General features: G+C 32.3%; 2 protein-coding genes and 2 pseudogenes across 4 annotated transcripts; 1 reads left to right on the top strand and 3 right to left on the bottom strand.

The window, feature by feature from the left end:
* Positions 1 to 5372: 5372 nt before the first annotated feature.
* LOC112006062 (nicotianamine synthase-like) lies at positions 5373 to 6348 on the top strand (annotated as a pseudogene).
* Positions 6349 to 14209: 7861 nt separating this feature from the next.
* Positions 14210 to 22069, bottom strand: LOC112006002 (homeobox protein knotted-1-like 10). 3 transcript variants are annotated; one of them, XM_024038312.2, is made up of 6 exons: positions 21520 to 22069; positions 21165 to 21361; positions 20859 to 20969; positions 20520 to 20664; positions 15949 to 16208; positions 14210 to 14722 (listed from the first exon to the last, which is right to left on the bottom strand). In XM_024038312.2, exons 2-6 carry the CDS (start codon positions 21291 to 21293, stop codon positions 14525 to 14527), a joined length of 843 nt encoding a protein of 280 aa, XP_023894080.1. In that variant the 5' UTR covers positions 21294 to 21361; positions 21520 to 22069; the 3' UTR covers positions 14210 to 14524. The 3 variants fall into 3 exon arrangements, with proteins under 3 accessions (XP_023894080.1, XP_023894079.1, XP_023894077.1); XM_024038311.2 differs by having other exon boundaries at positions 21907 to 22069; XM_024038309.2 differs by having other exon boundaries at positions 21165 to 22069.
* A 19169-nt stretch (positions 22070 to 41238) lies between these two features.
* Positions 41239 to 51143, bottom strand: LOC112006003 (protein SEMI-ROLLED LEAF 2). The gene is made up of 20 exons (XM_024038313.2): positions 50903 to 51143; positions 50129 to 50267; positions 49286 to 49360; positions 49061 to 49176; positions 48571 to 48685; positions 47786 to 47914; positions 47538 to 47585; positions 45853 to 46055; positions 45521 to 45717; positions 45017 to 45300; positions 44787 to 44933; positions 43977 to 44381; positions 43723 to 43872; positions 43498 to 43576; positions 43286 to 43410; positions 42995 to 43186; positions 42770 to 42910; positions 42417 to 42554; positions 41786 to 41992; positions 41239 to 41534 (listed from the first exon to the last, which is right to left on the bottom strand). The coding sequence occupies exons 2-20, from the start codon at positions 50261 to 50263 to the stop codon at positions 41418 to 41420; spliced, it is 3003 nt and encodes a 1000-aa protein (XP_023894081.2). The 5' UTR covers positions 50264 to 50267; positions 50903 to 51143; the 3' UTR covers positions 41239 to 41417.
* A 3428-nt stretch (positions 51144 to 54571) lies between these two features.
* On the bottom strand, positions 54572 to 63116 carry LOC112006061 (lon protease homolog, mitochondrial-like; annotated as a pseudogene).
* Positions 63117 to 72089: the final 8973 nt, after the last annotated feature.

Genomic DNA, 72089 nt, shown 5'->3' with positions numbered 1-72089 from the left:
GTCCTTGTTAAAAAGTATATATATATACATTAAGGTACCATTAATTAAATAGAAAACAATGAGCTTGATGCCGAAAATGTCGTCATTGGATCATAACCCTAGTGTCTTATAGACACAGATATACTTCCAATGGTTTTTAAGGCATGAAACCATTCTTAAAAAATAATAATAATAATACAAATAAATAAATTTAAATAAATAAATAAATAAAACATGCTAGGTGCTGCTATTGCAGGAGCAAAATCTATTAAAATTAAAATATCTTGTAATTTTTTTTTTGGATGACAAGCAGATGAATGAGTTGATTACTTTATCTAATATATGAAAACTTTTATTCATCCTCTAGTAATGAAGTCTATTTTTTTTTTTTTTTTGAGGGTGTAATGAAGTCTATTTCTATGGCCTCGTTTGGTCATTTGATACAAGACGCTGAAATAATTACAGAGGTTATAAGTTTTTCTCATATCTGTTGTGAAGACAACTCTATAATTAACTCATAATCTTATTAAACATGTTTTACATATCACAGATTCTTTTGTATGGATAAAAAATGCCCCACTAATCTACCACACCTGTTAGCAGTCGTACAAGTCAAGTTGCCTTATTTTTCTTAATGAAATTTTCAGCTCTTTTCTAAAAAGAAAAAAAGAGTCTATATTATAAAGATTAATGGAACAGCCTCATATCATAGAGAACAGTTCAAGTTAATAAATAAACCGTATTGAACTAAAATCCTAATTACAGTAGCTAAAATTAAAAGATGTATGGAATTGAAAGGAAAGAAGCATTCAAGTCAAAAAAGAAAGGAAAGAAGCATTTAAATGATTGCATAATTTATTCTAATTGTGTTTTAGATATTGTATGCCAATCACTTGCTGCTTGCATAAACTTACTTTTAGCATAGTACATTTGACTTCCGTTGAAATTAATAGTATTTATAATTGACGGGTTTGAAGATTGGGCAAAATAAGAATGTAGATGATTTTTTTCTTTTTCTTTTTTTCGTGATAGAGTAGATGAAGGTTTTATATGACTGAGACAGTGACATTGCATTTTTATTTTTGGTTTATGTATAACAAACATACATATATACTAATTTAGGTTTTTTTGTAGTGGTACTTTGAGTTAAATAATATATTTGAATTTTGTGAAAGAGTGTAATTAAGTGTGTGCGTGTGTGTTTAACAGTTAATTTATTTCTCAACAAAAAAAAAAAATACTTATATTCTAACTTCGCATATCAAATACACTTAATTGAGGTTGTATTTATTTATTTTTGNTAATAGTATTTATAATTGACGGGTTTGAAGATTGGGCAAAATAAGAATGTAGATGATTTTTTTCTTTTTCTTTTTTTCGTGATAGAGTAGATGAAGGTTTTATATGACTGAGACAGTGACATTGCATTTTTATTTTTGGTTTATGTATAACAAACATACATATATACTAATTTAGGTTTTTTTGTAGTGGTACTTTGAGTTAAATAATATATTTGAATTTTGTGAAAGAGTGTAATTAAGTGTGTGCGTGTGTGTTTAACAGTTAATTTATTTCTCAACAAAAAAAAAAAATACTTATATTCTAACTTCGCATATCAAATACACTTAATTGAGGTTGTATTTATTTATTTTTGGTTGAATAAGTTGTAGCTTTTTTTTTTTTTTTTTTAAGTTGAAGCTATATTGATTCTCCACCAAAAAAAAAAAATTGTATATCTTTATTAATGTTCTATGTAAAAAAACACATCATATATATGATTAAATAAAAAAGAAACAATTAACTTGGAATATAAACATTCTTGCTCAAATGCAGTTGCTTTAAGCCTTTACAATAATTGAAAGAAACTATAAAAGCAAATTTTAATAACATGCATTTAAGAATATAAAAAATAATTATCCACTTAAGTAAATAAAAATAATTAAATATTTTTCAATTCACTCAATTAAGTAATAGATTACTAATTTGGCCTAATGGTAAGGGCTTGGGCTAACATGCCCCAGGGCATCAGTTCAAATAGGCCCCACTAGTAGCATGTTGAAAAGCCACACTAGTTGCACCCCTTCTAACAATTTTTTCTTCACCAATTTTTTTTCTTTAAGTAATAGTTTTTTATTCTTAATTATATTGATTTCCACAATTTGCATTTCCTCTCTTTCTAACAAAATATCATTCTTTTAGAAGTAAAATGTAATATAAAGGAAGTTGATTCCTTATTATATCATCATAGCACATAATAAGTTACATACATAGGTCATAAGATAATTTTGTACAAGATATTTCACGCTAGGACATCAGCTAGCGGATATAAAAGCAAGAATCTCAGTCATAGTGGTCTAAGAGCAATTACATCAGTTCATGCAAAATTTCTGTTTATTTTGCCCCAAAAAAAAAACATATTTTTTCTATTTTACACACCCACTTTTACAAACAATCACATCAGTTTATCTATTCTATCATCTATTTTATTTAAATAATAATATTTCTTTAATTTTTTATTATATCAAACAAACCACTACCTACATGGCCCCACCCACCTCTTTGTTTCTTTTTCTCACACCAACCCCTCTTTTTCTCTGAACCATCTCCTTCTTTCTTGTTTTCCTTTTCCTTCTTCCTTCTTCTCTTTATTCTTTCTTTTTCTTCAATAGATATCTCAAACTCAAACCAACCTCTCCACCGCCATCATCACACCGCCACCAACAACCCAAGTCAACCCCAGTTGCAGCGACCCACCATCGCCACCTCCGATCTTGATGTAGTTTTGCATGGTCCCCACTTGACTTCATCTTGGTTTTGGTTAATTTTGAAGTTTGATTTCATCTGGTTCTTGCTGGTTCTATGATGGGTTATTGCTAATTTTAGTTTTTGGATATTTGTATTATGATGGGTTATTGCTAATTTTAATTTGTGGGTTTTGGTATTTGGGTGGTACCACCTTGATCTGTGGTTAAGGTTGGGCAGGGGTGGTTTTGTGATTTTGTTGTTGGAAAAAGATAGAGATCGGTGGTTGAGGCTGGGGCAGGGGTGATATTGTGGTTTTGTTGTGAGAAGAAGACAAAGGAGAAGAGCAAGATGAAGGAGGAGAAAGAAAAAAAGAATAAAAAAATCATTTGCACATGAACAGTAACCGTGCATATATACACTATTACTGTAGCAGTTTTGTATATTTGCACATTTTTGCAAGCACTAATGTGAGTGTTTTTTTTTTTTGTTAAAATGTGCAAAATTAAGCACTTTTTGTATTTGCAAACTTTTGCACATACTAATGCAATTGCTCTAAGGTCCTAACTTCCCAGAGGCGCATTCTTTAAGGAGGGAAGAGAATATACTATTCTTGTATTAATTTCCATGTCTTTGTTGAAAATGAATGTATTTCTATGTATTAATTATCCAGAAATGGTGCATTAATTACTCATATAAAAGAATTTATATGTTTGTTTTTAGGGTTATGTTAACGGATGCCTTTAAGGCAATTATTAATAAACCATAATAGAAAATTTTTACATCACTTTCATGGGAAACATAAAAAGCTGTCAACGATATTTATTATTTTATCACTCTCCTAATAAAATGTTTCTAAAATAGCTCCTAACCTAATTTCCCTAAGGAAATTAGTTAACATTTCCCTAATATATAATTTGAATAAGAAATCATTTATTTGGAATAATAAGACATTTAACCTTATGTTTAGTTGCTTCAAAAGAAAAAATTATAAAATACTCTTGGAGTATAATAAAATGTGTGCACTCCACTCGCAAGTCTTATGATGAATTTAGACCCACAATTTTTTTTTTTTTTTTTTTTTTTGAGAATCCATTTAGACCCACAATTATGTGAGAGTGAATACGTATTTATTATACTATATTCTATAATTATACCTTTGACAACAATTAAAACAAAAACCATCAAAAGTCAAAAGCAAATTTCTTAATACTTGCAATAAAAATATAAAATAATTTTATGTTTAAATAAATTGAAATAATTAAATCTTTTTTAATTTATTAAATATAATATATTCATATTTTAAATTATACAAACATGGGCATAACAAAGGAAGTCATTAGCTCTAGGTTATCACTTGAACATTTTGTACAATATAATTAAATAGAGTATAAATAGAGTAAATCAATTTATTTTCATATATTTATTATTTCTAAGGTTTTTCCAAGTGCCAATTTCTTGAGAAGGAATGAAAATTATATGAAAAATGTTGAAGAGTCTAAGGAATGCTACAACCACAAATTATTTTACTATATTTTTACAAACTATTGATGTAGCCAACTTCTTATTGGTTTTCATCTAAGCCCACCATTAACATTATTAATTTTTTTTTTATCAATAACCACTCACCACGTCAGTAGTTTGTAATTTTTTTTTTTTTTTTTTTTGTAAAAAAGTTTGTATCTCTAGTATTAATCAGAGTATTACAAATTTACTATATAAAGTTTGCAAATTGATGTGACGATGAATATGATTGGTAGACTTCAACTACCTCATAAATAAATATTTGAATTTCCCTACATGAAATTTCTATTCATTTAACCTTCCACCTCATCAAATATTTAGCATTTATGTCAATGTATTAATTAATTTTCATTTATTAATGGAGTAATTTAATTTTTTTTTCATATATTAATTATTCATAATTGGGCATTAATTATTTGTATAAAAATAATTTATATGGTTTTTTTATAAAATTTATATTGCAACAAACATTATTTGGAATACTTATAATCAAGAATGAAAAAGAACTTCTCAAAAGAAAAAAAGAAAAAAAAGATAATTGTAATTAAACTTAAATTAGTGAAAATAATTAAATATTTGTAAATTTATTTAAACAATTGGCTCATAGCTATTCTTTCTTTCTAATAACATGTAATATAATTGAAGTTGTCTCCCCAAATATTATAACACATAAAAAGTATTATACATGAAATATGATATTATTTTTTACAAAATACTTTAAAATACATTGCACATTACACAAAACATCAACTAGTAGGTTAACTTGGGTATTCCTGGAATATGAAGAATTGTGTTCCCTCCTCTCACATTCATAGTGGGAGTATTATACATGAAATATGATATTATTTCTTACAAAATACTTTAAAATACATTGCACATTACACAAAACATCAACTAGTAGGTTAACTTGGGTATTCCTGGAATACGAAGAATTGTGTTCCCTCCTCTCACATTCATAGTGGGGTCTACTCATTAAATTCATGGTGAGATCAATCTTAAATGTCAAAGGATGATGCACTATTTATCCATTCTTCAAGAGTACCTAAAAATTTTCCGTTAACTTGGCTTGTCAAATGCACGAAATGAGTTTCCTTCTTGACACATACACATAACTGCTCCATATAATAATGACAAACTTGGAGGACTGGAAGCTGCAACTAGCTCTTGAATTTTCTGTCATTCAATTCAATACCCTTCCTTGGAGAGTCTGCCAATTACCTTATAGTTTTGACAAGGATTGCCAGGATGAGCCTTTGGTTCAAAAAATATGGGAGTTGTATGAGCAAATCTCTAGCCATGAGAGCCTCAAGCCTTCCAAAGATGTCAACATTATCTTCACAAAACTTGTGCTCACACGCATGCCACCAAATCCTATTGATGTAACCAAGCTGTGCAAAAAGGTGCAAGAAATGAGGTCAAAGCTCATTAGGCTATGTGGTGAGGCTGAGGGACTTTTGGAGAGTCACTACTACCATTTTAGGCTCATATGAAAACCCTCTTGACCATCTCAATATTTTTCCTTACTATTCTAATTATCTCAAGCTTAGCCTCCTTGAATTCAATATCATTAGCCAACACTACACCCATGTCCCTAGCAAAATTGCCTTTGTGGGCTCAGGTCCCCTTCCTCTTACCTCAATTGTCTTGGCCTCCAAACACCTTCCCAATACCACCTTTCACAACATGATATTGACCCTTAAGCCAATTCACAGGCTATTGGCTTATTCATCTGATTCTGACTTATCCAAAAGAATGTTCTTCCATACCAATGATATAATGAATGAAACCAATGCTCTGAAAGATTATGAAGTTGTTTTCTTGGCAGCTCTAGTTGGCATGGACAAAGAGGACAAGGTTAAATTTGTTGATCATTTGGCTAGGTACATGGCTCCAGGAGCTCTTTTGATGCTGAGAAGCGCACATGGGGCTCGCGCTTTTCTCTATCCAGTGCTTGATCCTTGTGACCTTCGTGGGTTCGAGGTTCTTTCAGTGTTTCCTCCCACCAATGAGGTTATTAACTCGGTTGTCATTGCACGTAAATATGCAATGCCTGCAAACCCACTTGAGGAAGGTCTTGGCCCCATTATGCTGCCTATCAAGTAATCATATTGGATAAATGTTGTTGCACATAGGCTGTTAATCCACACAGTTTTGTTTGAAATCATGACTTCAAATCACAACTTCTATTGTTTCCGGAGGCGTGTGTGCAAAACACTGTAGATTAGGGTTATGAGTAATAAACACCTCTCCTAGCATTGTGACAAAATTTTCTAATGTTTTGTTTTTAAAGGTTATCAATGATACTAGTTGGTACTGAAATAAGCTTAGGAGTTTGTAAGCCCCAGTTGGATATTAATTGGATTTGGTTACCCATGTTCTCAATTCTAACGCTGCCTACATGTGTACAGATTCCTGAAGTTAACCTTTAGAAATGTTCTGCTAGATATCAGTATGGGACAAGGTGAATAAGAAGCATGGATCAATTGAAATCTATGCATAACATTTCATCCTATTATCATTGAAGTAACACATGAATTAATATAAGATAAATGGCGAAGCTATGTAATTCAGCCTATTTTTAGGAAACTTACCGTATCTTATGATACTAATATATTAGTCTATAATCTTATTAAAACAAAAAAACGTATGAGTTTACAAATAGTTATTTATTGGGACAGTTTGAGGAAAATCTAATTGCGACCTTAATATAAGATATTGTGATACTACTAAATCAAATGTTTGGTCTATAAATTTGGGCTCAATCATGTTATATTAATGGGTCCAGTTAACAGGTGTTTTTAGAAAATTTGTTAATAGAAAATTTTTAAAAAGTTTTAATATTACTTTTATAATAATAATAATAATAATAATAATAATAATAATAAGCTTTAAAAATAGTTAGTTTTTATTCTTATAAAAAGTTTCTAAAAATAGTTTCTAAATCAATGCTCTTAGAGTATCTTTTTACTTTTCCTTATATCAATTTTCAAGCCTTTTACTCTTTTCTCACCTAGAATTCACTTGTACATGTATATTTACAATCTTTCCCTCATTAAATGTTGTTTGTAAGAACCATATGTCTACCCCCACATGCTTATCTCCACAAAACCACCCCATATGTCCACCTCAATCCGTAGGAACCTCATGTTGCGTCACCAATGTTCATCTTTGATCTAACACTATTGGCCAATATTACTTTGTTGGAATTTTACAAAATCATTTGTGGGCTTGTCTTATGGGATGCACATTTGTTAATAATGTTCCACGTATATGCACCATATCCCTACTCCAATGCGAAAGAAATATTGATGACCTTGTTATCATGTTGCACATCATCATAGCATCATCACCTCTAATACCAATTTGTCAAAAAGATTCCACTTTGGGAAGATTCTGATTGACGCTTTAGGATCAAATATTGTTATACCACTTAACCCAAAAGTTTACGTGCCATATGCATGTTAAAACAAAAATAATATAAATAATATAGATACAAATAATTAAGTTTAGATTTTCAAAATTAATATATATTCCTCCATCTCCTTAACCATCTTAGAAGATATATAAACTCATAATTACATTTGCTATTAAAAAATTATAAAGCCTCTTCTCCTGGATGAGTTATTGGAAATTTGGAAAACATGACAAATTGTTATTGACAACTTTTCTAACAACCAAAACACTTTAAATCAAGCCCTTCTAGACCAAAATAAGAACTCACAAAGGCTGTTTGGCCTTCCTTGACCTCAACCTAGCCTTCCCCTATCCTCCTTAGTGTCAATGTTATCAAGATTTGGCAAACTTTGCAAAAAAACTCTTAAAAAATCAACCTTTTTTACCTATTTTTGTTCCTTCACATATTTCATTCCATCACGTAGACATTTTCAAGCAATCAAGCTTGTTCTTTCTATATTTGATGTCAATTTTCCTAAAATTCTATTGCTTTGGTTGGAATTAGAGAAATCCTAAAATTAGGGTTATTAGTGCTTATTTAGGAATTTCTAGTGAAATTGAGAACCTGAATTGAAGATTTAAACAACCACCAGTTAGTCAAAACAATGGTTGGTTAACATATTATTAGAGATCTCATATATTAGGGTTAGGGCTTTATGCTTAAATTGATCATTTTGTATTATGACTTTCAATATATTAAATTTATTGCTCAAAATGTAACTAAGGATCCAAATTAAAAAATTGAAATTCCAATTTAGTCATATTTTGACCAGAGTGAAGGGATCTAACAAAATGGGTTTTTAAGGTATTAAGTTTATTATGAAAATTAGGATTTTTCAATATGGTAAAGTTTTAAATAAACTGGATGAAATAATATGTAATTGGACACTTAATTAGTGTTTGATAACAAAAATTGGAGAAAAATATTATGGATTTAGGAATAATCAAAGATTTAAAGTCATTAAGGTTAGATTTTTGAATTCTGGTGTTCTTAATGCTTTCATGTCAAATTGAATGCGCAAATGTCAAATTATGATACCTAATTACAGGTTTTAATATCAAATTGGGTGATGTGATTAAGGGTTATGATTATTTTAAATTTATGTTATGCTTAATCCAATGAACTTTTTTTTTTTTTTTGAGGGATTAATCTAATGAACTTGACTAGTTAGAAATGGATAAAGTAAAATATTAAGAATTTTGTGATTACTATTATTTCTTGTGTTAGTTGATAGCGTAGACGTGAAAATATTTATATCCTCAATTAGAACTATTATATATTTTTTTGAATTAGACATGAATACCTAGCTAGCATCGTCAGTGTCAAATTTAGCATTAATCAAAGTTAAGCTTTTCGTAATATTCATGAAAAAATTGCTGTCATTCATCGAGCTTGTCAAATAAGCTTGTAGGATATTAAAAAAAAAAATGCATGACACAGCTGAAATGATCAACATAAGATTAATAAATAAATTAAAATACATTAAAAGGACTGACTCCCAAACAAAGTATAAAAAATTTGACCTTTGTAATTTGTATCTTCCAAATTGATAATTAGCAAAGATATACTCTATATCCGACGTACGTATTATATCTTTCACATTATGTGGATAAATGGATTTCATAATTATGTAGAGCTCACATGTTGTAAAAGAAATGATGCTTACATACACCATGTGTTTGAGATCATTATTGATCGGGAAGGGGTTTAGTGATTTGCTCATGCACAAGGGACAAGGCTTCAACCTCTGTCAGTGTCTGCATCATGCATCTTCTTAAGGCCCAATTTAAGCTCGAGCACTGTACTTTGAAATCCCAAGCATCCTCTTGCGTTTGTCAAGGAGCCCATTGCACAGGGAGAGCCCTTCAAACTTCTATTCGGCATAAATACTTTAAGAATCAAATACTAGGCCCAAACAACTTACTGCACTCCAAATTCATGTGGGCCAAGAATTACTTTCAAAGTTCTAATCCTTCACCATGCTTCAAAGATATCTCGGCTTCTAATAAATGAAAACCAATTCTCTACGAAGCTCAAAAATATCAACAAGTCTAGTGAGATTAAAAAAAAAAAAAAATTGAAACAATTATTAAGGTGACATTTTTTTTTTTTTTTATAAAATCAGGTGACATATTATTATTAATATATAGTAAAATGATATCAATGATACAATAATGATACTATGTCAAATTATCAATCACAATTTGCAACCTCAATAAATTGTGCAACAAAATAAAATTTTGTATTTCCAACATTGCTCACTTATTTTTTCTTTTTTTTTTGAAAACGTCCTTCTATAAAAATCGAGTTACACTCATCTACTACTCATCCACGTCTCATGAAAGCATTATGTGTTTACCCCTCATTTATGCTCACTTTTCTATCAGTTTGATTGCAAAATGCACTGCTATTGAAAGGTGAGTTGGAAAGATTTAAAACATGATTGAAGGCGAGTCACTTTTCTCAGCTATCTTGTTGTGCCTCTTAGATTTGGTAACAAGTGGTTCCACGCACACGATGCTTGTTTCACGACAAGTTATAAAGCAAGCCATATTACACAACTACAAATCCCATAGAATACGGGTAGCATAAAGTTGTGACATTGAAATTGCTAGAGAAAAGTTATGAGAGATAGAAACCTAGCTAGTGTTTGAATGATGGTCTAATGCGTGGGCCTAAGTGCACAGACTTGCTTTTGTATACTAACCTAACAACAAAGTTGGATAAGACTATTCTCAACATATCTCAAAATAAGTTACTCCAACCTTCAAGGTAAATCTTGTTAGAGATATATTAGCTCATTAGCATAGGCCCAAGTCTAATTCTAATAGTCTAATATATCTCTAACATACAATGGACATAATGTCAGGTTAATATACTACTCTACTAGAGAATATATGACTAACCCTAAGCTAACCATTGACTAATCTAAAATTAATATGCTTGTCCTAAAAGTACATGGGTCTACCAAAGCTTGAGTTTGGAATGTTTATAGCTTAGTGTGACACCTATGCTGCTCGATTCATATGGCAAGATCTTGTGTCGCTAACATGCAAGTGAAAGTCTTGGTTGGTATGATAGAACTACTATGACAGATAAAATCTTGTGTTAATACCTTGCATAGAATTACACCACTTAAAAACAAGCTATATGTGGATAGGGCTGACGTGGTAACACCTTGTGAATTTTTATTTTTACTTTTTTTTTTTTTTTTTTTTTTTTTTGAGATGCTTGAAAGTTGAATCCCTTAGGTTTTTGAAACCAACCATAGTGACGCTGTGAAACCCCTTGTGTGAGTGACTCCATAGTCTATAATATGCTTGCAAAGGTTTGTGGACACATGTAGACAAACTTGGATTAATTAAAAGCCGTAGACCCACAATGTTGTTTAGCCATATGAAACATGGAATAATGTTTCCCTATGTACCTTGTTTGGTGACCACGTCTATGTGATTTGGCACTGGAAAGTACCCCACCACTACCATATTGTCCACCATATTCTTTAGCCGAGTTTGAGAGGGAGTGTTGGAGATATATTAATACCCACGATGTTAGAGATATATTAGCTCATTAGCATAGGCCCAAGCTTAATTCTATTAGCTCATTAGCTTGATGAAACCTTGAGATTTGATAAGGTTGAAAAGTTCTCAATCTTATCAAATCTCAAGGTTTCATCAAGCTTTCATCTTGAGTTTGAGAAGGGATATTAGGATATATTATCCCATTAGCATAGGCCCAAGCCTAATTCTATTTTGTATGCAAGCCAAGCCTCCTACTTTTACTAGAAGTCTATTAGTCTAGGGTTTAGTCTACTAGATATACACATATTATAATTTATTATAATACAGAATTTATACTACACTCTAATATATTATTGATGTAGCCCTTTAAGGTTTCCTCTATACGTGGATGTAGGCCATTAGGCTGAACCATGTAACCCTCATGTGTTATTGTATTCTATACTTTATGCTTTCACTTCCGCATCCATACTAGCATATTCAACATAATGTATCAATGCTAATATTTAACTAATCTAATTTATTAACGCAAGTTAAAAATTAAAACACATTCCTTTCAAGGTTTTTGTATTTTCTATTAGGTAGTAAAAGGATAAAAAAAAATTATAAACTTTTCTTTAAAAAAAAAAAAAAAACCCTTAAAATTTTGTTCCATATATTTTCTTTTGTAATTCCATAGTTGCAACAATAAATGAAGGTGAACAAGCAATGCTATTAAGTTACAAGACTTTTATATCTCAAAAAAAAACAATTACAAGAATTTTGACTTGTCTCATATCTTTAATCACCTTGGGAGGACAATTGAAAAAAAAAAAGGCAAGTGAATTTTGACTTGGTACTAACCCACATTGGTACCCATATCTAGAGAGTATAATATTATTCAAATTCATTGTGGTATTACTGCTATTATAAAAGCATTCAATATGCTAAAATTTGGTCAAATTTTGTAATAAAAATCACTTTTTTTTAGTTTAGTCATCCATTTTTATAATACATTCCACTCTTCATTTTATAATAATTTTTATTAAAAAAAATCTATAATACATATCACATATCATTTGCCGCCAAAACATATGATTGAATTAAAGTAGTCATGAGATCACATTTGTTGCCTTGTAAGAACCTCATTGTTGATTTTGGTCTTAATGTACCTCGTGACTAGATTAAACATCACGACTAAACTTTTGGGATATTGTGACTTTAATCACTTAACCATAATTTTAACACTTAAGTGATTAAAGTCATATTTCCTAATACATGAAACCTCACGATAACAACTTGACACCTAATGATGCCCCACGCCTAGTAACAATAGCAAAGCCCAACGCCACCAAAACTCCACGGCTGAAATAATTGTGTATAGAACTCTCTTTTTCTGCTTCTGAATAGTTGGATATGAGTGCTCTTAAGACTAGTATTTGACCAAAATGAGAAAATAATGGGACAAAAAAAATTAAAATTAAAATCAAATAACAAAAAATGCCGTAAATGTTTTCAATAGTCACAACAAACTTTAAATTATAATGACGATTTTTTTTTATATAATTTAATAATTACAATAGGGAGGGATATTTGAACCCTGAATAATTTGAAAATATTATAAGATGCTAACTAGTTAAGCCACAAGACTCTTAACTATAATAACGGACTTGGGCACATGTTGTCACTGTTTTACCATCCAAAAATTAGAGCTGTACATCATGCAAGTCGCTTATGAACGACTTGGGTTTGGTTCATTTGCACCATATATGGGAATCATACAAAAATGCGTAGTATGGGAAGAATTTCACGTCCTACAAGTGTGTACTGCTATACTTTCCATTATAAGAACTTTTAGTGACTTCATTGGTGTCCGTATGAAAATGAGAGGCCAAGACACATCAAGTTTTAACCAAAACTTTGAAATCCAATTTTGAGGCAAGAAAAGTTAAGTTTTCAGTCTGAAGTTGAGGCTTCTTTTGTAGGGTCGCACTCACACTAGAGGCACTTTGTATGGTCACCCTTTTCAAATGTACCACATTCAAAAGAAATTCCTGGGTAAAAAGAGTTCAAGGGTTTAAGCATTTAGGATGTTTTTTAGGGTTTTTTTTTTTTTTTTTTTTTTTTTTTTTTTTTGGCATTTGAAGGAGTTTAGGTAACATTGCCGTGTTAAAAATAAGTTTTGTTAGGGCAAGAGCTTCATAAGTTGATTTTTGTCGCCATAAAAACTGATAAATGAATGCTAGAACCAAAACTTGCTGGTGCCATAAGTTCTCAACTTCGCGTTTTTTGCTCAACCTGCAGAAAGACTTGTAGATGTTACAACCAAAACTTGCTGGCCCGTGCGTTGGTCAGGATATTTATTGACTGAGCTGCAGGGGAGGTTTGAAGAGGTGGAGGTGCTGGTGCCTAAGCTTACTATAGTTTATGACGGTGAGGAAGTGGTGCGCAATCCAGCGAGTGTTATGGAGCTGTACAAACACGCCACAAGTAAGGATAAGACGCTTAAGATATACCCAGGAATGTGAAGGTAATGGAGGCAGACAGGGTTTAAGGGTTTTGTGATTGATAGAAATGAGTAGCGCTAGTATTTTTTGAGGGCTACATGTTTTTTTTTTTTTTTGGTAGAAGAGATGGTGATGTGTAAAATTTTTTGACATGTGAGGATGATATGTGCCACGTGGCAGGTCCTATATGGCACTTAAAAACAGGAACCAAGCCTTAAGGGTCAAAATGAAACTTTTGAAACACTATGGACCAAGATGAAAGTAATTTCAAATATGGGCCAAAAGTAAACTGTAGTCAAAAATAAAATAGTACAGCCCCAAAGTCCAACACCACGCTCAGAACGCTACAAGGGCTGCCTGCTATCGCTGATATAACTCGCGATCACAATGAACATCAATTCATAATTGATGGTAAAGAAACAACAGTGGTGGATAGATAACTATGATCTTATCTTGCATTCTTTACATTTGTAAAAGTAAATGATTGGTAATTGAAATAGCCACTATTAAGTAATAAAATCTACTAAAAAATAAAGGAAAACTAAAAAGAAGAAAGAAAGAAGGAAAAGAAGAGCTTTACACCTTTACATGTAGAATAATGCTAGGGACAATACAAATTTTACCACATAGATCTAACAAACTTATGTGTCGCCAATCACCAAAAAACAGTTCAAACATTCAATTGCAAGGTGGTTGAATCCCACCAATCACATTGATTGCCACATTAGTTTGTAAGTTTTATGTAGTAAAATTTGTAATAGTTTTAGCTTTTCCCAAACCAGATAATTAAGCCTGTACTACATCCAAATTTTTAGATCAAATCAAATATCATCACCTCCTGTTCCACCTTCAGTATCAAGGTACGTAGGTTCACTAGCACTGCTTGTAACACCCTCCATGAGAGCAAATCTCATGTCTTCAGACGGTTTCCAATGCCGCTTCCTCTGATTTATGAACCAATTGTTGATCTGTTTTTGGTCTAATCCAGTAGCCTCTGATAGCTTCAATTTCTCCTCCTCCTGAAACATCATCCATTCTTTTATGATTTGAAAAAGGGAAAACAACAAAATGCATAACCTTGGACTCTTTGAAATTATATGATGGCAGTACCAAGTCCAACAGGTTTATTTTAATTTTGAGCATTATGTTTTATTTCAAACATCTTCTGCAGAAAAAGAATACATAAATCTTGGAGCTAATTTCACTGAAAATGTGCAAGACAATACACGTCGTAAAGTAGATGTAGCACATCTAAGTTATACCCTAAAAATGCTGATCAAGTAATAATTAAAGCTCCTTGTTATCGCTCATATAGTTTAGATCGACCTAATAGACAGTCAATTTGAGACTCAGCACACTCACGCATAACCATCTCATCTGCACAATTCAGAGTATCACAATTCTGGCTACTAGTATAACTAGAATTTAGACAGTACAAACTAGGCAATATGGTAAAATGGGTTTTGGCCTTGAACCCAGAGCAAATTATTGCATTAAACTACTGTACATTGCTTAGTATTTATAATAAGACTAACCCTAAGGATACATTATATGTAGTAAGGACCATACAATGGGCTGAACCTGAACCCATATCTCTATAACATAGATATTTGGAACTTCTTTGCCAGTACATGGATAGATTAAGACTTCAATCTTCCAATACTAATCTGACTAATCCAAAGCCACTTAGTTCCATAAGAGCAATGGCCATAAATTTTATCAAAATGGTATTAGAACTTGAATTCAAGTAATTCTTCCTTGTTTAACTGCAATTGAAATCTTGCAGATCAAATTAAGAACAAAAATATTGCTATTATATTCATTGAGTTGAGTTGAAATTTCGTTCCTATAAAACATTAGCACAAGGATTAGCCTCTATTGTTTATAAAACAACCTTGTTTCCCTAGTTTTGTGAACTTAAGAGTTTCACGAGTCACAGGAGCAGAAATATTTAAGCTTCAAAGTACTTTTTCTTCTGGTGTCTTTAGTTTTAAGAATATCTTTGTTGTACCAAGTATTGTCAAGAGATTATTGGTAAGTTAATTTTTCATTTCCAATTTTTTCCATATATATATATACTTTTTTGCACTTTCAATCAGCCAGGAAATTGTACAATGTTATAGTTTTAAGAAAAGCCAGTACTGATCTGTGAAAATATGAAGGGAAAAAGAAGAAATTAACTAATTAAGGATAAGTTAACACCCATGAGATCATGTGTGTGTGTGTGCACGCGCGTTGAACTTACCGTAGGATATGGCCATCTATAATGAGTATTCCACCAGTCCATCAATGTAGTTCTTGCATCCTTTGGTAGCTTTCCTTTCTTTCTTTTCTTTAGAAACTCTTTCCTCAAGCTGCTAAGATAGCCACTGTACTTACGAAGGAGCATTCCTTTAAGGTCCTGCTCACCTGAAGTTCCAGCACCAGAAGAGTACTCTTGACTTTCAGGTGCATCCACCTCCCCACAGCTTAATTCCTCCTCTGAAGTCCCAACTGCACCTTCATCTGAGTAGACATAAAAAGAAAGAAAAGTTACATGGTAATCGGAAAAAGGTTCAAATACATCCATACCCCAATTAGGTCGTCAGAGATATAAAGACTTATGGTCACAGCCCGTTGTAATTGTTACAAGTTTAGATTCAAATATTCAATGTACTAGGACTGACTTGTAGTGCAAGCAAATAACATACTAATTCCACTTGTACTATCTATCTAGATCAATTACAGTGGACCCAGGCATAGGGTTTTGATGTATGTGACATAGATAAATAGAAATTATTCAATCTATATACAAATTATTGGAAGTTTAACTTCAGCAGTAATCCATTAAAGAGGGTGGAAAAAAGAAAAATGATTCAAAGTTCAAACTCTAAAAGAATTTGCATGTAGAAACAATTAAACATGACTTTCAATAATGCTATGCAGCATGTGGCTAATTTTAGTCATTTTGTCTCTACTTTCACCACATTAATTAATACATCAATTAAAAACCCTAATGCTTCATTCGGATTAAATATTTGAAGAGATATTGGATTTCAGTTTTTAGTTTAAATAAAGTATGAAAAGTGCAATTTTTTTTCTATACATGAATAAATGTGAGACGTTAATTTGTACATTTGAAATGATGAAGATGTTATTATTAACTACTTAACCAAAGTAGTTTTGTTACAGAAAAATCCTTAAATAATATTACATCATGTTAGAATTCATATCAAGAAATTTATTCCAATAAATGTTCTTCAAATATCTTGATTTTAAATCCTTAACTTCATGCATAACCTAATAGGGATATTTCATAAACAAACAGTGTCTCCAGAAGTTAAAACTACCTTTTTTTTTTCTATTTGCCCATTTTGTTTAGCACTAAGTTCGGAACATGCTAAGAGTAGCTAGTGAACAATGAAATTTCATCTTCAGTTCCAGCTTTATATAAACAAATTAAGAAGGTTCATGGACATGACACACATCACTACAGAATTACCATTCAAACAGTTCAGGCCCTCATGAAGAAGCACTCAAACACAATCAGACAAAATATTTAACTTTTCCACATTTGTTAGTTTTCTGGGTGGTTTTTTGGTATGGATTCACTACTGGTACCAATGTTAGCCCTAAGAAGCAAAATATAACCAATAGACGCAGGGATGGAGCCAGGACTTGGAGTTAGAAGGAGCGGCTCTGCTGCTAGCTGTGTGCAGCAGATCCAGCCTTCAACTCTACTACTTTATCACTAAGGATTTTTGTTTAAAACTTTTTAAATGGCTAAGTTGTTTGTTTTGGGTAAAATAGATTGATTGGGCTTAAATTTTTTTAGCTTATTATTGCTAATTTTTGTTATTGGGCTAATTTTTTTAGACTTGTATATTTTGTTTTAGATTTAATCTATTAATTTTTATGGCCTTTAAAAGGTAAAAAATGCTAAAACTACAAAATTTTTACAAATTGATAATGTGGTAAGTGGTTATTAATAAGTAAAAAAAGATGCAAGTGTGCAAACTAATAAAAATTTGCTACCTCAATAATTTGTAAAAATGTTGTAAAAAAGTGTGACTATAACATTATTCTTAAAAGAATTGATGGCATTGTTAAGGGGGTCAAAATGTAATTTTATTGAAAAAAATTGCTAAAATTAGTACCTATTAATATACTAATATTTTTATAAATTAAAAAAATTGAATAAATTAAATAAATAAAAAATTAGGAGGGGCCATTGCCCCCTAGTCAATATATAGTTCCGCCCTTGAATAGGCGTTAACGAGTTAAGGTACATTTAATATTTTTTATGTATTTATTAAAAAATAAAGTCAAACTGTTCATAAATATGAAGAAAAAGACATACGCAATCACAATGAATTTGTGCGTGCATGCAGTGATGTGCACATTTGAAAGCCTATTTTCCCTAGAAGGCAAGTTTCATCAATGCTGGTGTTGCATTTTTACCAATGTTGATACAGCACACTTTAAATAACAAAAATAAATAAATAACCATAGCCATGAACTATTATGAGTAGAATAGTTAATAAGTTTATTTATTAACTATTAACTATTCTACTAGGTTGTCTTTTTTATTTATTTGATTGAAAATTAAATAGGTTTTCTATGGCATTTAGTATAAATTATTTTCCATTCAAAAAGTGTTTACACTTAAATGCCACTTAAATGCCATGTAAAAGAGGATGCTAGTTTTTAATGGTAAAACAAGCAATGAGTTATGGAACAAGATGGGAGTTCCCATAATAGAATCTTAATTCTTCTGCAGCGAAGATGAAAAGAAATTAACCAGTTGGAATTCTTCAGGACAGTTTGAAATAATCGATGTTATGTCTTTGCTATAAGCTTAACCAGGGGAATACTCCTTCCCATTTAAAATCCTCCAATTCTCTTCATATTTTTATTCAAATGCGACACATAGGATATATATTTGATTTATATGGTTTACATAAATTTTCTTAAGACCATTGAATTTTTTAAATGCCACTCACATCTGTCTAAAATTTGGAGGCAATTGGAAGATTAGATGGGAGGAGAGCCTCTCCCAAAGTAATAAGTTATTCCTAAAATTTTAGTTGGAAACCATCCACATCAGACTCTAAAGTCACCTATCACCATTAAAGAAAGCAAGTGATACAATAAATGAAGCAAAGCTATCACCTTTAATACTAACTTTGGTTGGGATTTTGAACAGGAATATTTAACTCACCAGAATTCTTGAAATTTTAGTTTTCATTTGATAATATTTTCAAGAATTACAATTCTATCACCATCTCAAATCGCATAAAACACGAAAGTTCTAACTCTTATCTTCTAGATAGAAAATACTAACAATTCGTGGGAATCAGTTATACAACTCTTAAATTAATTCTACTTTTGTTTTCCTTCCAATAAGAAAATTTTTACTTTTTTTTTTTAACCTTAAAACTGACTACCTAGATTTATAGAATTAATTATAGAAAATAAAATGTCTATTTTCCATTCAAGTAAGATGTTTTTCAATGTTCAGGGTATTCTTCCATATAAAATTTACCCATAATGGTCAAGTTAATATATATTTCAAACAATTCAAAACTATACATATAAATAGTATTGTCTAAAATAGCAGTATATATCTAAATTCTAAGTATATAAAAATGATAAATGTCAACTTTCAAGAGCTCTATTACAGTAAGTTCTTGAGTGAAGTCCAACATTAAATACTAATGAGATGAATGAGTGGTTAGTATAACATAGTTGAGCTCATACCCATTTGGCTTATGCCTCTTGGGTTAAATGAACCTCTATATGTTATATTAACTACTCAATTAAAGTCTCACTAAGTCACTAAGGCGTCGGGGTTTCAATTATATTACATAAACTAGGTTAATCAAAAAGGATCCATTCTGATCTACATATTCATGAATATGGTTTAGTATCTTAGCTGATTTTTGCACAGTTTAATAAACTTCATGAATGTTTTATTTGAAAAAAGATAAAGAAAAATAGTAGTGGTAAGCCCATTACATGATTACTCATCTAAGAAATAAAAAACAAAAACACTTTACAAGATTGAGATCTGATAACTGATAAGGGTTTTAGGGTACTCTAAAAATGTTAATCAATCATTGTTAAATAAATGGTCCAAAATTTGCCGCATCATCAACATTTACACAAACATTAACTAGCATTATTTTTGGTATCCATGAAAGATAATGATCACTATGACAACCATGAAGGGTTAGGATTTTAAGAACTCTACAGTGGAGTTACTCTAGGAGCTCTAAAGATTTTATGATTCTAATCCCATGTAACATGATCACAAAGCAGACTGATTTAATAAAATATAACAACCAAAGCCTAGAGCTCTGATTCTGGTAGTATATATTATAGTCCAAGAAACATAAACAAATCAAGCAAGGTGCATTTGAATTCATGATTTGTATTGTTAAAACATGTGTTTGTACAAAAGCAAATAAGATAAGGTGAGGTGGGGTGGGGTGGGGTGGGGAGCTAAAAGATACCTCAAATTAATTTCTGAGTATGGACTCAGTCAATAGTGCTCATTTTAGAGGTTTCCAAAGTTTTGTTTCAATTCAACGATAAAAAACTATTTATTTACCTTATTAATACAAATTTTATTGTATAAACTTTACAAATCGAATATATTAACTTCCAAGAGAGAGAATAAATGGTTAGGGTGGCACAAGCTTCAACACACCAGTACAAAACAACATGACCCATTTATTAACTTCTAGCAATAACTTGAAGGTGCATATCCATACAGGAAATTATAACTCTCACTGTTTAAAAAAGTTTCAAAAATATAATTTAAAAAAACCATACCAGAGCGATAATCTAAGTTTCTTGTCAATGTTCGTTTACAGAGGTTACTGAGCTGTAATTCAATGCTGCTCAAGAATGTGGTGGCTTCATCAAACGGCTTGGATAGCTCCTCCCTGTATCTATGTAGAGCCTCACAGTATGATTCCTTTAAAAGCAATAGTGAACAGTAAGTAACATGCACCTTTGCCACTCAGAGAACAGCAAACTTTAAAAGAAAGAAAGGAAACAGTAACCAGATTCCAAGTTTTCTTTTCTTACTATTATTTCTTGGAAGCCAAATTAAACAAATATTATAATAAGTCTAAAAGGCAAAATTAAAGCAAAGAAAAAAATAAGTACCATGAATTCATCAAGTTCTGGATCAGCTCCTATCTCACTGCAAGTGCTTAATAAGTGGTTTTCTCTACAAATTTCTTCAAGAAGAGAAGCCATTTCTGGTGGAGCTCCAACCTTTCGTGCCCACAAAAATTAATAAATAATCATTAACCCAAAAAAAATCATTCACTAATTCACTTTTTCATTAAGCAAAAATATGTTTTTGGAAACAATAAAAGCAATTCTAAAAGGCTAATCAAATAATAAAATAATAATAATATATAGTGCTTCAAAGGAACCAATAAATTATCCAATAAAAAAAGGGGCTACCTTTTGGCATTCTACATAAGCAGAAACCAAATTTGGATAAAGAGGGTGGTTGGAAATCTGGTTCTTGATCAGATCTGTCATCTCTGACTCGGTGACCTCAGTCTCAGCCACTTGAAGCATGTTATCCATAGGGCAAAGAAATCCAGCTGAAGTAGTAGCAGTAGCATCAACAATGTTGTCAACTCTAACAATCTCATCTGAACATGACAACACAGAATTCAGCCTGTAAAACTCTTCCATAGATACTGAAATTCAAGAATAGTGCAAGTCCCTATGCTATATATCCCTCTAAAGAAACTCCTATTTCAAGAAGAATCCCACAGAGAGAGAAAGAGAGAATGTTTGAGACAAATACATTGTGGTTTAAGCAAATATATGATCCATCCACTACTGGGTATTGCTGTAGACTTGTAGTACAAGCTTTAACACCAAAAAAATGGAAACTTTATAAAAGATAGAGACAGAGTTTAGGTTTAAGCAAAGTGAACAAAGAGAAATGACTCTTAAGTGTTTCTTCTTTATGTTGAAGTCAATGACAAACAGAAAACACAGTCACAAGGAAGACCAATTATATGAGCTAAACTAGAAACAGTAAATCTTTCTGGGATTAGTACAAGCCGCCATTATAACAAAAAATAAATCTTTCAGAATCCTATAGATATAAGAGTACCAAAGAAAGTCAGTCACTATAGACAGAAAGAGATTGAACAATAACTAAAACCAGAAGGAAAAGAGACTAGACCTATGTTCTTTTCGAAGAAAATTTGGATAAGGGAAATACAGAGAGAGAGAGAGAGAGAGAGAGAGAGAGAGAAAGAGTGATGAAAAATAGAGAGAGCCGAGAAACTGTGAGTCTGTGACTCTGAGGGACTTTGGATGCAGTGAAAGACTTAAACAGTGGGAGTCTTGACAAAGTTGGCGTGAGTAGCCCGTATTTATAGAGGCTCATTTATCTGATAGGGCCAGGTTTTACTCTGACATGACATTCTTGACAGGTTTTGAAACCTTATTGGTTAGAGGTCTCAATCTGTGGGTCCCAAACAGCAACATGCATGGTTAGTTCATACCCATTCGTACTGTACACTACCCTGTTCCTTTCACCCTTCCTTCACAAACTCTCTCTCTCTCTCTGTCTTTCTCTCTCTGGTGAAATAGCAATTATGCACCGTGATAAAAATGTTGGCATGAACATCAATTTTTTTTTTTTTTTTTGTTCTAGGTGATGAGTACTAACTCCTTTACATAATTTCATCGTATCAAATCCTAGGATTTAAAAATCATGACAATCTAAACATTCAGATATTTAGGTTAAACTACTAAGAGCATTCACATTTAAGTTCTTAGAGCATCTCCAATGATATATATAAAGGTAAAATATTCTTTATAATAAAGAATGAGACAAAAAAAGCCATTTCAATAGATTCTCAATATCTAGAATTTTTTTTGGCTCATGAATAGTAGCTCATTAAGTATGATGGGCTACTGTATATTTTTCAAATGTTTTTTTTTTATTATAATAATCAGGTGTTGAATAAAAAAATGTTTAAAGATATGTAGTTGTTAAAAAAAGAATAAATGATGAATGAAGAAATAATATTTAAATGAGATAGAGAATGAAATAGGAAATTTGTTAGAAAGTATATTTGAAAAAGTACATAGATAAAGGTAAAAATCACTGTTTATTCTCCAAACAGTACAAAAATTTGATGAATTTGCTGAAGATGCTCTTAAATGTTAAAAAGTTAAAAATGCTATTTTTTAACAATTTATTCCAAAAGGCACACTACAACAAAGGTGCTAGTGTTAAAAATTTTAGCATTTGAGTTACAGTGGACTATCATACAAATCTTATAAATATAAGAATATATTAATACTACTTTAATTAAAATATTTTTTCTCTCTCATTGTTCCTTTGTTCTTCTCACCAAACTTTCTCTCACTATCTTTATTTAATGAAGTGGTAAAAAATATAAAATTTTTAATGTTAGGTGTATTGTAAAGTGAGTTGTTAAAATAAATAAAGTAAATTTTTAAGATGTTAAATGCTAAATTTTTTGAAATCTTTGTAGAGAATGCTATAATGAAATAACCTATCTAAATTTAGTGTTTACTATGCTCAAATAACACAATTTTTATGGGTTACTGTCCTATTTGCCACATAACTCTAAAAGAGGGAGACAGCCCAAAACACAAAACACAAAACACAATCCTGAGAGGGAACATCAATAAAGAGAGAAAAGCATTAAACATATAATTTTATTTTATAAAAAAAAGTAAAAATATTATTTAAGTAAATATATATATATATATATCATGTTATTTTAACATATATATATATATATATAGTGTTTAGATCACCAATTAAAAAAACATATATAGTGTTCAGATTGTCATGCCTATAATGTTTTCAAAAAAATTTAAACGATTATAAATTAATACAATAATCTGTTATTAAACCTGATACAAATATATATACTTTAATATATCATCTAATTTATAAATAAAATAATATAACATGTAATTGATTTTGTTTGAAAGTTTGAATATATTTTTTTTAATGCATTAAAAATTGAATGAATGTTTGTTTACTATTCAGCAATCTTTAATCTAATAGTATTTTATTATTATTTTTTGTGATTATCCTTAGTGTTTGAATTTAATTGGAAAATCTAGCAAGCCAAAAACCATTGATTCATACTTCAAAAGAAATGAATATGGTAATTCAAAAAATAATAAACTTTTGGATTCTAATGTTGATCGTTGAAACTTCAACTTCCAATGAGCATTTTTTCAAATCTCCAAGGATTGAATCCAAAGAACATTCTCTTGGATTTTCAAAAGTGGAAAATGAAAAGTTCATTTTAAATCTTCAGCACTTATTTCTAATGAATTATATGCTACTTAATTAAAATAAGATCCACGATTATGCACTCAAATGTGGAACTATCTAGTCAATCAATGTTATGATCAAACGTGCTTATTTAAAAGTTGAACCATATCAAATTCATCTTTTTAAAGTATTTATTTTCTGAAGAAAAACATCTGTCTTTTTCGTGCTTCTTGGTTCACGAAATTTCCTTCTTGGCTTAAATTGTATATACAATTTAGCCCCCCTAAGGTAAATTCCTAGCTCTGTTACTAGACCGTGTCCCTTACACTAGTTTTTGGATGTGTATCTTGAATTTGTGTAAAATTTCCCCTTGAGGCATCTAGGTATTTCACATTGATATGACATAAAGAAAAATAATTAATCCACATTATTTTGAAAATCATATTTACAAAGTCAAAAGTCATCATAACACAATACGACTATGGGGAGGAGAATGGCAGGGCTCTTTTATAAGCCAAAATCATTTTCCTTATTAGAGCCATCACATTAGAGATTTGGCTATAGTTCATCACAAAAAAAAAAAATTAAAAAATTAAAAAATCTATGATAGATAACCTATCATAGATTTGGCTCGCTGTTTCATCCCAATTATGAAATGTATTATTTTTAAAATGGATTGCTTTGGAAATCTCAAATGTATAAATTTCTAAATAAAAATTTAAAAAAAAAAAAAAAAAACTATAAAAAGCTCAGTAGTAGGAAGTTCTCGTGCCTCATTATCATCACACCTACAAATTTGAAAGTTATGAGTTCAAATAATAACAAACTCTATTATTGCTCACAATCCCACATCATACAAGAGTAAGGTTTAAGTAGGTAAATGATAGTGATAATACGTATGTACAAACCCCTTTTTTTTCTTCAGCAAAGAAAAAATATTCTAGCCAAAGGTCCACTATATTCCAAATAGATATGTATTGTTAAGAAAGTACTTGCGTTTATAATTCCACTTATAATTGAAGCCAGCGGTGACATGGCTTGAGCTTGACTACTCCTTCCAGAAAATTCAACCAAAGCTCTGTTTATATAAATTATATTGTATGAAACTCCAAGCAAATTCGAGTGGATGAGGTTTTACAATTTAGGTTATTGAACCTACGTGTGATTTTCCTCAAATCGGTTAAACGAGTATGTCAAGATCCAGAAAATGAAGGTGCAAAATAAGGAAAGGCATAGCAAGCTCCATGTGAGACATTAGGTGTATTGCCTTTATGGCTCTTACTCAAGTCCCAATCGCTATAGGTGGGGTCTTTGTGTTTAATCATAAATGCATCATTTTTATTTTTTTTATTTTTTAGGCTGAAGATTTTTATTACTTGGCTGAAATCCTATGTATTAATTCCTATGTAAATATTTGGTGCATCCATGACATAGTATGGGAATATATGAAATTCACGTTAGTAAACTTTAATCTTAGGGTCACGTCAAAAAGACTATTATATCTTCTCCTACAAGTAGATAAAAGGGGGATAAAGCTTCCCTAAAGTTAAAAAGCACACTTCACAAACTAAACATGTGTCCTCGCAAATTGAATAATACAAAGATACCACTTGAACTAAAAGTTTAAGATCTGTTTAGTAAGAGATTTTTAACAACGCTATTTAAGTTTTATAAAAATATATGTGAGTGAAAAAGTGTGTAGAAATACGTATTATGATATTTAAACAACAGTTTTCATTGTTTAAATATCGTTACCAAACGGGACCTTAGAGTTCAAAGTTACATCAAAAAGACTATTATATTTTCTCCAGCAAGTAAATAAAAGGGGGACAAAGCTTCCCCAAAGTTATAAGGAAAATGTCCAAACCAAACATATGTTCTCACAAATTAGGTAATACAGAGATACCACTTAAACCAAAAGTATAGAATATAGAGTTTACTATTATATTTTCTCCAACAAATAAATAAAAGGGGTACAAAGCCTCCCCAAAGTTATGAAGGACACGTCTCAAACCAATCACGTGTCCTCTCAAATTGAATAATGCCGAAATACCACTTGAAACAAAAGTTTAGAGTTTAGAGGTAACAATATATGATTTTCATTATCCTTATATATAATTTTATCTTTCTTTTTTCCTTTTTTTTTTTTTTTTTATAGAGTTTCAACCTATGACGTCCATTTATATGATTGTACTATTTATCATCAGACCATAGACAAGGATTCAACATCAAATTTCTTATTCAACCATCAAAAATTTTACCAGTTAAGCTAAAATGAGACCCACTTGGTTCATTGTGTTTCTTTACTTCTTTTCTATCCTTTATATCAAACAAAACTTAAAGTGTGTCCAGGTGACCGTGACAAATGAAAGTGATATATGGGGAGCCCAATGTTTATCATAATAATGATGCATTTGAAGGATTATCATTGTCTAAAGTGACAATGGAACAAACAAACCGCAGATGGTTTTCAATAATATTTATCAATGGTATGTGTTTATCATTAATTAAAACTCCTGAATTCACGGAGACTGGAAAATTACATAGAATGCTCTAACTTTAATTTTTGACCTTGGGACATTATGTTTCTTTACTTCATAACAAAGCTTTTCTTTTCTTTTTCCTTTTCATCAATCGTTGTCTTCTAATGAAAATTTAAAATATTAGGAGTGATAAATATGGATTTGATAGTGCCCCCTTATACCCAATGAAAAATTCTCTTATTGAAAAGCAATTGATTCCAAGACGCTCACACACACACCAAAATAAGAAAAGAAAACAAAAAGGAATAGTCCCTAATTATCTAGATAGGTTGCCTGCATCTAATAATCAAAATATTTCAGAAAAAAAAACGGTATATAAATATTTCATGCTCAACTACGAAATATGTAAACGAAAATCCTCCATTTTAATTTGTGTGCTCTACATTCCTTTTTTCTTTCTTTCTTTCTAAAGAAATCAAAGTTTAAAAGGGGAAACAAAAAACAAATATATAAGATACTGAAATTGGTAAAGCTAGTATAAACTATAAAATGGAACACTTTTTAAGTAAAATAAATGATCTTTGTTCTACTCATGCTAATTATCTAGCTGTAAGTGTAAATGGTTTTTGGGGCAAATCTTTGATTCGGAGTAAATCAAGGGCAGCGCCATATATAATTGAGGGTGGTCATAGGACCACCCTCAAACTTGAAAAATAAATAAATTTTATACCCAAAAAGAAAGAAATTCTAAATTAATATGGATTGTTGACCACCCAAAAAAAACCTTGAACATCCTAAATAAAAATTTGTCCATTAAAAATAAATTTTGACTTCTCCAAAATTTTGGTTCATTGAAGATTGAACCAAAAAATTGCAAGAAGTGCTATGTTCACAACATGTCCTCAACATGTCCTCAACATTTTTATAACAAATCTTAAGTGGCAAATTGTTACCAATAAAATAAAAAATAAAAAATCTTAATGATATGTAAATCAAAACTAGTAACAATTGCCAATTATGATTTGTTGTGAAAATATTGTGGATGTAGCATTTTTTAAAAATTATCCAAACAAACAAATTAACCTAAAAGCCCAAATCAAATGTTTAATTGTGATATTTTAAATTATGTTTACAAAAGACATATTTTAAAATTGCTATTTTTTTATTAAAAAAATGCATATTTTCCAATAGCTAGTCAATTAGTACTTGCTTTAGTTTTTAGATGAATTTATTGGATTTATGTGATACATCTTGTACATACACATATGCACTAAAATAATACCTCAATATTTTATTGAACATGATTAATGTAACGGTTTAATAATCGAGAGAAAATAAAAAGAGCATATTTACAAAGATGTTCTTGTCAACCTCTTTGCCATGATTTCCCTAAAAAAGAAATTAGGGGAGCACTACATTAATTTAATCCTAATTAGTTTAAAGAATACGAAATATAGGTTGGAACATATCATAAAAAAGGATGATGCATTTTGTTTATATTGTTACTTATTTAGGTAAGATGTTGGTAATTGAAAGGCAGATCAGTAGTTTAATGATTACTTGACTGTGTACATTGAAAAAAATGTAGTTGATAGCATTAATAATAAAGCTATCATACAACAATTTCAAAATATGAAAAACATGTAGAATGAAATATTAAAACTTTATATATTTGAGACTGTTTTTTTACGTCAATACATTCAAATTTTATTTTTAAGAAATTTTGTTTAATTTAAATTTCTTAATCATGACCACCCTGAACAAAATTTTTGGAGCCGCCACTGAAATAAATGGCTATTTTTTATATCGACTAAGTGGGCTCTGATTTCCTTTGGATGTTAATCTTTTGCATTAATTATGTTATAGTTTTTAATTAATTAATTTTTTTAGAATAGATTAATTAAATATTTGGAGCCATAGCAAAGGGTATAAATTGATGATTGTTTTATTTACATGTTGTTAAAAGTAAGAACATGCATAAAGTATTATGAATGGGTAGTCATGATTAATTACTAGTTTCAAAAAAAATATAATGTTGGAGATCAAAGATTCTAGGCAAAAGTGCTGATGATATAAAAGCAAGCTGGCTAGCAATGATAAGATCAATTCCCCAACTTTTAGGATACAATTATATGTTTCTTTTATTAAGACAGAAATGTGATTTAATGATTGAATTCAGGGTACTATATATTACATGCGTATTTTCCTATAAAGAATAATAGGGGTGTTCACCAAACCGCAAAAACCATATTAAAACTGCCTGCAAAATGGCATAATCGCACCGCACTGCATGGTGTGGTGCAGTTTGTGATTTTATAATAAGAAAACCACACAAATTACACCGCACTGCACCCTCTCTATATATTAATATATTTATTTTTTTAATATTAAATATATTATTAATTAATAGTTTAATACTTCTCAAAAAAAAAATTAATAGTTTAATAACCCTAGTTTAAAATTTTTTTTTTTTTTTTTTATAGAGTTTCAACCTATGACGTCCATTTATATGATTGTACTATTTATCATCAGACCATAGACAAGGATTCAACATCAAATTTCTTATTCAACCATCAAAAATTTTACCAGTTAAGCTAAAATGAGACCCACTTGGTTCATTGTGTTTCTTTACTTCTTTTCTATCCTTTATATCAAACAAAACTTAAAGTGTGTCCAGGTGACCGTGACAAATGAAAGTGATATATGGGGAGCCCAATGTTTATCATAATAATGATGCATTTGAAGGATTATCATTGTCTAAAGTGACAATGGAACAAACAAACCGCAGATGGTTTTCAATAATATTTATCAATGGTATGTGTTTATCATTAATTAAAACTCCTGAATTCACGGAGACTGGAAAATTACATAGAATGCTCTAACTTTAATTTTTGACCTTGGGACATTATGTTTCTTTACTTCATAACAAAGCTTTTCTTTTCTTTTTCCTTTTCATCAATCGTTGTCTTCTAATGAAAATTTAAAATATTAGGAGTGATAAATATGGATTTGATAGTGCCCCCTTATACCCAATGAAAAATTCTCTTATTGAAAAGCAATTGATTCCAAGACGCTCACACACACACCAAAATAAGAAAAGAAAACAAAAAGGAATAGTCCCTAATTATCTAGATAGGTTGCCTGCATCTAATAATCAAAATATTTCAGAAAAAAAAACGGTATATAAATATTTCATGCTCAACTACGAAATATGTAAACGAAAATCCTCCATTTTAATTTGTGTGCTCTACATTCCTTTTTTCTTTCTTTCTTTCTAAAGAAATCAAAGTTTAAAAGGGGAAACAAAAAACAAATATATAAGATACTGAAATTGGTAAAGCTAGTATAAACTATAAAATGGAACACTTTTTAAGTAAAATAAATGATCTTTGTTCTACTCATGCTAATTATCTAGCTGTAAGTGTAAATGGTTTTTGGGGCAAATCTTTGATTCGGAGTAAATCAAGGGCAGCGCCATATATAATTGAGGGTGGTCATAGGACCACCCTCAAACTTGAAAAATAAATAAATTTTATACCCAAAAAGAAAGAAATTCTAAATTAATATGGATTGTTGACCACCCAAAAAAAACCTTGAACATCCTAAATAAAAATTTGTCCATTAAAAATAAATTTTGACTTCTCCAAAATTTTGGTTCATTGAAGATTGAACCAAAAAATTGCAAGAAGTGCTATGTTCACAACATGTCCTCAACATGTCCTCAACATTTTTATAACAAATCTTAAGTGGCAAATTGTTACCAATAAAATAAAAAATAAAAAATCTTAATGATATGTAAATCAAAACTAGTAACAATTGCCAATTATGATTTGTTGTGAAAATATTGTGGATGTAGCATTTTTTAAAAATTATCCAAACAAACAAATTAACCTAAAAGCCCAAATCAAATGTTTAATTGTGATATTTTAAATTATGTTTACAAAAGACATATTTTAAAATTGCTATTTTTTTATTAAAAAAATGCATATTTTCCAATAGCTAGTCAATTAGTACTTGCTTTAGTTTTTAGATGAATTTATTGGATTTATGTGATACATCTTGTACATACACATATGCACTAAAATAATACCTCAATATTTTATTGAACATGATTAATGTAACGGTTTAATAATCGAGAGAAAATAAAAAGAGCATATTTACAAAGATGTTCTTGTCAACCTCTTTGCCATGATTTCCCTAAAAAAGAAATTAGGGGAGCACTACATTAATTTAATCCTAATTAGTTTAAAGAATACGAAATATAGGTTGGAACATATCATAAAAAAGGATGATGCATTTTGTTTATATTGTTACTTATTTAGGTAAGATGTTGGTAATTGAAAGGCAGATCAGTAGTTTAATGATTACTTGACTGTGTACATTGAAAAAAATGTAGTTGATAGCATTAATAATAAAGCTATCATACAACAATTTCAAAATATGAAAAACATGTAGAATGAAATATTAAAACTTTATATATTTGAGACTGTTTTTTTACGTCAATACATTCAAATTTTATTTTTAAGAAATTTTGTTTAATTTAAATTTCTTAATCATGACCACCCTGAACAAAATTTTTGGAGCCGCCACTGAAATAAATGGCTATTTTTTATATCGACTAAGTGGGCTCTGATTTCCTTTGGATGTTAATCTTTTGCATTAATTATGTTATAGTTTTTAATTAATTAATTTTTTTAGAATAGATTAATTAAATATTTGGAGCCATAGCAAAGGGTATAAATTGATGATTGTTTTATTTACATGTTGTTAAAAGTAAGAACATGCATAAAGTATTATGAATGGGTAGTCATGATTAATTACTAGTTTCAAAAAAAATATAATGTTGGAGATCAAAGATTCTAGGCAAAAGTGCTGATGATATAAAAGCAAGCTGGCTAGCAATGATAAGATCAATTCCCCAACTTTTAGGATACAATTATATGTTTCTTTTATTAAGACAGAAATGTGATTTAATGATTGAATTCAGGGTACTATATATTACATGCGTATTTTCCTATAAAGAATAATAGGGGTGTTCACCAAACCGCAAAAACCATATTAAAACTGCCTGCAAAATGGCATAATCGCACCGCACTGCATGGTGTGGTGCAGTTTGTGATTTTATAATAAGAAAACCACACAAATTACACCGCACTGCACCCTCTCTATATATTAATATATTTATTTTTTTAATATTAAATATATTATTAATTAATAGTTTAATACTTCTCAAAAAAAAATTAATAGTTTAATAACCCTAGTTTAAAAAAAAAAAAATTATAATAACCCTTGTAAGTGTTAATTAGGAAAGCCAATCCAAAATAAAGAAAAACTAGCTCAATATTTTAAGACTTGGCCCAAAACAAATAGGAAAATTAGTTTTTTGCTAGGCAGGAAAAACTCAAAATCTAAAAAATATATTAGTTTTAAACCACATTTTATACATTACACCACACAAGTGACTGCAAAAATGAGGTGCGGTGCGGTTATGGTTTTCTCTAACTCTAAATCGCACCGTACCACACCGCACCGCACATGTGACCGCAAAAATAAAGGACGATACAGTTATGATTTTGCTTAAATCGCACCACAAAATACAGTGCTAAAAATGACCCAAAACCGCACCGCGAACACCCCTAAAGAATAGCATCATGACAAACTATAATTTTTATAAAAATGTGTGTTTGTTATTGATTTGTTTGTCTAAAGATAAGCATATTAGCTACATGCATGCATATTCTGCCAGTCAACTATTCTCATGCATACTTACTCCAAATAGTTTATTCCATGCTAAATATACCTAATAATTATTGATAGGTGTTTGGGGCTTGAATTTTTTGGGGCAGAACAAAAGCCCAAAAATATAAATGCACCCATGCCCAAATTAAATCAGCTACACAATAAAAAGGTTGATCTCAAATGGCCCAATTGCTATCAAAACCGGACAAATTGGGAGTCTAATTCCAAAAATTATTATCATCATATTGACGGAGTGCATGTGTAAATTCAAAGGAAAAATGTTAGAGAAATTTCTTGGAGGGCATAAAAATATGTTTTAACAAAAGTGTGTGACGCACTTGAACCAGTTTTTATTTTATGTCACAATACCACTCTCTTGTGAGAGAGATTTAATATATCATCATGATACTAAATACCTTGTCCACTTAAAACCATGGAAAGTGTCCAGTTGTACAATGAGTAAAGGATAAGTTATCACCCGTTCATTTACTGGAATCACATTCAATTAAGCTTTCAAGTCACAAGTTCAGAAAAATGACTCATTTTTTGGAAAACTGACTCATTTCTTATATTTGATTACATCCTTGAAATGTCTCCATTAAAAAAAAACATTTTTTGTAGTTTGGTTCAGATGGAAAATCATTTATATTTCTTGTAGCTGTTAGTAACTATATGAACAAAAACTTTCAATCACGAAAACAAACCCCAATTGGGAAGACATTTCTTTTTTCTTTTTCATTTGAGAGCCTTAAATGAGAAAAAATACCCCAAATTGAGAACCTATGTGAAAAGTTAAGTAGGAAGTGACTAGATTAAACAAAAAATTTCATTTGAAAAAAAAAAAAAAAATCAATTGTCAGTCAATAGTGATTAATGGTTGGTCAACAACTAGTCAACGATCAATTTATAAAAAGAGGGAGTGAAGTGAGAGAAGTTTACTCTGTAAAATGTTTTTCATACTTAAAAAGCTAAAAAAATATTCCACTATATTTGACATGTTCCTTGATGATCATAAAAAATGTATGTTGCTGACATGTGTTTCCTATCGTGCCAAACAACAAAATGGATGGAGGAGGGAACATTTCTACCAAATCAAACAAAACGGTAAGTATTAGTAAGTATTATTGCTTGACAGAGCCCTCCTATCATTATATATTCTCCAACTTTAAACAATCATATCTTATTCATTTTAAATTAAATTGAGTTAAGTAAATTTGTGTCCATTTTGAAGTTCCAAATATTTACTTTCTAATGAAATAAGTTTCACTAAAAAATTATTTATAGCTTGAATGATATGGGAAAATAAGTTATCAAAGGCCATTATTTCAATTTTTAGTTCAGTATGGTTTTGAACAATTTTTTGAATTACATCGGCTTTGGTTTTCAAGAGAGATTTTATCCCACCTTAGTTTCTCATCATTGGAAACTAGGGGTTCAAATAGAAAATTCTTAAATACTCCCGAAACATTTAAAAATTGTGCTCCCTCTTCTCATATTCATGATGGATCTCATCATGTGAGTATCATTTTTCGTGTTTTGAGAATACCTAAGAATTACTCAGTTTAAATTACTACCTGATACAAAATTAGGAGCCTACAAATATGAAACAAGGCAATGGAAGAGAGAGGACTAAAAATAGTGGTAGATAGCAGATGGACGTGTAGGGTAAGACTAATAGATAGCCTAGCAGGTTAAGATATGTGTAGGGTCATACACTCATACTCCGATGAAATTAGTTGAAAAAAAGAAGAAAAATGTGTAGTGTTTGTGTGGGGATGCGCTATCCAAAGTTGAGTTTGATAAAACTACGGAATTAAGTTTTTGATATTACAAAGTTTACTTTAAAACCCTTATAAATTTTAATTGTCTCAATTTTTAAATATACTATAAAAAATTGTTTATTATATTGCAATAATATCACTCATATTTATTATTGTATCAATTTATAAATCTTTTATAGTAAAATTAATATTCTCTTTATTATTTTTCTCAGTACCAATATGTTTAACAATAATTTATTTTGAGTATATACTAAATTAGTATGTCCACTCAATGATGATTGTTCTTTATCCTCAAATCAATATATCAATTAATTTTGTGTGTAAACAAAATTTGAAACTCAAATTTCTTAAAACAATGATTAAATGTTCTTAATTACCACTAATTAATAAGATAGCCTATAGGCCCTATACCACTTCATTATTGCCTATGCACTAATTGTATATTTTGTTTGTCCTTCAACACCATCTTGGCAAATATCAATAAAACCCATTTAGGAGATTTTACTCCCAACCTCTTTTAACTAAAATTCTTGCATCCCTTCTTTTTTTTTCATTTGAAAATCTCTCTTCTTTTTGGAAACGAGGGGGTTTTGTCATCATGATTCATGACCTAACATCTTGACCCAGAAACATATTTGAACTGAAACCTCTTTGGACATAGCCTGTGGTTGGTATTGCATTGCACCTTGACTGGTATTAAAGACCAAAGAAGAAGGAAAAAAAAAAAAAAAGGTAAAGGGGACTTCCCACTACAAGTTCCATATAGATGTTAGTGGCGACAGAGCATTGAATCAATGTTGTAGAGAGTACAGACATGGAGAGGATGGTAAGGAGAGTTTAGTGAATGAGACAATTCCTTGATAAAGACCACATATCGACCGCAATTCATGGATCATAAAGAGACTTTATTGACCACACTGTACAAGAGTTTGATTTACAAGAGCCCCCCTGACCATATATGCTGACACACAAACGTGCACATATTTAGAAGTAGAGGAAAAACCAGGAGCTTCCATCTATGACTTAACTGGTCCTCTATATAATTGTACGTGTTTTGTGTATACACACCTGCATGTGTATATATTTCTTACCTAATTGCTTGTGTTAGCCTGTTAGGTCTTCCTCTATATATTTGAAGGCTTTTCTTTTCTTTTCTTTTTTGGGATTATTGCAAAGAGAAGTGCAGAAGTTAAATGGCAAGCTGGGACCAATACACATGCCCGTGGCCATGTCAAGCCATTTTGAATGGGTTGGTCAAAATGCCTTGATAATTGCGTGGCTAAAGAATCTCCCTATATAGGGTCACCATCCTATGTCACAACAGTGTCAGGTTCAAAGACCTGACCTCTTGAAAATAATTCTAAGACCAACCATTATTTTATAACTTTTTTATTATAATTCTAACGTAATAAAGTATAACTGATAAAGAAAAAAATAGTAAACTAATGTATAATAGATAGAAAATCACTCGTAACCTATCACATCAAACTTATAACAAAAATATTTATGAAATAGGTTATGGTTCTAAAACCACTCACACCTCTGGGCAATGGTAGTCAATCAAATGGCTCCTTCAAAGCAAAGTATGAATGAGGCACACCGTACACATGAATTTATTTTATGAGATTAATTAACATGTGCTCTTAAAATATATATTAATAATTTATTTTAAGAAATTTTTTATTGAAAAATAAAAAAATAATTTACTATTTTGACAATTTTTTTCAATTTTTTATGAAAATTTTCTCAAAATAGATAGTTAAAGGTAGACATTAACCGAGCTCTTATTTCATAAGAAAAAAAAAACACGCACACATGAAGTTGACAGTACCCACGAGCAAATTTTTTTATTTTTATTTACCATATGAAGTCATATTGAATATTAGAGGTTCAGTCTTTTCAACAATTTTGGCTCAAAAGACAAAAAAAATGGCCGACAAGACCCACCTATGTTACTTTCCGGTACATCCATATTATAATCTGTTTGTGTTCAGTTAGTAGAGGACCAATTTTCAGGGTTTCAAAGCTTATAATTCAACGTACCATTATAACCTATTTTATTATAATGCAATTCCGATACCAAATAAAATTCTACAATTTTTGGCAGAACTATATTACGTAGATTATAATTAGCTGAAAGTTACTTTCACATAAATTTATCATTTTTTGTACTATTTACCATCTACTATGTGAAAAATTGTGACCAAAGTTGTTCTATTTTATATGTTGTTAGAACTTTTGTTTATAATATGATCATATAGCTAGGCAGATGAAATTCTGGGGAAACAAAGAAATACATGTACTAGCGTGGATCTTTTTAGTTTGAAAACTTACCTCATGTTCTGGTAAAAGCGTCAAGCTTTTACGTGTGTACAACAGAAGGCGAAGGAATCTAAATCATAATAACTTCACTACACAAATAGATGTTCCCTAAAATAAAATAAAAACCGTGTCTTTCTCAAATTCCAACATGAGCAAACATTATTATGTTGCTGTCTTTAACAGCCTAGCATTAGCAAAAAATACTGCATTCAACATTGCATAAAATGCTAACAGTCTTGTAGCCTATCTATATAATACCTAAAAATTTAAACCTAACATTTATTGTTGCTAGAATTTCGGTCAATTTGGTTTATTTTAGTCCATTTTGGTACATTCTGTCAATTTCATCTACTTCAGTCCATTTTGGTCTATTTCAGTCCGTTCAGTCCACTTGAGTGGTGCTTTTGGATGAGAAGTTTGTGTAAAAAGATGAGTTGTTTTATTGAAAATTATGCGTTTACCCTTTAAAAAAAAAAATTAGGAACACCCTCGATCAAAATTAGGAACACCATCAAATAAATAAATAAATAAAAATTTATTTGTTTTACTTTCAAACTAAAAAAAAAAAAAAAACACACTCAAAAAAGAAAAACCCAGCCCATTCTTTAGCCCATAAACAATTTTGAATAAAAAAAACTCAAATCCCTTGTAAATTAGGACTCCAAATTCCGAATAAATACACAAAAACACAACCCAAACTTTCTAACCTCAAAGATCCACACTTCAGGAGGCTCACTGCCATTTGTATAAAAAAAAAAAAAATGGCTTTTACGCCGCCAGCTGCAACCGAGCAAGTGGCCATGACAACCACCAACAAATTAGCCGCACTCAACATTTACGCCACCTCCAGAGCTCCGCTTCCGTTGCAATCTTTGGGCTGGTATGAGTTTCTCCCTCTCTCTATCTGTTGTCTGCATCTCTAAAGTAAAGTAGTTTTTTCACTTTTTTGGACTTAATACACTACAAGTCTACCATTCAATATAATAACTATTTGTACTTTAAGTTTGAAAAGGCAAGACACCACCGGTCCACCACCAATGACACTTCATTGCACAACATTAATGGTTTCCAGCTAAGCAACAATCTAATTCAAACAAAAAATTAAATAATAAAAAACCTAAAGCAACCTCATATTGTTTGTACGGCAGCCTAGTTAACACTTAAATTAAATAATAAATTTAATTTGATAAAAGTAAAATTTTAAATTATTTGTTTAATTAATAGTAGAGGCTTGGATAATTAAATTAAATTATTGTTTTTAGACTTGTAAGCTTGGTAACAAAACGGACAATGAGTTTTTGAGTAAGTGATTTCTAAAGAATTTAGTTCAAAATTAATTATAAATGATTTTAATGCCATGAAAAATGAAACATCTTTATTAAGTTATAATTAATTTGTCAAATAAAGAATGTTTTCAATCATTATTTTTGTTAATACTTAAGAATTTTATTGTGTTTACTTTTTCCTTCCTAAAATAAATTCCTGGCTCCGTCACTGTTTACCCTTGTGATTGGGGCCATGGGGCATTGGGACTTGTCTGTTGAATTAGGGGGTTGATGGGTCATGGGGCGGGGGTAGTGCAAATGTGCTGTGTGATAGTGCTTGTGCAAGTGTGCAACTAATAATTAATAAATATGGTTGTGTGCTATGTGTTAGTTAATTAATTCAACTAATGATCATAAAATATGTAATAAATCACTTTTTTTAGAATTGGACTTAAGCTATACTGCCTATATATTTTTGTGCTGTACAATTTATTGACTTTTTTTTTGTTAAGTAAAAGTGTGATATTCCAAGTATCAAACAACCACAGTAATTAGTTGAACTAATTAATTTTGTTTGTTTGGAATATTAATTAACCAATAACTAATTGGGGAAAACAACTAATAAACAATAATTAATAATTTAATTAACCAATACATTATATTAGACAAACAAATTAAATTATGTTAGGCTAAACAACAATTAATAATTTTGCTATAAAAAAAACAATTAATAATTTTATAATTAATGAAATGATAATATAACAAATTATAGTTTATAAAAGACAAAAAAATTAATGAAACAACTAAACAATAATACATTTAGGAAAAATTCCTGTAACCACTACTAGAAAAAATTATGCTTCATTAAGGAATACCCTGAAAAAAAATTTATAGAGTCGCCACTGTTTCTGAGCGTAATGTTAGTAGGTTTTTAATAAAATTTCTTTTTTTTTCTTATATAATTAAAGTCTTCAATTTTTTTTTTCTAATATAAGTGACAGATTTACTTATATCTGTTTTCTATTTAGACCATTCAAAACTTGTAGAATATGAATCATTTATAAGCGTGATGCTTTGGGATTAAAGCATACATTACAATATCTACAAAATATCTAGTCTTAAATAATAATTGGATATTATATTAAAAAAAAAAGTTGGATATAAAATGCATTATGTTTCCTTTAAGAAGAAAAACTTACAACTTTTGAAACACTTTCAAATAACAAATATAGGCCACTTAATTTTAAAAATATAATATATTGTATTGGCTATATTTTGTTAGAAAAAATCACATCATTTTAAGAATAGTTTGAGACTAACACTTATAAGTCTCGTCTAGTATATATACTTTTCTGCACATCGCCCTGGTCTGGAACTAATTCAAGTAAAATGTCAAATTCTGCAGATTGAAATTTGGGCATACCTAGGCCGACATACTCATGTGAGCAAGAGCGGATAGAAAGAGGCTAAGATCCAGTTTTCCAAAAGAAAAAAAGCAATTTATTTAATGGATTGACTAAAAGAGCGCCAAGTTGGACCAGGCTGCCTGAGGTTTGCTCAACCCAACTGAGTTAGGCCTATGAGAATTTGAAATTTGGACTAGATAGGTAAAAGAAAATTGCTCATAACACCACGGTTTTTTTTTTTTTTTGAATGCCATAAAATAAAGTTCTAAATTTTGAAACTAAGGCTGCATTTGTTTCAATATAAAATATTTTTCGGGTGTAAAATATTTTCAAGAAATGAAAATATTTTCAAATATTTGGTTTCATTTTAAAAAATGTTGTAAAAAATATTTTCTGGTGTTTGGTTGTATTCTTGAAAATACTATAGAAAACACATTTTCTCAGCTTCCAAATAAATATATAATATCATTTCTCAGTCCACAAACACAAAAGAAACAAAACCAAAGAAAAAAAAAATCATCAAATCTGTTCAAATTGAGGGAAGAAGGAAGAGAGAAAGGCAACTGGGTTCGAAGGCGAAGGTGTATGGGTCGGCGTGGTGCTGCGATCTTTTCTTGAGGCGAAGGCGTGCGAGGCGACTGGGTTCGATCTTTGCTTAATCGGCGTGGTGCTACGATCGACGAGACCGGTGGAGTGTGGGTCGGCGGAGTGTGGGTTGTCGATCTAGGAGTGGGTCACTCACTAGGTGGTCCGATCTAGGAGTGGGTTGCTCAAACGGTGGACAAATCAGCTCAGGGGTGGGTTGCTCATGGTGGTCCGATTGGCTCAGGGGTGGGCCATTCACTGGGTCGGTGACGATAAAGAATGGGTCGGCAGAGTGGGATGGTTCACCGGAGTGGGATAGGTCGATGAGGATGAGGGATGGGTTGGCGGAGTTCGCTCTCCTTGCTCGACTTGAGGGATGGGTCTTCTGTGTGAGTCCAGTGATAAGGATGTGAGTTTGGCGAGGATGTGCTCTTTCTCTGGGTCTTCTCGCTCTCTCTCTCTCTCTCTCTCTTCGGGTGTCTGAACCAGAAATAATTTGAAGGTAAAATGAAAGTGTAATTGGTTTTCACGTGTGAGGCTCAGTACTTTACAGTCAACTGAAATTCATTTTCAATTTGACCGAATTTTCATGCGCACCCAAACACCCTCAAGGGTGTAAAACATTTTCCTGTTTTCCTTTACCACCGAAACAAACGCACCCTAATTCAAACTGCAAAGCTAAATAATAAATTTTTCTTGTTTCGCTCCCCCCCTTTTTGGTCCATATGCAACAATGGACTACAAAAGTGAGTTAATTTTAAGAGCCTAAAGTAAACGTTACCCTCTCTAAAATTACATAACCGTAGCCTGAAGTGGAAAATAGTATTCATTTGTTGGTTTTTTTTGTTTTAAGCTTGAGCCTTCACCATCTCCTCCACCGTTTGTCATAAATGTTTTGAACTTGAATAATTAGAAGGATAGCATAAGTATAATCTAACCTAACTATATAACAATGGGTCCAAGAAAAGAAGACAATTTGGTTCAATTATGACCTATGGCCTATGGCACAGCAAGTGTGAAAATGCTCTTCTAGTGAGTTCCCTACCTTGGAGTGTGATAGAAGATGTAGTTCTTGAAACAAATGTGTCCTTATAGAAGCATGTATAGAAGTTCAAAGGTTCTAGAGTTACTGTGATTACACCAAGAAGTCATGATCCACTATGTTACCCCTAGAATGATTTTTCCGTTGAAGATGTGTTTCATTGGTTTCTCACTCTATCACCAAATCCTTCACTATTGTTTTCATATTTCTCACTATATGATTGCTGCATGTAATGTAGGGCATAATTGTCTACGTGAATTACTTAACTGAGGAAATCGATATCTACGTAATAATTCCGCAGCATATTTAACAAAAGGGTCTCAACTAGATTATTAATTATTTTATTGTGATTGGATGAATTTTTTCAATGGCTTGTTTTATTTAATAATCATATTGTGTAAAAGTATAATTATACTTAGAAAATGTGAGATTTTAAAAAGATCTACATCTTGTTTTCCATTTAAGTTTAACTGAACTTTTAGTTAGGAAAAAAAAAAATCAACTTTCTAAATTTTACTTGGTTGTACTTTTGCCTAGCTGATCTTTTAAGCTGTCATTTTTAAACTATGAAAAAAATTAGGGACCATGGTATAATATGAGAGAGAGAGAGAGAGAGAGAACTGAATTCTGCAAGCTATGCTGCGCCTAGCACTACATTTAAGTATAAGGAAGACATGGTAAGCTGGCATTGAAGCCCACAAATAAGTTCAAATTAAAGGTTAAGCAGCTAATCCTAGTTACTTCCTAAAAAAGACTTTACACGATAGTTAGCACTAAATAGACAGAATGTGGCTTCTCTTCTAACACCCAGCTGCCTTGAGGAAGTTGTCAAAGGGGCTGGCAGGAGGCAGCCTCATAGACAACCATGGGTCCTGTGGCAACACAGCTCCCTGAGCACGATGATCGATACTTGTTATCTACATAAACAAAATAGATAATAGTCAAGATTACGCATAAATAATTGAAAAAATATGCAAACAAAGGTCAAGTTATTAATACTTTTTTATTTACAAGATTCTCTTAAGCCAAACTACATGACTGCCAGAATAGGATAGCCTTTACTTTCAATTCCTAGAAGCCGTACTGTTGCAACTGAAAATTCATTTTTATAGCCTAGTAGAATGTGTGAAAAAAACAAGGCAATTAATAAAATGAATAGAAGGCTGACCCTTTTGAGTGCAAAGTGTCCATCTGCAGGAAACGCTGGAGATAATTTGTCAACTAGTCTACTTTGGTGATTTTCATGTGCCAACCAATTGGAGAGTTTCTTCCTTGTGCCTGTGCCAAGCGCTTCACACTGGCTAGCCATGGTATTGTATGGGAGGGGTGATGTAGTCACAGACGTTCCTACCACTTGCCCAGCTACCTCAAGTGCCTGAAAACAACACACTTTAGCGCTTACAAATTATTTGCATAGAGAGATATAGATGCCATGATGGATAACAAAGAAGCACGCACACTGTTTCTAACCAACAAGAACAATCATTCTAACTTTTGAATGAATGCTGATATATTGGAATGACACATACAACTTAGTTTATATTCTTGCCTAATCAACAAAAGCACATTTAACTAGGGAGGTGCACTACAACAGACAAGAACATTTCCAAAAAATTTCACTACATTGCTCTAGGTTAATAAAGTAATAAAGATAAATAACTTTGAGCCTTTCTTATAAGTTTGCTCCTTTTTTATCAGACTATTTCTCTCTTGGACAAATGATCTTATAGAAATTAAGTTAATTTATTAATCTTGTTTCATCATTGTCATATATATATGCTTGTCATAATAGAGGTTACCGATTCCAGAAGCTGTCCAATGCTGATAACATGGGGCACACATGGAGAAGGCGGCATTCTGGGGATGAAGCGAGAGATGTCTGCAACAGATGCTTCACTTATTGCATCATCCTCAACTAATGAATTTGTTGGATAATCCTGCATAATAAGCAACAAGCAAGGCCAATAGTTATGAAGCACAAACATATTGTTTGATAAGCTGAGGCAGGTTGGGCTGTTGAACAGCTAAATGACTAATAAATCGTTGTTAACAGTCGTCATCTTTTTCCCAATTAAGAAAAAGACAGTTTGTCAGAATGTAATGAGCTTCATGCAAGGTTATTAACTGGAAACAGTGATGATAAAGAGCATACCCCATCAAAGGACAATGATTCCTTGGAATGGGAAACTGTTTGGCTGTGGTCGAATTCAAGTATTGATTGTGGACCAAACATGAATGCATCATCAGGTGTGAATGATTCTGACAGTTGCTTAGCCAGGTCATCTGCAGCCACCTTAACAAGCAGAAACAGACAAATCAGAGAGAGAGAGAGATTACTAAGAAAGCAAAAGCCTAGTCCATTGATAATATGCCATACCTCAGTAATGCTAGACAGATTCTGAACTAAAATGTCCATTATGATATTTTCAGATTCATATATCTTGTTCCTCAACTCCAGGAGCAATGATGTAGCGAGTTGATTATCAGTAACAGATCCATATCCTCCGATATCCATCTGAGGCCTTACATATACTTGAAGGTCATCACTAATACCCAGATACGGATCAACCTGAACTTGTAGAAGACATTTTTTTGTTAAGAAAACTATCAAAACATCAGACTACCCTAACATTCCCACCCACACACACATACTGCAATCAGAACTCACATCACATGGAACTAATGACTTGAGTAAATCATTCAGATTGGGAACGTGATATATCTTTGCTGCAAACATCAACATGCCTGTTGATAATACAAAAATAGATCTTTGGCATGCTGGAGACAACACCCCTGCACAGAGAGAAACACATCAGTTAAACATTTGTAAATTCTCCAAAATTTAAAGGCTATTTGTGAATTTCTACTGCTTAGACATACCATTGTGAGGATCCAAGGATACATTCCTGAGAGACAGGGGAAGCTGAAAGAATCGGACCACAAGGTTGTCGTTTGGGTTCTGCAGCATTGTAAGTTTTAGATATCAAAAGTGACTAAAGTATGCAAACCAAGGGGAAGAAATGAAGCAACAGAAATGAAAAAGGGGAAGAAAAAAAAATTGAGAGAATAAGAAAGCAGACACTGTGTTTATTGATGAACTTTCACCTTTAAGCCTGAAGAAATAAGTGTTAAAACAAAAGAATGTGCTATAGCTTCAAAATTTGAAGGTAAATTATCTGGAAGATTGGCTTGCATCCAAAAGGCAGATAGCAACTGCGCTACTTGATCCTCACTAAACTTCATAATATGTGGTTCCTGCGCCAATCATAGACAAAAGTTTATATAAATCTTGTCAAAACAAATAAGTACTACAACAGCACACAAATTAAACCATTTATGGAAATGAACATTCTACTTACAGCCTCAGACAGGCTGGTTGCCCCAGCTGTCCTGTCGATAATAGAGCTAATTTTGTAAAAGTTAGGAGAATTTTTGCGGACACGGCCTTGTTTCCAGTCTTCTTCTGCAATGTCCCTTTCTTTAAAATCATCATGAACACTATTCCCACGCTCTTCCGCTTTGATGCCATCTTTTTCTCTCCGGAGCTTTTCAAGTAGAGCTGTAATTGATGCAGATGCAGTATTTGAGTGCCATCTTCTTGGTTGGTATAAAAAACCACTTCTCAGAGAAGCAACTTCATGTCGGGGATGATTAGAGCTGGGAATTAGAAGAGCGGAAAATATATGATGTGCTCCAACTCGTGCCTCAACATCTGGGTGTAACATCACTTTCAACAATTGGATAAGAAGGGTTTCTGGAAAGACCTACATGAAAATATTTGAAATAACTTAACAATGTAAGCCGGCATGCAAAAATGTACTTCAAATTTTAACATTGTAAAAGCCTTCAGTCACTTTCTGAATATGTAGCTTTCTAACACAACCCATAAAACATGTTAGAATTAAAACCTTCAAACAAGTTGTATAGGGGTTACTTTGAAACCATAAAGACGTTATTTTGTGGAAGTTAAATTAATAACCATCTTATCAATGTATTTTTGTTTCAAAGTATGAGATAAAAACCAACAATACCATTTTTTTTTTTTTTTTTGGATAGGACAACCAACAATACCATATAAAAGTACTTTTAAAGGAAATAATATGATACAAGGGAGCAGTGCAAAGAAATCCTTGGGAAAGGATATTCAATTTATATCAAACTCCTCTAACCTGTTGAGACCGTGAAGAGACTGATGCCACTGAGATCACATGAGCAAGAATCATTAATGATCCAATGGTTGCCCGGGCAACAGCTGCAGATGGCAACTTCTCCAGGGTTATAGCCATCAGGTCAAATAGCGGCCGTGCATCACCAATCTAGAATAGACCAGAACACACTCATTTAAACTGAAAGCACAATAGAAAGCAACAATCACACACCAAAGAAGTATCAAACTTACCCCTTTTGCAATTTCAAGCAAACAGCCTTCAATGGAATTCTGCAGTAATATATTTGAGTTTGACTCTTGCTCACCAACTGATTCAACTGTGGCTTGAAGACTTTTTCTCAGATGCCTGCATAGGTCACAGACAAATCCAATTTCTGCCAGCACAGCTCCGGATCTAATTTGCCTAGCTAAAGCAGTAGCCACTTGAATGACATAAGACTTGAGTTGCGGATCATGTGCAACATTTTTGTGGTCTAGATGACGGATCAAAGAAGCTAAAATCAACTGCTGATTCCCTGGAATGAGAGTAAGCATTAGCAAAATATTGTCCCGACATAGGGATTAAAGTACCGTGCAAATATGTATTGCACTAACTAATATGTGGCAACCTACTCTTTGAAAGTAGAGGAGAGAAGGTAAAAAAAATAAGTCGTCCACTCAGGGTTACATATTGAATTACAGTAGTATAACAAAGTCGCACGCATTGAGGAAGAAGTCTAAGGGGGCTCAATATACCTGAACTGTCCATGAAATACAACACATCAGACAAAACCATTATAGCCAGCCCCTGCTGAGGCACCCAGTGACGTCCAGAATCAAAATAACCAAACATCGGATCAAGTACCCTGCGCATTGTTGAACTCTCCTTGGCTAATTCAGCCATTCTTTGGATGCATATTTGTGCCCATACTTTTGGCGTCTCAATCTCCTCTCTATAAAAAAGGCAAGAAAGTATTAAAAAGGAAATAATTAAAACAAAGAAAATTGTGATACTGCATCAACATAAGTTGCAAGTACTCTCATATGGCCTAAAAATTTCTCCATCCTAGGCTTTGAGTATCTACTACCTTGTCAAAAGAGAAGGATCCTTCTTTTCTGGTCGTGGTCTCAAGTTCATGCAGCTAGGGCTAGTATCGCAACTTGCAACTGCACCACCTCTGCCCTCACATCTAACAACTTCATCCACCCAATTATGATGTGGCTCCCCTCTCTCAATATCACCATCATTATGAGTATCAGGCTCATAGTTATCTAAAGTGACATGTACAATCTGCAGTGTGGATATATCAACAAATTGTAAGCCAACACCAAAATTACTACCCACAAAGAGGAATGCCACATTCTGGTAAAATAAACAGAGGAACGCCACATTCTGGTAAAATAAACAGAGGAACGCCACATGGCCCAAGGCTGTAAACGAACCAAGCCGCTCATGAACAACTTGGGCTCGGCTCGATAAAAAACTCGTTCATGTTCGTTTGTTTACAAATAAGCCAAACTTGAGCCTTAGTTTTAGGTTTGTTTGATTAACAAGCTGAGCTCAAGCAAACCAAAATTGTTCGTAAACAAGCTCGTGAACAATAGGGCTTGATACAAAACATGCCGAGCTTAACCTCGTTTATAGCTTGATATATGTTTACTAAATAAACTTATTATTATGACATTACACATATATTTTGGAATGTTAATTTATAGCTTGTTTATTCATATATGTTTTAAAGTGTTAATTTATTTAGATTTGTGAAGATTATAGTTGTACAAATGACAAATGTGGATGTAAAAATTGTATTATGAACAATTACTCAAGCTATAGACAATAAATGATGATGGATGGATTTAATTATGTAAAGTTGTAATTTGATGATGCAATTTTTTTGGATCTCAAGGTAAAAAGCTTGACTTAAGCTCGAGTTTGAGCTTGATATTAAGCTTGAGCTTGGCTTGACTAATTAATCAAGCCAAGCCAAGCCGAGCTCAAGCTTTTTGGCATTCTCACAAGCTCGAGTTCAAACATTGTTTTTAGGCTTGTCTCAAGCTCAAGCCAAGCCTGAGCATTTTATTTTTATTGACAAGCCAAGCTCAAACACACACTACTCGGCAAAGCTTGGCTCGTTTACAGCCCTAGCCCACATAATAACAAGCGATGGGCAAAACTGAAGGTTGCAGAATTTTGTACTAGACCAATTCTCTTATAAGTTAGTCATATCAATGACAGTGGACCACGCACGTATTGCTTCATAGTTCATACAATTAATACAATAATTAGAAGAGTTCTAACAGATTGTTTGGGCAGGAGGAAGGGAATAATATGGAACATAACTTTAAGAGATTCCATATAATTTCTCTATCTACTGCTTTGGAAGTTCATCAAAATATGTTTATTTTTACACAAAGGCATCAAGATATTCATAAAAAGAAAAACTGACTGGTTCTCATCTCATAGGGAACTTAAAAGGAGTCCCTTAAGTTTTAAGTGCCACTTAGTTGTGTTCTTTTTTTGGTATAATTATTGTTTAAAAATACAAGGACTTAAAAACTTTTCAACGCATCACCAGATTAAAATTTCTTTGGTTACTGTCATGACATCAATCAATTAAACAGCAACCCCTTCTGTTAAAATACCATTGAAAAAAAAAAATCAGTGCTTGAATGTTAATATTATGCATAAATGTCCGCCAACATTTGTAGAATCTAACAGATTCCATAGAATCATTAAATAGCTTCAAAAAAAGTAACTCAAAGAAAAACTAACCTCATCAAAATCTGCAAAAATATGTGAGAACTGTGCCATAAACCACACCTGCCAAGGAAGACATATCAAATAACCAATCTTCCAGCTAAAACATTGGTGATTAGCAATTACATATTTAAAAGTTACTAAATGAGACATAATGGGAAACAAATACTAAAAACTGGTGGCATTTTGACTTTCTAAAAGATTGTCATTCTGAATCCATTTAATAAGAAACAACAAAGAAAAACATCAAATCATAAAACTACCATGGCCGATAGGCACTGCAAGCTCGATGCCCTTAAGCAGGGGCTTTGATGCTCTTCCCCTTTCTCACGAGCCAGAGCGCATACTTTTCGAACCAACTTTTCAATGTTATGTGCGTAAGTGCCATCTGCCTGTTCATACATCAGGTCAACAGCCAAAAATATGAAAGAATATAACAAAAATACTACAAAAACAAATAAATAAATACTAACATAAGAATATGTATCAAATCTATGGACAAAACTCATACATCTATCAACGTCCTTTTACATCAAAATCTTTTCTTATTCTATAGTTTTTGCTGGGCACATTGACCATTGACCTATTACCTAAAGAGATACTGCTGTTGTTTTCAAATGAGGTGTGTATGCCCATACCTCTGTTAAAATCTACATAATAACATTATATATTTATATATTCCAGATGTATTTTCATAGAAAACTTGAGATGACAAGGCTAATCTATACTCTCACCCATCTTTGAATTTTCGTCTCTGTTAGTTCAATTAATCTTTAACATAAAGCTCAAAGAAATAAACGTAATGGACCATGAGCTACATGCGCATATTAAGATGTGAAACCTTAGCCATATCATGTTAAAGATTTTTTTTCCTTGTTTAATTCTGTTTTCGGTCATAGCATAGGGAGTGTCTGTATGTCCAGGAAGCTGGATGGGCTCCATGTTTCTTAATGTCCATCAAAGTGTATACAAAAATTTAGTTCCCTGTTTGCCATATTTTGATGGTACTTCCAAAAAAAAAAAGGGTTAAAGCTATTTCCAAACTCACCTGACTGTAGATGAACCTTGTTAAGGTTTGGCATCCAAGTATACGCATAGCATCTTGCTTAGAGTTATCCAAAAGTTCAGTAACCACATTCAGCAGACTAACAGCAAAATATGCCCTGCATTGAAGTTTATAAAGATATATAATAAGTAATATTCATGTAAAACAATTGATCATACTTAAATGTTTAAAATATTAATTTGATAGACTCCCTAAAACAACTCAAAGCACTCCATGGAAAAGCAACATGCAGTAAACCTCTCAGTGAAATATCATATACTGGATACATCAAATCTAAGTAAGTGAAATAGAATATACAAATTTTTAGAAAACAACAGTCTGTGGAATGCAAAATATAAAGAGTTTATTTGCTAATCGTACAGATATATTGGCTACAAGTGAGCTGTTTATTTGTAAAACTATAATAAATCAACTTATGTGCTAAATAATCTATATAAGTTCAGCAATAACATGAATAAGAAAAGGTTCTTACATCTGTTTCTTACAAATACAAAGCAACTTATTGTAGGCCTCCGTAACAATATTGATGAACTTGATGTGCTCAACTCGCAGTTCTTTGTAGCACCTTTCTTCAAGATACTTCGCTATCTGTTTAAAAAAAGTACCAACAAATATTCAGTACTGGGCTCACTAATTTCAAAGAAAGTCACTTTTGCTGGGAGACACACAAGTAGAACAACAAATTTAGAGACCATACCTTAGGGATCCGAACCGGGTTTTTTGCAGCATATTCACATAACTTAACAATTTTTCTTTCATTTGGAGGGCCATCCTGCCATATATTTTGATCATTTTTCTAGTTATTGATAGGTGGAAATAGTAAAATAGACTAAATGTCCAGGCAAAAGATCTATTAAGAAACATTTCGAGTAGCTAAGTACCAAACTCATAATACTTAAAATCAATTTAATTTCCTATATAACAAAGATCGAGTAGGACTAAAGACTCAAGCTTTCTTTGACCAAACGAAAAAGAAAAACTTGTGGAAAGAAGGATAATGAAAGATAAAATATAGACACATTTATGTCACATAAGGATGAGACATCGCACATATTTGCTTCAAAGACTAGCATCATTCTTAAGCATATTAACCAGTTTCAAATCCTATTCCGAGATCCAATGATCCAATCAGAGGGCTAGCATTCCAAAACAAACAAATGGTAGCAAAGGTCAAGGCCAGCTTTTCTTTAAAAAAAGAAAGCCATTCCAAGGGTGATATGCAGAAAAGACATGCATATTCTTTGCTTCAAAGAAGGAAGTATGTTGTCCTAGTCATGGGAATATAATGGCACTACAACTAACTTTTGTTAAATAAGAGCATAAACCACAGCGACACTTGTACTACATAATCTAATAGTCACATTGACAACCACTAGTCAGATTTAATCTTAATCAAGGCTTAGCTACCTTGGATGTCTGTAAGCTCAACCACAACATACACATAGCACCTTATAGGCTTATATTACACTATCAGGAATTAAACCGTAAGAATACTAAAAAATTAACACATTCAGGCAACAGATCAGAAAAAGATACTCACAAGAGACTTAGGAAAGATCTCTGCAAGCAATTTTTTGTAACGCTTAACGGGTTGTCGAGAGCTTGATCTCAAAGCAGGACAACAAACACACATGCTCTCACATGCCGGGAAAATCTTTCTGGAGATTAACCCCATTTTCCTGCAAATTTTTTTAAGACAAAAATAAAACATAAGGAAAAAAAATAGTCAAAAACCCCAAGCAAAATAGATAAATGTTACCAAAACAAAGCACAGCAAAGATAAACCCACTAGTCCAGCAGAAAAGCTTAGTGGAACACAAAACAAGGATAAATTAGCACATTCCCAGAAACTGCAAGTTTTCTTTTTTATTAACAAAAAAAGAGAAAAAGAAAACAACCCAACAAGAAAAACAAAAACAAAAAAATGAAGTTGGCAGCCATTGGAGGCTGCAAAGGACAAACATTGAGCTACACATTTCCAGAGATAGAAATTGTAAACGCCAAAACAAGAATGAAGAAAAGAGAGGTTAGATCACCAACACAAAACAAACGAATTATCCAAACATCTGAAGTTACACAAGAACATGAGAACATGAATCATACATATTCGAAAGTTACACCAGCTAAAAAGTGTTTTCAGAAGCACCCAGAATCAAATGTGAAGCACTTAACAGAGAAACTTCATAACTTTCCTAGATTAAAAACCCAACTAGAAATGCCCAAATAAAAACTAATAAAAAAAAATCCTATCTTTGGCAAAACCCAGAACACCCATTGGAGTGAAATGCATAGAGAAAACATGAACTACACGTACCTAGCACTGTAGAGACAGATCTGGCGGTTTGGGAAACTATAAAACTCCAACTGGGTTTTTGTTCAAAGAGAGAGTGGGAAACAAAATAGTAGTAAAATGAACGAACGAAAGTGAGAGAGAGAGCAAATGGCGCGTGGATTAAGACAAATCAAACAACATGGGAACAGAGAGAGAGAGAGCTAGAATGATAGATCACTGATCACGTGCTTTGTGTCAGTAACTCTTTTACTGTGCGTATTTATTAGCTGAAAAAGTGAAAAAAATTAAGGAGTGGCAACAACAGCAACAACAAAACCAACTGTTGAGTTAAGGGTTTGTGTGTCAGAACTTGGAAAACTGAAAAAGTAAAAACCACCTCTCCAACTTTTTTGTGTGTTGGAAAAAGGATATAAAACTTGGCTTAGAATTTTTGAACTCTTTTGGAGGGATTGCATGAGTAGCTGGTTTGAACTCAACTTTGCAATCATCGTGAGCACCAATCCACAATAAAATAAAATAAAACCGTAGTGTTTAGTTTGATTTTTAAATTGTTATAAAAAAATAAAGTTTGATTTTAAATTGTGAATGGCTTTTTGCCTACCAAAATCGAAAAGGCTTTATTAATTAGTGCTTCTATGGAATTTTTCTAAAGTTTTTTTTTTCATAAAGACACAATACTTACTTAACTTCTATTTTTTTATCTGTTGATATAATTATGTATAATAAAAATAATATAAGTGGTAAAATTTAAGTAAAAGTGAAATTACTTTAAACGTAAAAAGTCATACTCATATTAATTATACATATCTTTAAGGGAAGTAACATTTATTCACAAACCTTAAATATGGTAACGTAATACATTCATAATCATAAACCTCAATTAAGGAGGAGATGTAATTTCGTCTATAATTTTCCAAAAATTAAATTAGTTTAATAGTACCTCTTGTGTGATTTTGGAACAATTAATTTTTTATGAAATTGAAGTTAAAAGAGATAGGAAGTTCAAAACTTAATGAGACATTAATGACGTCTTGTGGAACAATTTTTGCTTCAAGGTCAAGGGTTAGATCATGTTGTAACCTAGGCAATTTTGTTGTCCACATGGGAAAGCTAGTGATACTCTTCATCCACTTGCTCATCCCTTATAAGGTATGAAGATGAAACATTTCTTTCCCATGTAGAACAATAAAATTGCCTAGGTTACAACATGGTCAAGCCCTTCTATTAAGTTTCAACTTCCAACTGGTAAATGAGATTTGCCTCTTTATTTTCTTTCTTTTTTATTTACTTATTTTTTTGGTGGCTGATTGGGCAAATAAATAGTTCCTTCTTTTGCAAATTAAGTAAGATAAAGAAAACTATTTGTCATTATTATTTTTTTGCTAACCTATAATCTACTTCATTATGATAAAGAAAACTATTTGTCATTATTATAATCTACTTCATTATGATAAAGAAAACTATTTGTTATTATTATAATCTACTTCATAATCATGTTACAAATTAAGGGTTCGTTTTGAATCTACGTATTTTGCTGAAACTGAAATTTTTTTTAATGAAAGTGCCGTAGATAAAGGTAAAATTTAGCTGAAATAGTACAATATGACTCATGAATAGTACCAAAATGTGTAACAAGACCCATGAATAGTAGCAAAAATAAGTTAAATAATAAAATAAGTTAGCAAAAATAATTGTTGTCAAACGCACATTACGTGAATTTTTTATCAATAGTCATGTAGCTCAACATGCATTTTTTGGTGTTTTCAATGAAGATATTAAAGGGTCAGGTTCAACCCCTAATTATCAATTAAAAAAAAAGTGAAGTTTTCAGTTTTCATCGTACAATCAAACTAAAGAAATCAATGGAAAATAAAACATTTTGTGTGCTAAATAAAACCCAACCATAAGAAGGTTTTGCATTCGGAAAATGCATCAACCTTCTTGTAATATATGAATTCTACACCATTGTAGGACTAATATTATATATATATATATATATAGCCTAACTTGTTTTCATGTATGGGATGATTTTCTAAATTTTTTTTAAGATGTCATTTGGTAATAATTATCTCATGAGTCATGAGCAATGTTACATATACAAAATTTTAAACATTTTTCATAATAATTAAGTTGACAAATTTTTACTATTTCTTAATCTAAGCCACTACTAACATCACCTTTTTTTTTTTTTTTTTTTTAATGTCAATAACACTCGGTTATTTGATTTTACTATTTCTTAATCTAAGCCACTACTAACATCACCTTTTTTTTTTTTTTTTTTTTAATGTCAATAACACTCGGTTATTTGACCAATTTAGCAATTGTGAGTGAATGAGTATGACATACAACTAATCTATATATATTAATTAGTACTACTTTTCTTTTTTATTTACGGTGGTAATAACTAGAGCCAAACTTAGACATCACAACCAGGAGTCCATGACCATGTCCATGAGAGATACAGGCGAGTGAGAATGACATGATCTTCTTCTTTATCCTTTTGAAATAAAGTATTGAGAACCAGATCTAGGCAAATGCCCATGTCATGAAATCTGAGTCCAAAGTTTAGAAGTATCTTAATTTGTTGGAATCACCATCAAATGACAAACACAAACGTCCAAGTAGTTTACAACCCATTGGTTACTTTCACAAGGCTTTTAATGTTTGGACATTGGAGAAGGTGTTGGACAGCTTATCAAAACAAAAACAAAGTAAATAATTAGAAGAAAGTGGATATAAATCACAAAATAGTTAGAAGTTGGTGGTTGCTTCTCTATGAACAGTACCTAAATGGAACCACTATTAGAAATGTCTAGTGGGGTATAGTATTGTGATCTGATGATTAATTGCTTGAGGACACTGAATAGGTCATTTTCATAATTCTGTTTACATCTACGTACAAATTCTTTATATTTCTTTTTTCTTTATTAATAATTTATTTCTTTGTCGATAATAAGTCAATATTTTAACTAAAAGTTTTAAGAACCTTTTGTTTTAATTTAAAATCACAACTTATTTTTATCACCGACTTATAAAGGCTTGTTTATTATTTTAATAATAGGGTTTTGCCCTTTGCAGCAGGTTTGGGTTATCAGATTGGATTTGGTTGTTCAATTGACGTTGACGGGGGGCCAGGCAGCCTAGGTTGCAGTGAGCTTGTGGGCTTTTTGTTTGGGTTCGGGTTTTGGATTGGATCGGGGTCTTCATCGCAATTGGCAAGACTAGGCTTAAATCTAAAAAATAGGTGGCATGTGAAAAGGAAATTCAAAGAAAAAAAAAACCGTGTGTGACATGGAAAAAAATAGTCAAAAAGAAATTAATAATCAAAGGATTAGAAGTAATTCAATTTTTTAGGTGAATAGATTATCTTTAATAGATTTTAGGGAATAAATTATAAATTATATCATATTACAAAATAATTATATATTCTCACGCATCGCATGGGTGTGCATATAGTTATCATTCAAAAAATTAGAGAGCCTCTCAATAATTCTTTTGCCATAGTAGTTAAGATTTTTTATTTATTAATGAGTTCCATGCGTGACCACTTTGCAAAGAATGTATAAATAAGAAAAGAAAAAAAAAATGCACCCATATTGAGGAACTACCCATATATAGAAAAAAGACCCTTACTTTGCTAATTCTTAGCACCTTAACGGGCCAGGCTAACCCAAAACCTTCAGAATTTGAAGGAGAAAGAGCTTGAACGACCTAAAATTTACATCTGCAAAATTTATACTAATCCAGGCCTTATTGAGATAGATGTTAAAGAGATGTCAAAATAGGAGCCTGAACGAGCTGAAATTTACATCTGCAAAATTTATTCTAACCCAGGCCTTACCGAAATAGATGTAAAAGAGATGTCAAAAAAGAGCCTGAACAAGCTGAAATTTACATCTGCAAAACTTATACTACTCCAGGCCTTCTGGTCAAAAAGACATTCCTATCAAACTCATTTTCCTGTCTTCTAGTCATCCCTAAAAACTACCTCCAATATTTGACTGTAATTATCTACAAAGTGAACATCAAGGCCTTCTTTCACATTTGGTGGCAGTTTATCAAAATCCCTGTTGTTAGCCAAAGGGAGTATGATGGTCTTTACTCCATTTGTTCTGGCTGCTGTAGTCTTTGCCATAACCTGATTTAGCCCACAAGGAATGAAAGTTTCATGAGTTGAGATTAACCAAAATGTGCACAACATTGCAGCATGTCAACCAGTAATGGATCACAAAATGATCAGAAATCCAAAGGACCCACAAGTCTCCATTTAATGGTTTAAAGTAATAATTATATTCTTTGAATTTGATTTCAGAAAAGTTGGGAAAGCCACAAAAATAAAAATTCAAGCTTGCCTTGAATATCAGATTTATGCCAAATATAAACATCCCTCCCATTTGGGTAAAATGTTAAGAGACCGCAAAGGAAATGCACCATTATGTAATTAAAACAACAAAGGTTTTATGAGTAAAGAATTTATTTAGGATGGCAGAAAGTTAACGACAGATGAAATGATATGTATGCAGTAGTTTCTTTATCTTACCCCACTAATTGAAAGAATCTTTCCCATTAGAGTAACTTCCCTAGTTATTGCTAGATCCTCCTTGACAGGCTTCCTCATGGCAAGGTACAGAAAGGATGTGATCACGGTGCAACCAGCACTAGGCCCATCCTTAGGGGTGACCCCCCGTAGGAATATGAAGATGAAGCTTGGTATTTGCAAAATAATGGTTTTCAGGATCTATCTTAAGCAATACTGATCTTGCAACTGCAGTGATCTGGGCACTTTCTTTCATAAGATCTCAAAGTTGGCCGGTGGCAGTCCAAGCAAGACCTATAACTACTCCAACTGGAGTCTGATTATAGAATCGCTCAGGAGGAAAAATAGGTCCTCCAACAAAATCAGCTAGGTTTGATGTGTCAACCACAACTTTCTCAATAGTCTTAGTTGCTTCACTTTCCTGGATCATCTTGGTATCTGCCAGATCTTGGGAAGAGATTGCAAAAGTTTTGCAATGATTGAACAAAGTGAATCAAAGATGAATCTACCTTCAAAGGTATTTAACCATAGTAGAAAGAGTTACAAAGCGCAATTTAACAGGTAAACATAAAAAAATATGTGGGACTTACAAAACCTCCCATAGTTACTATCAAATTTTTTGGTCCTTCGTATTGAACCTTTTCACATTATTCACTATAAAAGTAAAGGTATCCTTAAAACTTTCTAGGTGTGCCAGCAATAGGGGATTGCAAAGCTTTCTTGCAATGAAAGCCAAATATTGACCCCAAAAAATAAAGAATTCCATATGGTATAAAAATAGATTCAGGTTAGAACACAACTTTCTACCCACATTTTTTTTAAAGGTCAACCCTACTAAATTCAAAATGCAATATATCTTTTATTGATACCTAGTTCCAAAAGATCCCTAATTTCTTTGATACCTTTGAATCCGAAGGTTGATCAACTGGGAGGTCAATTGGCACTGCATCGACTTCTACAAAGGGTTGATTAAGAAGTTGGAGAGTTATCTGGCACTCCATAGCAGAAAGTTGTAAGCTTCAAGTAATCTTTATACATTTAAGCAAACCAATAGGAATTTAAGCTACGTCCAACATCCCATGAAATTGCTCCACACACAAAAGCAATACAAAGGGAAAGGGGGTATGAATTACACAACTATAAACTATTATGATTAATTATATCTATATTGCTCGTCCTAATTTAATATTTATAAATAAACTAAGTAAAACATGGTTTTTAAATCATGTATTCATAACATCTTGTTATGCGCCATCATCTCTTAATGGCAACCTCACTATTATAAAGTTCCCCACTTTGTAATCAAAATATAAAAATGAGTTAAACAAACCTTGCGATAAATCTTTTCTAACTGCTTCAAGAGATTCTAAACTCCTGCTTCTCGGTAGTAATTCTCTATCAAAACAAGAAGAGCTGCATTGATCATTTTAACCTACAAATAGATTATAATTTGAGAGTTACATAAACAAGTGCCTACTCCATTATTTTCAATGAAATTACATGCACGCACAATAGAGTGAGAGAGATATCAAACACCTTTTAGGTTTGATTCCATACGCTTTACATATGTCCTTCTCCAAATAGTTTCTAGCAATGGAAATTTTCTCATCAGTCGTATATCTAGCAATATCTAGGGCCCGTTTGGATGCAGCTGAAAACTGAAAACTGAAAACTGAAAACTGAAAACACTGTAGCAAAATAATTTTTAAATGTGTGAATAATATCGTGGGACCCATTTTTAATGAAAAAGTTGCTGAAAAGTGAAAATTGTGGGTCCGTGAACAGTGTACAAATGTACTGTTTATTGTCAAAAGTCAACAAGTGCGGCTACTGTTCATTGAACAGTAGCCGCACAGTACCGAAAAGGTGAATTTATACGGCTGAAAGAAAAAAAAAAAAAAAAAAAAAAAAAAAAAAAAAAAAAAAAAAAAAAAAAAAAAAAAAGGAAAAAACGCAAAAGCAAAACGTAAAAGCTGAGGCCAAACGGTCTCCTAACCTCCATTTTGTCCAACAAGGGTTTGGATATATTATCCACAACATTTGTTGTGCACACAAACAAAACTTGCAATGTCAAACAAGGTAAGAAGATGCTTAGCAGCCCCAAAATCATCTAAATGATAATTAAACTCAACATAAAATTCTTAAAGAAATACAACCTCAAATGTCAGCACATCACCATAATGACTAACCTTTGATAGGTCAATTGGGACATCAACATAGTGGTCTAGGAATTTAGCATTTTGCACAGGATCAAGAAGTTCCAACATAGTACCTGCTGGATTACCAAAATGCTCATTTCCCAACTGCCATAAAACACAACATATTTGAAGATTAAAATCATTACATTATTTATAGAGGGAGGGGAGTACACTGTTGCAAAAATATTTATGTTGAAATTTGAGGAGCTGTGCTGTGCTGTGAAGGTAATCTATAGCTTGAAGAAGTGATGTACATGGTGAAGACAGAGGCTTAAACTGCAGAATCAAGTGCTGCATAAACTACAGTCATTTAGTGTAAATACTCGTAAAGCTACTTGTAGTTTAGTTGTATTTAATTAGTTGGTTAACAGTAACAGGTGTTAATTGATGCTTGGTTCCAGATTGATTGTTAGTTAGTTAGAGAGTTTGTTAGCTTTTTCCCGCGCTATTAGTGTATATAAACTCAGAACTTAGTGTAATTATATTCATTCAAGCATTTTACAAACACAATTTCTCTCTCTCTCTCTCTCTCTCTCTCTCTCTCTCTCTCAGTTATAGCCAAAGCTTGAATCTTTGACATGGTAACAGAGTTGACTGGCTTAGCAAGTTCAGTTTTTCATTGTTGTTATCCTAGTTTCAACTCTTGCTTTCCTTTTCATCTTTCTTTTAATTCCTGATTAGAATTTCTTTGATTCTAGGTCAGAATTTTGTTCTCTAAGTTGAATTTGTATGAAATCTTTCTTGATTTCTTAGTTAATTCAATTTCAATACTCTTTGAGTCGAATTTGCACGAAATCTTCCTTGATTTCTTGCCAATTTAGTTTCAACCTTCTCCAGGATTCTTCAAGATTTGATTGAATTTCTTTGATTCTTCAAACTTGATTGATCACCATGAGCACTCAATCTACCTCAACTTCAATAGCAACACCTACTCATCCTCAACTTCAGCTTTGGGAGATTTCTTCAAGCCCATACTTTCTTCCTAACTGTGATAATCCTGGTATGACTCTCATGACTCAACCATTGACTGAAGAAAATTATAATACTTGGAGTAGGTCTATACTAATGTCTTTGGATGCAAAATCTAAGCTTGGTTTCATTGATGGATCAATTCCAAAACCTCAGTCTAAATCCGATCCTAATTATATAGCATGGTGTAAGTGTAATAGCATGGTTTTGGCTTGGTTACTCAACTCTCTTACAAAGGATATTCAAGCTAGTGTGACCTACTTTAAGTCTACTAGGGAGGTCTGGCTTGATTTGTTACACATGTATTCTCAAGGAAATGGTCCTAGGATTTTTGAGTTTAGGAAAGCTGTGAGTTCTTTAGCTCAGGAGGACTTAAGCATCAATGCTTACTACACTAGGTTTAAGGGTGTATGGGATGAATTTTCTAATTATAAGACCTGTACTTTTGGTCATCAAGATGAAGAATCTACTATGGCATTTTTCATGGGACTTAATGAGATTTATGCAGGAGTTAGGCAACAAATCTTGCCCATGGATCCAGTTCCTCCTTTGTCTAAGGTGTTTTCTCTTTTGTTTCAAGATGAAAAGCAAAGAAAAGTAGGATTTGGTCATGTAGTTCAAGTTGAATCTGCAACTTTGGTTTCCAAAACAGCAAACACATATCAAAAATCCACTTCCACTTATGGCAAGAGGAAGAATGGCAAACCTCAGTGCACACATTGTGGATTGATAGGACATGTAGTAGACGAATGCTACAAATTGCATGGATATCCTCTAGGATATAAGTCCAAGGGTAAAGGTCAAGCTTTGCCAACAATGTTGTTGCTTCTGCTATTGATCACATGGTGGATGACAATGTTTCTCTTACTTGTACTGAGTATCAACAACTCTTGAGCTTATTCAACTCTTAGGCTCACTTTGGCACACAAGGTCCTCAAGAATTGGCTTCAGGAGATCATCAAGTACCTAACATCATTGCTCAACCTACCATGGGATTTGTTGGACATGAAATGTCAAGTATCTCTTTCCAAAATCTTTCTAAACTACCTATTAATTCCCTAGAATATTCTGTTTTTTTTCTTTTCTTCACATGCCAACACTACTTTCATTACCTCCACTGACTAGATTCTTGACAGTGGAGCCACTGATCATATGGTCCACTCTGTTCATCTTTTCTCCTCTATTACCTCTTTAGTACATATTTCCTTCAAGTTACCTGATGATGACATTGCACAAGTCATCCATATAGGCACTGTCAAACTAAGTTCCATATTGACATTAGACAATGTTCTTTGTGTTCCAACCTTTCCTCTGGTCATAAAGCTTTCTCCATCACCTTATCTACTCATAGAGAGCCAACTTCTTATGCCTAAGCTGTACAAGATCCTAAGTGGTTAGATGCAATGCGAGTTGAAATTAATGCTCTCCAAGCTAATCATACTTGGGAATTGACTGAACTTCCACCTGGTGAGCAGCCTATTGGCTGCAAATGGGTTTACAAAATAAAGCTCAAAGCTAATGGTTCCATTAAGCAATACAAAGCCAAATTAGTTGCAAAGGGGTATACTCAGACTGAAGGGGTTGATTACTGTGAAACTTTCTCTTGTGGTGAAGTTTGTTACTGTCAAAACTCTCCTTGCCTTGGCAGCTATCAATGGTTGGCATCCAGTCGAGCTAGATGTCAACAATGCCTTTCTACATGAGGAGTTGGATGAGGAGGTTTATATGCTTCATCCCCCAGGTTTTGGTAGCAAAAGGGAGTGCAATCAAGTGGTGTGTAGGCTGACTAAGTCTTAATATGGACTCAAACAGGCTAGTAGACAATGGTTTGCTAAGCTATCTTCTACTATCATTCAGTAAGGATTCATCCAATCAATGTCAGATTATTTAGTGTTTACTAAGGTTGAGAAGTCTTCAATCATCATTTTGCTTGTCTATGTGGATGATATCTTGATAGCAACCAACAATGTGGCAGTTGTAGATGATTTCAAAAAGTTCTTGGACAACAAATTCAAACTTAAAGACCTTGGAGTTTTAAAATATTTCCTAGGTCTTGAAGTTGCAAGAACTACAAAAGGGATATCTTTGTGTCAAAGGAAGTATACCCTAGAGGTTCTTTCTAATGCAAGTTTTCTAGTAAGCAATCCAGCACATACACCTATGGAACAATTTGCAAAGTTTAGTAGCACATAAGGGACTAATATAGTTGATCCTAGCATGTATAGAAGACTTGTAGGAAAGCTTTTGTACTTGATTTTAACCAGAGTTGACATTAGTTATACAGTTTACAAACTAAATCAGTACTGGAAGATCAATTTCTGGTTTTTGTGTTTTCCTGGGAGATTCTTTAATCTCATGGAAGTGCAAGAAACAACAAGTAGTGGCTAGATCATCAACAGAATTTGAACATGAAGCAATGGCAACTGTGACTAGTAAGTTAGTATGGCTAATTGTTCTCTTGCAAGATTTTGGTTTTAGACACAAACAGTCAACCTTTCTCTATTGCGACAGCAAAGCAGCCTTATACATTGCTGCCAACCCTATTTTCCATGAGAGAGCAAAACATATTAAGGTTGATTGTCATTTTATTAGGGAAAAGATACAAGAAGGGACAATTAGAACATTTCATTTGCCTACTAAACATCAACTAGCAGATCTTTTCACTAAGCCTCTTTGCAAGGTTCAATTCTTCTAGCTCCTTTCCAAGATGGGCATACTCAATATATATGCTCCATCTTGAGGGGGAATGCTGAAATATAAGGAGCTGTGCTGTGCTGTGAAGGTGATCTATAACCCGAAAAAATAATGTACAAGGTGAAAACAGAGGCTTAAACTACAGAATCAAGTGTTGCATAAACTACAATCGTTTAGTGTAAATACTTGTAAAGCTGCTTGTAGTTTAGTTGTATTTAATTAGTTGGTTAATAGTGACAGGTGTTAATTGATGATTGGTTCTAGATTGATCATTAGTTAGTTAGAGAGTTTGTTAGCTTTTTCCCGCTCTATTAGCATATATAAACTCAGAGCTTAGTGTAATTATATTCATTCAAGCATTTCACAAAGACAATTTATCTCACTTTCTTTCCCTCTCTATTTCTCTCGGTTATGACCTCCATAGCCAAAGCTTGAATCTTTGACAATTTACCCAAAAAAAAAAGGGAATTTAATTGTTTTTTTTTTTTTTATAAGTAATAAGTTTATTGATATCAAAAAGGGAACACCCTAGTACACAGGAAGTATACAAGGGATCAAACAATTAAGAACAAAAATTACAAGAATCTCATAAATCAAGTAAAGATAAAAATGATTGGTTCGTAAAGCAGCCAACCAATCCATTAAAGTTCTAAAGAAAAATAGCTTCAGGTCTGATATGGATCTCTCATTATCTTTAAAACACCTACTATTTCTCTCCCTCCAAAGACACCACAATAAGTAATGAGAAACAATCAACCATATATACCCATTTTGATGATAACCAAATTTGTCTTGCCAACATGCTAGAAGCCCCACTATAGATTGCGACATAACCCTCACTCCAAACAAACCAAACAACATAGACCAAATCTATTTGCTATTAAACAAGTCAAAAACTAGTCATACAATATTAAAATATTAAAGTCAAAAAGATTTTTGATTGCAGAGTATGTTAACAATATTTACCTTGTCAATCTCATCAATCAGAACAACAGGATTAGCTGTTCCCACAATTCTTAGGCACTTCACCAAATTTCCTGGCATAGCACCAATATAGGTTCGATGATGCCCTTGAAAATAAGTTTTGAGTTAATAATGCAAGAAGCATAATGTCACTGTACAGCACATAAATTTTTATGACTATTAATAAATATTTAATTAGCTTGATCTTAGAAACATCAGATAATCCTCCAACGGAGAACTAGAAAAACTCACGATTCAAGGCACGAGCAATTGAACAAGCTATGCTTGTTTTGCCCACCACAGGTGGGCTAGAGAGACATATTATTTTTCCTATGATACATTAGAAAAATATCAATTATGATGCACTAACTTCAATTAACAGAAATATGCAAAACACACTCTCAACCTTAAAAGGAGTAAGTTCAAAATTAACTTCTAGATTCAAAAGAATACCTTGGAAAGTTCCACTGCGCATTCCAACAGCTAAGTTTTCCAATATTATGTCCTTTACAGCCGCTAAACCATAATGTTCTCCACTAAGAATTTGTCGTGCCTGAAGGATGTTAAAGTTCTCATCACTGAATTTGGTAATGGAAAATAGAATAATTGTTTATTCTCTAATTAGAATAAAAAATATGTTTTAGAAGGCCAAAACAAAAAACTTTCGGAATATATTTCAATGGGGTTTGTACATAGTTCTCCATTTCAAAAGCATGAAGTTTATAACAATTAAATTAAAAAGGTTAACAAACCTATAAATTCCCCAAGGAAGAGCAGTCAACCAATCTAGATAGTTACGAGTTACATTAAATTCATTTGAACTAGGTTGTAACAACTGCAGCTTTGTAAGCTCTTCTTCTATTGTTAAGGACATATTTTATGTAGTTGGCTAATCCTTTGACAAAACGCACTTTACTTGTATTTGGGTAGATCTAAGTTGTGTTTAATACTTCAAGAAACATGTTGTTCAAGTCTAGTATTAAAGCTATGAAGATTGAATCAAGAAACAAGTGAAGAAAAGGTGTTCAATAAAGCTGGGCAAATAGCTCGACACCTGCAGACAGATAGCCCGATAGCTGCTTGACACCTTTCAACAGCTAGCTATCTATCGAGCTCTTCAGTTGATTGTTATCGCAATCTGGACACCTTCTCGATAGCTAATGGATCGATCGAAAAAGCTCCTGTCCCCTCGACAGCTTCTCAACACCTCCTCGATCCCTAGCTATCTATCGAGGTTTAAAACTCAACACCTGCTATCTATCGAGGTTACAAAAATTAGAATTTTCAGATTTGATTTTTGGGCCAGGCTTGTGTATTTGTGTAGGGTTTCTTTTCTCACAACCCTAGACCTATATAAGACTTATTTTAGAGGCCGTCACATAAGAGAATACAAGGAGAACATATGCAAAAGGTAACCGATGCCTTATTCTCTCTGAAAGAAGCTACTGCGTCTTTGCGCCTTAGGGTTTTGTAACCAAGTACTTCTTGATCTTCATTGTTGATGAAGTGAAGAACTTTGCAGCCAACAACTTCTCTTTCTAATTGGTGATTAAGTCGCATACTGGGATCTGCACAATTGGTTAGTCACGTACTGGGATTCGTGCATCATCAAAGGGTGGCATTCATATATTGAAGAGTTCAGAGGTTCTGAAGCGGTAGAAAGTTTCTCCTGTGAGTTCATCTACGGGGATTATAGAGTCTAGGGATAAAGATTTTGTACTATCGTGGATTGCTTTTCGGGAAGGTTTCTCCCCAGGTTTTTTACTGTGAAACTAGTTGGTTTCATTGGTTTTTCTGAGTCATCATATCTTGTCTTATTTATTTTTCCGCTGCATGATTTTGACATGATATTAATGTTTGTTTGTTTTAACAAGTTTTATTCATAATAAATCTAATTAACAACTTGGGTTTAAAACTTGTTATTTCTATCAACTGGGGTCTAAATTTCCCAACATCTATAACTTGCAAAACATGAGCTTAGACCCAATCCTTTCCCTAAATATTTCTGCAGCATAGTAGCAAAGTAATACCAAGTCAAAATGATGAAATAAACAATTACTAAATGGATCTATATAGCTCTTGATTAATATAAGAACAATTAAAGTCATATGATTAGAACGAAATACAACATTAATTTTCTACACATTCTTTCTACAAAACTAACCAGAAGGTGGTGGTGTTGTTGATTTGGTATTTTTCTCACACTCCAATTCCTGCATCAAGACAAGCTAGGAAAATTAGAAGGTGGGCCAAGATAATTCTAGGTTTGCACAACTAAGAATCATTTCATAGGCCTCCTGCTAGACATGAGATGTGATATATATGGTGTAATTGCAGATATTATTACTTCAAAACTATTAGTAGTAGCATTTATTTTTGTAGGGTATATCAACCTTCAACTATATTATACTTATGGGTTCAAGTGATAGCCAAATGATAATGGCATTCTTTGTGGTGCCTCATGTCTATGGTTTTGAACCCTACCTCTCCTTGCCTCCAGTGGCGACGCCACGATCAGGTCAGGGTGTTCCCAGGAACACCCTGACCTGAAAAAAAAAATTTATGTTTAATAATTAAACTTTTTTTATTTGCTTATCCTTAAAAAAAATTAGGAACACTCTCAACAAAAAAAATGCTCAAACCTCACGGTTCCTCCCACAGAAATCTTCACTGAAAATGGCCAGTGGCTGGGCTCGTTCATCTTCACCAAAAGCTCAAACCTTAGATAGATGTTAGATCTACCATTGATAGATCAGTTTGCTTAGGAAGAAAGGTTATAGAGGAAAGAGATGCGTGCTCTGATCTACTTTTTGTAGGAGAGACTAAGACGTGAGATTCTCAAAAAAAGAGAAAGGAAATAGAGATAGAGAGGATGGGAGAAAGACAAGTTGAGAAGAGATCAACATGTTTGTGTTTCTTATTGTGTGGGAATGAGATAGAGATGAGATCTTTTATATTTTTTTAAACAAAAAAATTTCACAGCCACCACCTGTTTTCATGTTACTTTGACATGTTTTTTAGTTTTGAAAACGTGTTTTAGACTAGTTGAATACCTGCCACTTTCTCAAAAAAAAGTTGAATACCTGCTACAATTTCAAACTTTAATATATATAGTTTTTTTTTTTAAATGAAATAAACTTTACTTTTTGTTTTTGAAGGCCTTTGAATGTATATAAATATAATACATGTAATGTCATTAATAGTTTTAACTCTGTGCTACGGATTAATAGAATATCTTATATATTAGTAGTTTGGTTAATATATTAATAGTTTGGCTAATTATATTAGTAAATTACAAATTTAACAAAATATCTTAAATAATTAGAGGATATTTATTAATCATTGTAGTAAATTATGAGAAATATCTTCTAATCTTTAATCAAGATATATTTTTAACATCTTTAAATACTGTTTTTGTTAAGATTGTTAAAATTTAAGTAATTATTTTATTTATTTTCATATTAATTAATTATTAAATTAATTATAACATCATCATGGTTTGACCACTGTGAGAAACAAATTTTTCTTTTTATTAGATTGTGTAATTTATGTTTGTTGAGGAATACCCTGAAAAAAATTTCTGGAGTCGCCACTGCTTGCCTCACTATCTATACTATACTATACTATACGATACGATACTATACTATATTATACTATACGATACGATACTATACTATGCTATACTATATGATACGATACTGTACTATATGATACGATACTATACTATACTATACTATACGATACGATACTATACTATGCTATACTATACGATACAATACTATACTATACTATACTATAAGAAAACAATGCTCGGACCCACACCATTCCTCTCTGTTTGGCTTTTTTCACCACCAATACGCCTCTCCTCCCTCTGGAGCTCTTAAATGTCGAAAATGCTTCAAACGCCCTAAAACAAATAAGAAAACAAGTTAGAGAGAGAAGAGAATATGGAAGAAGAGTAATGCTTAAATAAATCAACTAACCCACTCCAACCCATGTCGGAATGGAGGGAGAGAGGTTTTTTTTTTTTTTTTATTTGAGTGAGAGGTTTTGTTTTTTTTTTGTTTTTTAATTTTATGAGTGAGGAGAGGAATGGAGTGTGAAGAGTAGGAAAGGGTGTCAACTCAATTAGAATAGGTAGAACACGAGCGAATTTCAGAAGAGTGGGTCCCACAAAGATAGTGGAGAGAGACTAGAGAGAGAGAATTTGTTAGAAACGGGCTATTGCGTTTGTCTGTAGCAGTGGCCCCCTGATATTTTTTTTTTTTTTTTAAAGAATAAAAGTATATAGGCTAAAATGCAAAGCTCCCTCTAAGTTTTACCATTTTTCATTTCAATCCTCTAAATTTGCATTTTGTCATTTTAGTACTCTAAGTTTCAATCTTCCTCAATTCAGTCTTCTGTTAATATTCCATCCATGCCTACCATTAACTTGTCCAAAAATGAGGTCGTTTTTCCCATTATTTAATATCTCATTTTTATTTAATTATTTATTTCTTAATTAAAAAACGTTAATTAAAAAAAAAAAAACCAATCCATCCCCCATCTAAAGAACACGAACCATCTGAAGAACACAAAATAAAAACCCCACTACCCACTCCTGCCTAACTGCCTAACCCATCAATAATTGGGATTGAGAGGGAGAAAGCGAGATCAAGAGGGAGAAAAAGAGATCGGGAGACCGAGAGATCAAGAGGGAGAGAAGTTATTCCGGCAGCTCTGCTCTTAGTGTACTTGGCATCTCGGCTCAGGCCAATCCTTAGCGGCTCCGCTCCAGATGTACTTGACTTCGGCCTAAATACCTCTTCTCCCTCTCAGTCTCTCAATGTGGCGCCTATGTTCTCAGCCACTAGAGTCACGGATCATGAGGCTAGAGAACCTTGGGTGCTTGAGCATCACTGAGTTGAGTAATTGGATTTAGTCTGGGTCTATGGGGTTCTTTAACCCGATTTCACAGTGGATTGCTTAGTTTATTTTAGGTTGGAGGAAGAGCCTTTTTGCTAGGGTTAGACGCGCGTCAATTGCTCACTTTCTTCCTCACGATCTGCTGGTATTGGAGCACCTCTAATTTGCTTTCTGCGGAATACCTTCTCTCCCTCTCGATTTCTCGGTCTCCTGATCTCTTTTTCTTCCTCTTGATCTCGCTTTCTCCTTCTCGATCTCAATTATTGATGGGTTAGGTTGTTAGGTAGGAGTGGTAGTGGGGTTTCTATTTTGTGTTTTCCAGATGGTTCGTGTTCTTCAAATGGGGGATGGACTGGGTTTTTTTTTTTTGTTTTTAATTAACATTTTTTAATTAAGAAATAAATAATTAAATAAAAATGAAATATTAAATAATGGGCAAAACGAAATCGTTTTTGGACAAGTTAACAGTAGGCATGGATGGAATATTAACAGAAGACTGAATTAAGGAGGATTGAAATTTAGAGAATTGAAATGACAAAATGCAAACTTAGAGGGCTGAAATGAAAAATGGTAAAACTTAAAGGTGAGTTTTACATTTTAGCCAAGTATATAATATAGGGATTTATTTTTTGTGAAAACGAGGATTACATATAAAGTCTTTAGATAAATACTTTTTTTTTTTGGTTGAATAGTCTTCAGATAAATACTTAGACCTCAAGAGACTAGCCAAGAAAGGGTATGAAATAATTTAATCAGAAATATATAAGTTATGTTGACATCATTTAGGTCATCATATAATTAAGTAAATTATTCATTTAATCTATTAAAAAATACGTGATTTTATTACATAGTTAATTAAGAATGAGGAATTTTTGTGTATGCGCACCAAACCTAGAGATTGAAAAGTATGGGATGGTTTGATTTAGGCTAAAATGCAAAATTGGTACTCTAACTTTCTTCAAATTTCATTTCAATCTTTTAACTTTGCTTTTATTCATTTCAGTCTTCTAAGTTTCAAATTTATTCAGTTAAGGCATTTCTGTTAACTTTTGTTAAAATTTTTTGGAAAAAAAAAAATCTGGAAAATGTTTTCTGTGGGGGGAAAAAAACCCAGAGCTACTTAATGGGCCCGGGATACCCTGTTAAGGACTATTATATTTCCGAGGAGCAATAGGTGGTTGGGGCGGCCCATTTGAAGCAGGAAGCCCAGAAGTAAAGGGGGAGTACCGTCCGAAGAGGTCATTACTAGTCCGAAGACGTCTTACTCATCGGCCACAAATAGCCTTGATCAAACAAACGTGTGGAAGGTCCGAATAATCTTCCTAACAATCCCAATGATAATGATAAGTTTTGGGTGGATCCGGAAATGATCAGAACTAAAAAATATCTAAAGGAAAAGCTGCTACCACCATATTTAATGCACTGCAACAGCTTTTCTAGCCGCATTTATGTGGAGAAGACCCCTGAACAGTGTAACCTCAGCTACCGCCACTCACAAAGAACTAAAGTAGACACATGACGTGACATGCACTTGAGTAGATACGCAGATGAAGAACAGGTGGACGATGGAGATGATAGGAGAGGATGCTATATAAAGAAGAAGGGTCCCTGATAATAGGAGACGGAGGAGAGAGAGAAAAAGGAAGAGAAAAGTTTTACTGTAACTCTGAATGTTGTAATCACTGTTCACTTAATAAAACATCTCTTCGGACATTCATTCATGGAGTTGTTCAAGCATTAGTTCATGTTATCATCACTGCAAGTAACCTAGCCAACCATTGTTTACTTCATAACCAGCCTAGCTCTTTCGCCCACTCTCTACAAATTTATTATCCTGGGTTCGCTAGGCCTTCAACCCATATCTTTTGGGCTTGGGCTACAAAAACTGACCCTACATTTTCAATCGTTAATTGAATTTTTTTAATTTATAAATCCTCTAACTTTCTTCAAATTTCATTTCAGTCTTTTAACTTTGCTTTCATTCATTTCAGTCTTCTAAGTTTTAAATTTATTGAATTAAGGTATTTTCGTTAACTTTTGTTAAAAAATTTTGGAAAAAAAATCTGGAAAATATTTTCAATCGTTAATTGAATTTTTTTTAATTTATAAGTCCTCTAACTTTCTTCAGATTTCATTTTAGTCTTTTAACTTTGCTTTCGTTTATTTTAGTCCTCTAAGTTTCAAAATTATTCAATTAAGGCATTTCCGTTAACTTTTGTTAAAAATTTTTGGAAAAAAAAATCTGGAAAATATTTTCAATCATTAATTGAATTTTTTTTAATTTAAAAAAATTGAAGAAAATTTATAAAATTGAAAAATGAACCACAACATATAACAAAAGTTGATGGAAAAGCCTTAATTGAAAAAATTTGAAAGTAACAGGACTGAAATGAATAAAAGCAAAGTTAGAAGACTGAAATGAAATCTAAAGAAACTTAGAGGGTCAGTTTTACATTTTACCCTTTGATTTATCAATTCTAGATAAAATTGTTTTACCTATTTTGGGAAAATTGTTTTACTTATTTGGGAAAATTTACAATTGGCAATGCAATTTACAAATTGAACTAATTCGTTAATTTATAATATAAAATTTTAAACTTTAATATGGAGTGTCATATATATATGTGTGTGTGTGTGTGTGTGTAGTTTTTGATGTAGCCATGCGTGGAATCCATGCAGTTGAATATGTTGTCCCCAAAAGCAAAAATGCTGGGAACACTCCTGGTGGAGTTCGATTCCACAATGAAATTGTGTCTGTATACAGTAGGCAAACTTTGATTTCTGCCACAGATTTCATATGGAGGGTGTGAGCTTGTTTATCGATGACATGGATGGAGTTGCTTATGCTAGCAACAATGAGATCCATGTTAATGCAGGGTACATCAATGGCTATATATTCTGGCAATGTGAAAATAGAAATCACTGGTGTATGTGTTATACCATGAAAGTACTCACATATGGCAGTGGAATGGTAATGGACAAAATACTCCAAGAGAATTGATTGAAGGAATTGCTGATTATGTGAGGCTGAAGGCAGGGTATGCGCTGATCCAGGAACATCTAATAAGTTACATCTAATAATTTACAGTTTGTATAAATGGTTGACCAAATATTAGTATGTTAAAATAAGTTACAATATAAACAATTTTCAATTGTAAATTTGTAAAAATCAATATATTATCAATTTTCAATAGTAATATTATTATTCGATTTTTACTATACTCGAATATTTTTTGTATTAACTTGTTATAATATTTTAGGCAAATGGATAATGCAAGAAGCTAAAATTGCATGGACCCCACACACAAAAAAAAAAAAAAAAAGGTCTTCCACCTGGTAGGCCTGCCAGCACACAGCTCTGGTAGGCCATAGCTTCCACACTTCAGCCCTTGCAAATGATAATTTTGTCCCATCATTTACTTATTTTTCATTCTCTTAATTTTGTCCCATCATTTATGTAATATAATTGATAATACGTTTTTTTTTATAGCACTATTAACTTTTAATATTTTAGAAAAAAAAACACAATTATTTATTTATTTATAATTTATTAAGATGATAAATTTTGATTACATTGCCAATAGTCTTATTTCTCAACTAATACTTCTTAGTGTTTCAATTGAGATATTTTCAATTATCCTAACCCCATTATAACTATTGAATTATACCTTATCATTTGATAGGTAAAAAACAAAAAACAATAACCGATAAGGAATTGAAAAAAGAACCTTCTTCATTCTAGACAAGACAAAAATTTTTTACAAGCTTTGGTATCTAATCCATAGAAATTGACTTGGCCGATGGGTCAATTTTTACAAGACATCTTTCTTGGGTTTTAGAAAGGGGCAAAGGGGTACAAGCTTTGGGATCTAGTTGCAAAAAAAGTGGTGATAAGCAGATATGCTGTCTTTGTAGAAAAGTCAATGATAAAAGCTTTCAGAAAGGAAGAGGAATCTCAGGTAGTAGGAAGTAGTAGTGACAGCGGTAAATTAGTCATGCAAATGGAGCTAGATGAAGTGGAGTCTCAACTCAAAAAGGAACCTTACATTCGTGATTAAGAACATCACAATACAATATCAGATAGACCTAAACACAACAAAAGACCACCAGTCAAGTATGGTTTCAAGGATTTTGCTTCTTATTGTTTACTAATTAGTAACAGTGGCCCTTCCACATTTCATAAAGCAATTGATAGCTCTGAAAGGGACAAGTGGAAGAAAGCTATGGTGAAGGATATGAAATCCTTGAATAAGAACAAGACTTAAAGTTGTCAAAACATCCAAAGGGAAAGAAATCGATAGGTTGTAAGTAGGTGTCCAGAAAGAAAGATGATATGTTAATTGCTGCTAAGAGCATGTGTGAGGATGACAGACAAAAGTTTTTGCTGCGTAATGAGTTTGAAATGAAACTTTAAGACATCTTAAAAGTCCTAGATGCAAGTGCTATTGGGTATTTGATGTATGTAATGGTTTGCACTAAGCTGGATTTGGCTTTTGCAATGAGTAATATCAACAGGTACATGGTGAACCTTAATATCAAGCACTGGAATGTAGTGAAGTGGATATTCAAATACTTGAAAGGTTCTTTGAAACATGGAATCTTGTTTGCAGGGCAACAGGGTGTAAGCCAACTACAAGTTATATTCTCACATTATCATGCGACCTATCTGTTGGAGATCCAGATTATAATCTGTAATAGCCATGTCTATTGTTGAAGCTAAATACATTACTACAAATGAAGTTGCAAAGGGAGCACCGTGGTTGAAAGGGATAGTCAAAGAGCTCGGTTTGAACCAAGGTAGAGTTCAATTGCATTGTGATAGTCACAGTGTCATTTATTTGGCAAAACATCTGGTTTATCTTGCTGTGAGGTTCCACAAGATAAGGGAGTTAATTGTTACAAAGGAAATTTTTCTAGAGAATGTACACTGATGAAGTGCAAA

The sequence above is a fragment of the Quercus suber genome, unplaced genomic scaffold, assembly GCF_002906115.3.
Source record: "Quercus suber isolate HL8 unplaced genomic scaffold, Cork oak 2.0 scaffold_278, whole genome shotgun sequence".
In the NCBI taxonomy this organism is placed as follows: domain Eukaryota; kingdom Viridiplantae; phylum Streptophyta; class Magnoliopsida; order Fagales; family Fagaceae; genus Quercus; species Quercus suber.
Note: the sequence above shows the minus strand (reverse complement) of the source record. Positions and strands in the feature narration are given on the sequence as shown.

What these genes read in the sequence shown, in the direction of transcription:
- LOC112006002 (XM_024038309.2), bottom strand. Translation starts at nt 21,404, where the DNA reads ATGGAAGAGTTTTACAGGCTGAATTCTGTGTTGTCATGTTCAGATGAG. An exon ending in CTTATGTAGAATGCCAAAAG is followed by an intron (nt 20,970 to 21,164) that starts GTAGCCCCTTTT and finishes TGGGCACGAAAG; the next exon opens with GTTGGAGCTCCACCAGAAAT. An exon ending in ATAGATGGCCATATCCTACG is followed by an intron (nt 14,723 to 15,948) that starts GTAAGTTCAACG and finishes ATGATGTTTCAG; the next exon opens with GAGGAGGAGAAATTGAAGCT.
- LOC112006003 (XM_024038313.2), bottom strand. Translation starts at nt 50,263, where the DNA reads ATGGGGTTAATCTCCAGAAAGATTTTCCCGGCATGTGAGAGCATGTGT. An exon ending in TTTTTGCAGATTTTGATGAG is followed by an intron (nt 46,056 to 47,537) that starts GTTAGTTTTTCT and finishes TCCACACTGCAG; the next exon opens with ATTGTACATGTCACTTTAGA. An exon ending in GACACTTTGCACTCAAAAGG is followed by an intron (nt 41,535 to 41,785) that starts GTCAGCCTTCTA and finishes TTGTTTATGTAG; the next exon opens with ATAACAAGTATCGATCATCG.